The sequence below is a fragment of the Triticum urartu genome, chromosome 2A (assembly GCF_056163025.1).
Source record: "Triticum urartu cultivar PI428250 chromosome 2A, HENAU_Tu73, whole genome shotgun sequence".
NCBI lineage: Eukaryota > Viridiplantae > Streptophyta > Magnoliopsida > Poales > Poaceae > Triticum > Triticum urartu.
In genome coordinates this window covers 31,923,078-31,995,166 of record NC_141874.1, presented here as the reverse complement: position 1 = coordinate 31,995,166, position 72,089 = coordinate 31,923,078, and the positions used below count along the sequence as shown (strand labels likewise).

Here is a 72,089-nt window from a genome sequence, read left to right as displayed (position 1 = left end):
GTAGCTTCTCCTAATGTGATTTCCATAAAAGTACCTCATGTAGCCGAATCTAAAAGATTTCTAGATGAAAAATTCAATCCGGCATATAATTTTTTTATGATCATCCATCAACTTAAACCTTGAGTAGGGAAATTTCTAATCATCAATTTCATCCTCTCCCAACATTGTGCAACATGTTCGTGATCAAGTTGCTTAAAATTCATTATATCGTTCCTAAGGGACATGAATGTAGGCATCACATCCTTGTCAAGTAGTCCTAAATGATTCTGCACCTACAACTATTACTCCACACATCGACCGCTATCCAACATGCATCTAGAGTATTAAGTTCATAAGAACGGTGTAACGCCTTAATTAAGATGACATGATGTAGAGGGATAAACTCAAGAAATATGATGAAAACCCCATCTTTTTGCCCATGATGGAAACAATACAATACGTTCCTCCCTGCCCCTACTTTATCACTAGATGAGGACACCGCAAGATTGAACCAAAAACTAAGCACCTCTCGCATTGCAAGAAGAATCAATGTACTTGGCCAAATGAAACCGATAATTCAAAGAGAAATACAAAGATATAAAATCATCCATGTAAGAATTCAAAGAAGATTCAAGTAATATTCACACATAAACTGATCATAAATCCACAATTCATCGGATCTCGACACACACACCGCAAAAGAATATTACATCGGATAGATCTCCAAGAACATCAAGGAGAACGTGGTATTGAGGATCAAAGAGAGAGAAGTGGACACATAGGTTATTGGTAAACTACTCAAGCTTCATCGAAAGGGCAATAGAGTTGATATAGATGCCCTCTGTGATCGAATCCCCCTCCGACAAGGTACCGGCAAAGGCCCAAAGATTGGATCTCACGGGAACAGAAGGTCAGGGTAGTGGAAAAGTATTTTGGTGGACGCCTCTAGTCATTTCGGAATATTTGGGAATTTATAGAGCTGAGAGGGAGGTCGGTGGACTCCCGGGGGGGGCCCACAAGCCAGGGGCGTGCCCTGAGGGCTTGTGGAGCCCTCAGGACTCTTCCGACTTCATCTCCAAGTTTCGTGGATGTCTTCTGGTCCAAGAAAAATCATCGCGAAAGTTTTATTTCATCTGGACTCCGTTTTATATTTCTTTTCCGTAAAACTCAAAAACAAGGAAAAAACATAAACCAACACTGGGCTCTAGGTTAATAAGTTAGTCCCCAAAATAATGTAAAATAGCATATTAATGCACATAGAACATCCAAAACAGATAACATAATAGAATGTAACAATAAAAAATTATAGATACGTTGGAGACGTATCAACGATGGAGACGTATCAATGACATCATGTAGCATGTCTCCCACCCTGTCATCCGCATGACCACCGATGCGTTGTCGCATCACCTTCTCTCTAGAACGGTCCCGCTCGGCAATGTTTATTGGTGGCATGTCAAAGTTTGGCTTATATCCGTGCGTCTGAAGCAGCTCGATCATGACCTTCTAATTTCCACGGAAGCATCTGCCACATTTCACATAGGGGCATTGTGGGATAATTCTCAGTGGACGATGGAAAACTCCTTCAAATACACACCAGCTTCCGCGGTCCACTCTGATGTTATTCGATTCCGACGGATAAAACCACTCTACATCCACTGATTATCTGACATCCTCTGCTTTATTGGTAGCTACACAATAAAATTAAGGATTCATTTAAATTAATCACATCAAAATTTTATTTTCTACCGTGTTGACGGTATTGAATCCACCTACATGTCTATTAAGTAAAGATGGGTCCTATTCCCACCCGAGGATGTGTAGATTGAGTACATTCTCCATGGTCTACCCTGTTCCAAGACAATTTTAGCAGCACATCCCTGTTGTTCTCCAGATACATGTCTCGGCAAATAGTCGAGAGAATGTGCTCCGGAGAACAACGAGGAGGTGCCGTTGAAATGCTGTCTTGAAAAGGGGTAGAGCATGGAGAACATACCCAATTTACACATCCTCGGTCTGTCCGTGGAAAACGCTGGACAATCTGAAAGAGTTGCTGTGATAAATATGCAATTGAATGCATATTTATCGATGCAACCCTTTCGTACGGGAGACGCCTAGGTTACATGACCAAAAAAGAAGAGGAGGTTAAGGGGGATTCGTGGCTCACCACTACTAGTGAAAAGCCTAGCAGTGGCGCGGGTCTAAGGGCTATCAATAGCATGGGGAACCGCACTACTAATACAGTGCTACAGCTAACGTTTAGTAGTAGCGCGTTTCGACATGCGCTACTGCGACACCTACTTAGTAGTAGAGCTTTCCATATGAGCGCTACTGTTAAGTGCCTTAGCAGTTGCGTTTTCCTATCCTGCACTAAAGAGCGATACTACTACATTTTCACATATCTTTTTTTGAGCTACGTATTTGTGATGTTTTAGTACAGGTTTTATAAATTTTTCTAATCATATCATAAACATGCAATATGCTCATCATATCATACACATTATAGTCTCATCATATCATCCAACACAAATCATGCCGTCCATCTCTATTGTAGAGGGATAGACTCAAGCAATATTATGAAAACCTCATCTTTTTATCCATGATGGCAACAATACAATACGTGCCTCGCTGCCCCTACTTTGTCACTGGGTGAGGACACCGCAAGATTGAACCCAAAACAAAGCACCTCTCGCATTGCAAGAAGAATCAATCTAGTTTGCCAAATGAAACCGATAATTCAAAGAGAAATACAAAGATATCAAATCATCCATATAAGAATTCAGAGAAGATTCATGTAATATTCACACATAAACTGATCATAAATCCACAATTCATCGGATCTCGTCAAATAAACCGCAAAAGAATATTACATCGGATTGATCTCCAAGAACATCGAGCCGAACATGGTATTGAGGATCAAAGATAGAGAAGTGGACCTACAGGTTTGTGGTAAACTACTCACGCTTCATTGGAAGGGAAATAGAGTTGATGTAGATGCCCTCCGTGATAGAATCTCCCTCCGGCAGGGTGCCGAAAAGGCCCAAAGATGGGATCTCACGGAACAGAAGGTTACTGTGATGTAAAAGTATTTTGGTGGATGCCTCTAGTCGTTTGGGAATATTTGAGAATTTATAGAGCTGAGAGGGAGGTCGGTGGACTCCGGGGGGGCACAAGCCAGGGGCGCCCCTCTAGAGCGCGCCCTGAGGGTTTGTGGAGCCCTCGGGACTCTTCTAACTTCATCTCCAAGTTTTTTGGATGTCTTTTAGTCCAAGAAAAGTCATCGCGAAAGTTTTATTTCGTCTGGACTCCGTTTGATATTCCTTTTCTGTAAAACTCAAAAACAAGGAAAAAACAGAAAGTGGCACTGGGCTCTAGGTTAATAAGTTAGTCCCAAAAATAATATAAAATAGCATATTAATGCACATCAAACATCCAAAATAGAGAACATAATATCATGGAACAATAAAAAATTATAGATACATTGGAGACGTATCTACGATGGAGACGTATCAATGACATCATCTAGCATGTCTCTCACCCTGTCATCCGCATAACCACTGATGCGTTGTCGCATCACCTTCTCTCTACCACGGTCCTGCTCGGCAATGTTTATTGGCGGCATGTCAAAGTTTGGCATATATCCGTGCGTGCGAAGCAGCTCAATCATGTCCTTCTGATTTCCACGGAGGCATCTACCACATTTCGCATAGGGGCATTCTGGGATAATTCTCAGAGGGCGATGGAATATCTCCTTCAAATACACACCGGTTTCTGTGATCCCTCTGATGTTACTCGATTCTGGCGGATAAAACCACTGTACATCCACCGATTATCTGCCATCCTCTGCTTTATTGGGAGCCACACAACAAAATAAAGGATTCATTTAAATTAATCACATCAAATTTTATTTTCTACCGTGTTGACGGTATTGAATCCACCTACATCTCTATTAGTTACAGAAGGGTCCTAATCCCACCTGAGGTGTGTAGATTGAGTACGTTCTCCATGGTCTACACCGTTTCGACACAAAATTTTCGCAGCACCTCCCCGTTGTTCTCCAAATACACGTCTCGGCAAATAGCCGATAGAATGTGCTCCGGAGAACAACGGGGAGGCGCCGCCGAAATGCTGTCTCGAAACGGGGTAGAGCATGGAGAACGTACCCAATTTACACATCCTCGGCCTGTCGGTGGAAAACGTTGGACAATCCGAAAGGGTTGCGGTGATAAATATGCAATTGAATGCATATTTATCGATGTAACCCTTTCGGACGGGAGACGCCTAGGTTACGCGACCAAAAAAAGAAGAGGAGGTTAAGGGGGATTCGTAGCTCACCACTACTAGTGAAAAGCCTAGCAGTAGCGCGGGTCTAAGGACTATCAGTAGGCAGGGAACCGCGCTACTGATACGGCGCTATAGCTAACATTTAGGAGTAGCGCATTTTGACACGCGCAACTGCGACACCTACTTAGCAATAGCGCTTTCCATACCAACGCGTGTTTTCCTGTCCAGCACTAAAGAGCGCTGCTTCTATATTTTCACATAGCTTTTATTTGCTACATATTAGCGATGTTTTTGTACATGTTTTATACAGTTTTCTAATCATATCATAAACATGCAATATTCTCATCATATCATACACATTATAGTTTCATCATATCATCCAACACAAATCATGTCATCACAGCATAATCATGATATATCTATACAACTTATATGACATGTCTCATCATACATAATGTAGTACTTCTTGAGGTGCTGGTTCGTATCCCTCTCTTGCACTAGCATGAACCTAAACTAACTATTTTCCACTTCGGCTCTGCTATCGAGCCCACTCTGGCTGTCGCTCGGAAACTGGTACACCTGGGCCCGACACTCCTGCCACTCATCGTATACTCCTTGTGTAGCACTTCTTCGCCATCGATGATCTATGTACTTGCATCATCACATGAGTCGATAATATGCAACATATATAGTTGAGCAACAGAAAGAGACAGAGTTGCAAAAGAAAGAAGCAACATATCATCAGCATAAATATCAAAGTTCATCATACCCAAAATGCCGCAACTAGTGTGATCTTCGGTAGTTGAGGAGGACAGTTTAATTACATCACAAATAAAGTTTCATCGTGCATAACTCACAGTTTTGTCATAGAGGAAGTATGGACTAAATGGACACATTGTCATATATCTACAATCACTCCAACATGTCGTGCTATCCATCAAGTCAGGGAGATAATCCCCGAGTGCAGTGAAAGGCTTCAGGTCGAGACGCTGAGCGGCTACGTGTGTTCGGATGTATTCCCGTGACATTTTCCCTTCTTCGTAGAACACCCCTATTTTTTGAGGACCTCCTTCATGTTGATTTGGTAAAGTTCACGCTGGATGTGATAGAACTTAGCTCGGAGTCGATGATCCGAGATATCTCCTAGGTTCTTTGCCCATTGTAGAATATGGGCATCACCGGATATAGGTGAAATGCGAAGGTTCTGCTGATCCCTTCTGTACTCCAGCATGTGGTGGAGGACATAGAATCCATCACTGGGAGTACCACTCGGTTGCTGGATGCAGCAGAAGTCGGTCTTATGGCCGGAGGCGGGCACGCAGTTCCTTGTCTTATTGAGCGTGATCTCTCCACCTCGTAGGTCGTAGCTAAAGATAGCACTGTCGAGAACAGACTTGATGTGGGTGTAATCCTTTTTCTTCATGTTCTTTGAGGAGTCCAAGGAAAGAGTGTGGGCATATTGGGGGTAAAGGATGATGAGGATGGCGCGCCCATCGGCGCGCAAAATAAGTACACCTCAATTAGCCTCCACGCGTGCAAATGAATGGTTGAAATCGAAGGAATGATATCCGCGGATTACTTGCATGGGATGATAAGGCACAAGAATCGTCTCCTTGTCCTTATTGCCGACCATGAAATCGGCGAGTACTCGCGTATTCACGGTGCTTTGGGCAGACTACCAAGAAGCCCTCGTGCATGAAGTATGGGTCAGCGACACAGATATAAGGTATCTGCTCATTCCTGATGATGTGGTTCATGTACAAGGCAAAAAGGCGAACAAACGTATAATCCAGCTTTTTCAAGTGAAACATGTCGAAGATATAATCGAATCAAAGGAAGAACTTTTCCACAGGGAATGTGTCGACGTACAACCTTTGATGCGTCACGTTAACCACATAGAGCAGGTATCTTGGGTTTTTTGAGGTGATCGGGCTTTTCTCTCTCCGCAGCACATCGTCATGAAGTCTCCTGAGATCGTCGTATATGGCCTCTACCGCTGCCTTAGGTAAGATTAGATCACAGGGGATATGGCATTTCACCACACCTATGACAGGCATATGGTCTTGAACCCGAGGTTGCGGAGACGGCTGGTTCATAGTAGCAGCTTTGTTGCCTTTCCTCGGTCTCTTCCTATGCTTCTTTGCTGCTGGAAGGTCGCCTATAATATGTTCATCCTCCGGCAATTCAGGCACCGACTCATCACACTCAAACCTTGAGTACTCATACTTCTGAGCCATCAATCCTCCGGCGTCATAGGCACTAGTATTGACCTAATGTAGAGGGTCATCCTCATCCTCATCGATGGCATTGATATCATGCATTGCTTCTTCGACGGTGGCGACATCATCAGCGACTAATGGAGCCTCTTCCTCATGTCGTCCGCTATCACTCGGCAGGACAGGGGATGCTAATTGGGTAGGTGGGGTGTGGTGTTCATACCTTGCTGAGGCTTGTGTGGTCGTGGGTGTGCTCCTGGCCGTCTCCAGACGAAGCAGACTCTTTCGCCACAACAGGACCCAACTCTTACAATTGCGAAGCCACCACGGGGTCTCATCTTCATCTCCCCCTAGTGCCGAATAAGCCAAATTCTCGTGGCCTAGTTTGACACTTGCCACGGAAACCTCGAAGACATCAAGGCGATCGGCCGGCTGTGGAACAATTGTTCCTTCAGCTTCACTACCGTCGACTTTCCCACGTCCACCTTCTGGCCACTAATGGTGTACAGTATGGTGCACGGGGTTACGTCGGCCTGCAAAGACATGTCTGCGACGTGAGACATCCGAAAGGCAACGGAAACAGGAGATTATAATATATTGAAGATGGCCGGTGTCACAGGTGCCGTGAGGGCGGCGAGCTCAACCAAAGACGAAGCCCCACCGAGCATGCTAGAGATGGATGACGGGCTGCTAGCAAGTGCGGGAGTAGGTGTAGGACCAGGTGCGCTAAACGAGCTGCTCCTGAAGAAGTTGTAAAGGGGAAAGTCTATTGCCTCTTTATCTGGATTTTGCTTGGTCCAACTAACAATAGCCGGAACCAATACACTATACAAAGCTGCCACCTACTGTTTTGTGGAAGCTACCGCAGCTTTGACAGTCTCACCTGATTTCTTATCAACCGCAATCTCAACCTTCTTTTTGATATTTTCTTCATTTAACCTTCATCTTTCCTTTCTCTCCTCCGTAGTCTCACGGTAGTACTTCTTCCACGTGGCGCCTGATACGTCTCCAACGTATCTATAATTTATGAAGTATTCAAGCTGTTATTTTATAATTGTTAGATGTTTTACAATCATTTTATAGCAACTTTATATCATTTTTTGGGACTAACCTATTGACTCAGTGCCCAGTGCCAGTTGCTGTTTTTTGCTTGTTTTTTACATCGTGGAAAATCAATACCAAACCGAGTCCAAACGCAACGAAACTCCACGGAGATTTTTTATGGACCAAGAGACATCCATTGGGCCAGAGCAGCACCTGAGGGGTGCCCCGAGGGGGCACAACCAACCAGGGTGCGCCAGGCCCACCTGGCACGCCCAGGTGTGTTGTGCCCACCTCGCTGGCCTCCCGTACCCCTTCTTTGCGCTATAAATTCTGAAATATTCCGAAACCCTTCGGGGTTAACCTAGATCAGAAGTTCTGCCGCCGCAGGGCTCCATAGCCACCGAAAACCAATCTAGACCCGTTCCGGCATCCTGCCGGAGGGGGGGAATCATCTCCGGTGGCCATCTCCATCATCCCGACGGCCACCACGATGAGGAGGGAGTAGTCCACCCTTGGGGTTGACGGTTTGTACCAGTAGCTGTGTGTTTAATCTCTCTCTCTCTCGTGATCTATATCATATGATGTTTCTCCCCCCTGTACTCTTGTTATGATGAATTGAATCTTTACCCTTTGAAGTTTTTTCTTGTCAGATTGAATATTCAGATATGAGAACACATGATATATGTCTTGCGGTATGAATACTTGAGGTGACAATGAGGTATCATATTGATTCACTTGATATGTGTTTTGGCATTCAACTCACGGATTCCCGCGGTGATATTGGGGTAATCTATGCATAGAGGTTGATGCACGTTTTTATTATCTTTTCTTCGATAGAAACTTTGGGCTAATGTCGGGGATATACCCCGCGGCGAAACCCGGCCAGAAATTATCACCCGTTCGGACTGGACGACTCACTAATGACCCTCCCGAACCTGGTGACTTATGGGTGACCCGGCAAGCGGGTCAGAGGAACGACAAGACTCGGTGGCCCAGGAGGCTGTTTATGGAAGGCCGACTCATGTTATGGTGGGCCGGTTTAAGAGGAAAGGCATGAAGGATATTTTTCCTTACAAAGAGTTAAGACCCAGACTTGTATCTAGATTGTATTAGAAGCTAGACTAGTCCTGATCCTAATAGGACTCTACATGTAGGCCGGCCCCTTCAACTTATATAAGGAGGGGCAAGGCTCCCCAAAAGGGAGAAGATTGACAAGTTCCTCAAGTTGGACAAGTTAGGTTTAGACAATAGCTCTGGAGATAGAGCACTCTTGTAACCGTGATCATGATCATCAATATCAATGCAGCAGGATGTAGGCTTTTACCTCCACTGTGAGGGCCCGAACCTGGGTAAAACATCGCGTCTCTCGTCCCGCTCAACCCCTCTCAAGCTACCATATAGATGTGTTGGCCTCGCGACTAAGTCTTGACACTAAGGACATTTGCCATGACAATTCCACGACAGGTCCCCTTGTAGTTCCTTGTCTGGATTGAGTATTATGAATATGAATTTTCTTCGGTGATATTCTAGTACGAACTCTAGGATAGATCGAACGGAAAAAATAGCTTTGTGTTATTTTAGTACGAAATTTTGAATAGATCGAACGAAAAGAATAGCTTTGAGGTGGTTTCGTACCCTACAAACACTTTGACGGATAATCATATGATCCAACTATGTTAGGATTGTTGGGAGGTTGCACTAGTGAAAGTACGGACCCTAGGCCTCCTTTTCAAGCATTGCAACACCGTTTTTGTGCCTGTTTACTATTAGTTACCTTGCTGTTTTTATAATTTCAGATTACAAAAAACCAATATCTACTATCCCTATCACACATTTATCACCATCTCTTCGCCGAACTAGTGCACCTATACAATTTGCCATTGTATTGGGTGTGTTGGTGACACAAGAGATTTCTGGTATTTGGTTGCCGGGTCGTTTGAGAGAACCATCTTCATCCACCTGAGGGAAAATTGCTACTTTCCTACAAAACTCTGCGCTTGGAGGCCCAACATGTGTCTACAAGAATAAAGTTGCGTAGTAGACATCAAGCTCTTTTTTGGCGCCGTTGCCGGGGAGGTGAGTGCTTGAAGGTATATCTTTAGATCTTGCAATTGAATCTTTTATTTTCTTGTTTTATCACTAGTTTGGTTTATAAAAGAAAACTACATAAAAACAGAATTGAGTTTGCATCATATTATTGATCATATTTATAATATTTATAATATCTTTCTTGAAAATGACGGTTCGGAAAATTGTGCTCAATTGTTATAAGAAGAAGTCAATAAAATGCTTGGCACAAAATATTTGAATGATGGGCATGATTGCAATGTTGTTAGTATGACTTCTTTGAATATCCAAAATTCTAAGGATGATTGCACAAGTCATGACAAAAATGTTTCTTATAAGCATGTCACTTTTTGAGGAGTGAATTGCAAGAAGCATAAATATTTTGCACACCAAAAAGGGAAGATAGATTTTGTAAGAAGCATAAATATTTAGAAATGAAAAAGTTGCAAGAGAGGCTAAATGATTATGCTGAAAGATGTAATTTTTTTTGCCATCCTTGTGAACTTTGCAATGAACGTGGTCATTTAAATTTCCAATGCAAATTCTTTCATGATCAAATCGTGTCCAAAAATTGTGATAACTTGGTTATCCTTGAGCATCATAAAGAGCTTAGTCTTCTTTTGGGGTATGAAGAAATGAAACGTATAACTAAAGGTTTTGCAAATCCCGAGAGGTTTCTTGATTTTGATCTAGAAGAAATCTATATGTTTTGTGCGGTAAATTGCATTGAGAATCCTTATATTGCCAACTATCCAAAGTCAAGAAAACAAATAGAATATGAAGAGAGTACTAATGAAAGGGAAAATATTTCCCAAAACCCTCCTAGTGTTTATTATGATGAATCAGGTAACGAGAAGGAGCTTCCTATCCAACCAATCTCAGCAATAAGAAGCTTGAAAAGATTAATTAAATCCACACATGATGTGGTGAAGAAGAAGAAAAGAAGAGAGAATAGAGGTAAAAAGGTATCTCTCCCAAATAATGTTGCTCCTATTATTGTTGTGCCTCATGAAAATGAATCAAAAATAATTTTGGAAGATGATGCACTTGATGATGATTTTGTTATGCCTATTGCTTGTTGTGATGATTATGATTGGGAAGATAATGATACCCCTTATGATCTTGAAAATCTTTTTAGCACTTGCTTGGAAGAATATGATAATAATGTTTGATATACTATTGGTGCCATTCAGGATATTGATAAGAATGATTGTGATGTTATGCAAAACCACAAGCTTTTGGATGCTATGTCTAATGAGTATGACATGTTTGAAGATTTATTTGCTGGAAATAATGCTTAATGAATATGGTCCTTTGATTCCTTCTACTTTTGATAAGAAAATTTATTGTGATGATAGAATGTCTCCTATTTATGATGACTACATTGATAAAAGTGGATTTGGAAGGGTGTCAACTCTAGGTAGTAGTGATCCCACTATTTTGGAGGGTGTTGAATCTTATTACAATAATGATTAAAGTGGATTTGGAGAGGTCATGACGTTATTTAGTGATACATCCAATATTATGGAAGAGGTTTCAATTTACTATGACAATAAAGTTGCTATCTATGATGATTATTATGATGACATGTATGCCATAAAGAGTAATAAATATTCTATGCTTGTGCACCATGAAAAGAGTGTTGTATGTGATAGTTATATTGTTGAATCCATTCATGATGTCTCTGAAAATTATTAGGAGGAAGGAACTTATGCTCTTACATATCTCAATAATATCAAGTTTCTTCTCTACGTGTTGCTTGCTATGAAGTTGCACTTGTTTTGCCTTCCTATGCTAGTTGATTCTTGTTCCCATAAGTTGTTTGCTCACAAAATCCCTATGCATAGGCAGTGGGTTAGACCTAAATGTGCTAGTCATATTCTTCATGATGCTCTCTTCATGTTTCAATTCTTATCTTTTATGCGAGCATCATCGAAATCATCGTGCCTAGCTTAAAAGGCATTAAAGGAAGGCGCTTGTTGGGAGACAAACCAACACTTTTACCTATTGTTTTTGTGTGTTCACATGATTAATCTACTCTATTGATCATGTTTTATTGATTTTGTTTCAGTAAAGTGCCAAGTAAAGCCTTAGGGATCATGTTGGGTGATAGTTGACTTGACTCTACTGAAAAACAAAAACTTTTGCGCTCACGAAAATAAGTCTCATTTTTAACAGAAGAGTTCTTTTGAGTTGATTCTTTTTGAAGAAGTTTAATATACAAATTTCTAGGTGGTCCTAGTTTTTTCATAATTGTTTGAGTAGTAGAAGTATGGTTTGAGTACAGATTACTACAGACTGTTCTATTTTTGACAGATTCTGTTTTCAATGCATAGTTTGCTTGTTTCCTAGTTTCAATGGCTTATATTGCTCAATATAATTTGTGGAAAAGATATGCTACAGTAGGAATTGTGTGGAAAAAATTATGAATCTTTTCTTTGACAGTACCAAAAGTGGAATGGTATGCTCTTTATCATACTAACCTATCTTTGACAGTACCAAAAGTGGAATGGTATGCTCTTTAAGTTTTGTGTGATTGAAGTTTTCAAGTTTTGGGTGAGATGTCGATATGAGGAGAATACAACGCGACGACAGCGTCGACCGGGGCAAGCGGCAACGGCGTCGATCGGGGTAGGCGGCGCGTCGGGTGCAGAGAGGAAGAATCAGAGGAAGAACAGAGGGGAAACTGAAATTTTTCTAAGTGGTGTATATATAGGATTGACTTTTAGTACCGGTTGCAGCCGCCAGCCGGTACTAAAGGTCTGTTTTGGCGGTTTTGGTCCAAAGTGCACAGAGGGGGATGAAGCTCACCGAGAGGGGAAGGTGGTACCGGCGGGTTGGGGGCGCCGGTGAGGTCGGGGCACCGGTGGGGAGGGCGCCGGTGGGGTCGGGGGCGCCGGTGCGGAGGGCGCCGGACGGGGCGGGGGGACGCCGGTGAGAAAGAGAAAGAATTGAGAGAGAGAGAGAAGAGACCATGTGGGGCGTTGAGTGATCGCCAACCTTTACTGAGAGTCTGTCGGTGCGGCTCTCGGTAAAGGTACGAGACCTAGATCTAGGTTTTAAACCTTTTCCAAGAGTCACGCTTGGTAAAGGATAAAACGCACTCGGAAACGACAAACATACCGAGACCAACACTCGGAAATGACACTCCTCCCTCATCCTCCCAAGGCCTACGCATGCCACAAGGACATCACAATTTATTCCCTATGCCGCTACCCGGCATGATTTCATGTGCCGCCTTGCTGTTCTGCAATTCCCGGTGATCAAAACCTAGCAGAGCAATAAATTTGTCAAATATTGCATGCGTGCCTGAAAAATGCGAGGCCGTGGCACATGCCATGCGGTTTCCCCTTCTTAGAGCACATAGAAGTTTTGAGGCCAACAGAGAAACAAGACCAACACTTCCTGCACAAACCGGACACGTTCCCTCTCGATACCCAGATGTTAGCTCGTAGGTAGTGCCGTTTACACGCAGCCTCAGGGGAGGCTTACTCGAAATGTGTCAAACTTTTACCACACCCTACAGATGACCTGTGATGAAACCATGCCAGATCCCGAGCAATCTTACCATCGTACAATTTTCCGAGGATTTCAATGGTTGCATCAGGAATGACACCGAGATACTTTCGGTAACCCGATGGCAGGGCATGCCCCTCCCTCGTCTATGAAAGGCCTAGGAATGCCACAAGGACATCAAAAATGATTCGCCATGCTGCTACCTGGCATGATTTCATGTGGCGCCTTGCTGATCTGCAATTACCTGCGATGAAAGCCTTGTAGAGTAATAAGTTTGTCGAATATTGTGCGCATCCCCGAAAAATGCGAGGCCGTGGCACGTGCCATGTCGTTGCTCCCTCTTAGAGCACGAGAAGTTTTGAGGCCAACGGAGCAATAGGACCAGCACTTCCTGCACAAACCGGACATGTTCCCTCTCGATACCAAGATGTTATCTCGTAGGCGGTGCGGTTTACAGGCGGCCAGAGGGGAGGATTACTCGAAACACGTCCAAACTTTTACCACACCCTACAGTGGCCCTGTGATGACACCGTGCCAGATCTAGAGCAATCCTACTATCATACGATTTTCCGAGGATTTCAACGGTTGCATCAGGAATGACAGTAAGGTACTTTTGGTAACCCGGTAGCAGGCATGCCCCTCCCTTGTTTGTGCAAGGCATAGGCATGCCACAAGGACATCACAAATGATTCCCCATGCCGCTACCCGGCATGATTTCATGTGCTATCATGCTGATCTGCAATTCCCGGTGATGAAACCCTAGCAGAGCAATAAATTTCTCGAATATTGCGCGCGTCCCTGAAAAATGTGAGGCCAGGGCATGTGCCATCCGGTTGCCCCCTCTTAGAGCACGAGAAGTTTTGAGGCCAACCAACATGACTAGCACTTCCTTCACAAACCGGACAAGTTCCCTCTCGATCCCCAGATACTAGCTCGGAGACGGTGCGGTTTACAAGCGCCCTCATGGGAGGCTTACTAGAAACATGTCCAAACTTTTACCACACCCTACAGAGGCCCTATGATGACACTATGCCAGATCCCGAGCAATCCTACCATCGACATCACAAATAGTCCATCTCCTTAACAAGAGTGTAATGAATACCGAAGCTTACTACATTTGGACTATCCCACTATTTATATTTAAACAGGTCGTGTTGCTTGTCTGTAGCCGAGGTGGGACTAAACTTTTATGGCGGCCTTATCTTTACCAAGAGCAACTCTCGGCAACTACTCGTTTATCGAGAGCCACTCTCGGGTAATAACCACTAGAAGATTCATAGTGACTTGTAAGTGCATCTAGTGCCCCTTAGTGATTTTGGTGTATTGAAGACTTATAGGTTAAGGGACTAATGCGTTTGTGAGTGTACACAGGTCTATAAGTCTATGAGGAGTTTGATATTTACAGGAAAAGTTGACCCCTAAAAATGAATATCTTCGACTGAAGATTTTGGTATTTCTGAAGACTTCCATGAAGACTTTGAAAGTGAAGAAATTGGTGTGTCCGTGAAGACTTGATATTCATGCGAGGAATATGAAGCTTGAAGGCTTTCGTTTTCATAGTTTTGTTTTTCTTTTTCTTGAGTGATAGGAAACACCGTACTGTTAAAAGGGGTCGAGGAAATACTAAGGAAAAATTTCCATGTGATGCTCAACTCAAAATCCTACGTCTACCAATCCCTTCTAGTGAAGCCATTGGAAATCTCATACAGTTCAGTCAATTTCTTCAGTGACAGAGACGAAATTCTTCTGGTCTCTGAGGAATTTGTCCTGACTGAGGAGTTAGGAATTCGCTAGTGCGGATTGCCTACACAGTGAGGAACATGATAGCCCTGAGGATTTTGCTACTTAAAATTCCGACCATTGCTGTGCTATGCGCCAGCTGTCCCAAAATATCTATCCACCTAACGGTCATATCATTGAAGGGCATTTATGTCTTATCATGTCGGGCTGCTCCCTAGACTATAAATAGACGCCCCTTACAACCACTAGCTGGTTGGCTGCTTCGAGAGAAACTGACACTTGTCATTTGAGAGCAACTCATCCTCCGAGGACTTTGAGCAAAAATCATCAAGTGAGGAAAAACCAAAAACCCAAAACACGAACACCTACAAACCCCAAGTGATTGAGCATCACTGAAGAGATTGATCCTGAGTGGATCCGACGCTTGTTACCTTTGAAGACTGTGCTTCTTCCAGACGGTTAGGCGTCATGGTCTAGAGCATCCAAGAGGAATTGTGGATCGTCGAGTGACCAAGTTTGTGAAGGTTTGGAAGTCACCTGAAGACTTACCATGAGTGATTGAACGAGGTCTGTGTGACCTTAGTTCAAGGAGAATACGGTGAGGACTGGGTGTCTTGGACTAAGTGTCCTTGACTGGGTGTCCGGGACTGTATGTCCTCGAGTTTAAATACTCAGCCGCTCCAACCAGACGTACAACTGAGACAGCAGTTGGAACTGGTCTACCAAATCATTGTCTTCACCAAGCTTACTGGTTCTATTTCCTCAACTCTTTCATTTCCTCATAACTGTGTTGTGTGCTTGTTCATATCTGTGTTTGAAGACTTTGACTGAAGACTTTCTCAATTTCCTCAATTTAATTCCTTCAGTCTGTTTGTCTTCATCCTGTGTTATCCTATGATTACGCTTCTTGTACTTTGTGCCTGTCTTCATTTCATCATGATGACTATGCTTGTACTCTGTTACGTTTACTTTTGAGTACTTATTCCGCTGCTAGTAGTTCTTCGCTAGGGAATTTCCTCATCGGCAAATTCCTCAGTGAAGAATTTCATAAAAATCGCCTATTCACCCCCCCTCTAGTCGATATAACGCACTTTCATGACTGTATGGACTCTTAGTAATGAGAGAAGACCTAAGCTTAATGCGGTTGGACTATTGAACTATTTAAACATGTCATTTTGCTAGTCGGCAGGCTAGGTGGGACTAAATCTTTGCCGAGAGCCAATCTCGGCAAAGAGTTGCAACCGTGACCGTGCCGTTAGTCGCTGCCGAATGTGCCACGTGGCAAAACTTTGCCGTGTGTGGCCGGATGGCCCTCGGCAAATAGTGCCTTTGCCGAGTATAGCCTGTTTGCTGAGAAATACTGTCGGCATTGTCATGTGTTTGCTGACTTATTTCCTTTGCCGGGTGCGACTCTCGGCGTTCTTTACTTTGCCGAGTGCCCGTGTTTTGGCTCTCGGCGAAGACGCCGACACCCGGTGTATACGAAAATTCCAGTAGTGAGTACACCTTGTTCCCTCAAAAATAAGAAGTAGTAAACCTTGTTTGTTGTTGATTCTGCTTGAAAATCTATGTCCATCTAAAAGATGCACCCACCTTTCATGTTTTAACGTTCACGCGAAAACCCTGTTCAAAGAAAACGTCCGAATTCAGTTGTTGACCTCTCATATACCCAAGTTCTTGTACAAGATGCTACATCATATATGTTTAATCACAAAAGCCTACGGTTTATTTCTACCTCAAAGGTAAACTTCCTGTACAGCGTGAATTACTAGCTCAGGCTGCTTGTTAATTACGGACAGTTTAACTAACTAACGAGTCTACAAATATGACTCGAAATATTAAGATGAAAGTAGTAATATTGTACTGCTTGCTTGCGGGGCAAAGTGATCAGGACCAAGAGTGTGGAGTACATGCCATTCTTCCTGTCGCTGGTGAACTTCCTCAACGGCTACTGCTGGACAGGCTATGTTCATCAAGTTTGACATCTACATAACGGTATGTACATACACATACACATACACATCAGAAAAAGAAGTCGCAAACCCAGCCAGAAATACAATCAAGAATTCCTTAGTGTGGATCTTTCTAATGGTTATGTCCTCTTTAAATTCTTTGCAGATCCCCAATGGCCTCGGTACAATCTTCGGCCTCATCCAGCTGATCCTCTACTTTTACTACTACAGATCGACCCCCAAGAAGAGCAAGAACGTCGAACTGCCCACCGTCCTCACAAAAAACGCCATTACCAGCGGCAACATGTCCGTCACCATAGAGAAATAAGTTGGCTTCGTTTTTAGACCTAACGAATCTCTTGAGGAATTTCTGAGCATTCTTGTTGTCATCGTGGTGCTCAATTGACTGTAGTGTAGTCAAGGTGTTCAAGTCTGTAAATGACTTGGAATTCATCTTGCTTGTATTCTAACTGCTATGAGATAAAAGCAAATGGAAGCATTGATCCGGATTTGGTCTCCTCCAAAATCTCACAATAGTTAAATTTGGAGAAGGTGAAGTATACTATACCAAAATTACCAAGTGGTGAAGAAGTGATATCTCGGAGGACATATATATAGAGAGAGAGCTGTAAATATCACATCACAGTGGCACAGAGCTCACTCATTTTTCATGCATATATCTCCTCATTTTTTTATGCGTACATCTCCTTGTCATGCATATATCTCTGATCTGCATGAGTCTCCCATCCCGTATGGCCAGCCGGTGCGGACTGTGCAGGCCAAAAGCATATGACACATGCATTCTTTAGGTGCCCTATTGCTAGATGTTTTTCCACCTAACAAGTTCTGGTTTTCACAATGTGTAGTCAAGCTTCTAAAGCATGGACGGTTAGCTGCATGCCCTTTTCATTCTCCTACTTTGCTTAGTTGCATCTTGTTGTGCACGTACGATCAAAAATTACATTCGTGCAGGCCCCAAGAATTGTTTTACCCAATTAGAGTTAGCCACCAATTTAGACAGGGATTGTCTTAAAAATGATTGTTTTTTTCTTAAAAATGACTGTTGACAGAGATGAGGGTTAAAAATAAGATGGGCGCTTCGTAACGCAGCAAAGATAGTGCAAAATGCTCTCGGCTTGTGAGACAATACCACGTCAAAAGCCTGTTGAGACCTTGACTATGTACGCCGCCACATGGGGTCTCAGGCCTGTCTGGGTAAATCTTTTCAACACCATAGGGGTCTCTGGCAAGGCGGCCCTTTTTCGCCGATGATGTTCATCCTTGCCAAGGAACCCTTCCAGCGCAACTTGCATAAAGCCACCGATGAAGGGATTCTATCTCAGATTGAGCAGCGCTATGTCAGTATTATGTATGCAGATAATGCTCACGGCGAAGGATGGGCTAAAGAAAGACAACAAATCTCCAGTCCAGGGTCCAAGGCACCATCCTTAAGGTACTCATCTCCTCTAAGATCGACAGCTTCCCAGAGCAGACTGGCCTCAAGCGCCCACTCCATCATGGTCGACCACACAGTGAACTTTTCTATGTGTTCTCATGGGAGCAACAATTTCGTTAGCCGCACCGGAGTACTCTCCCAATTTCTTGTTCTTGTCTTTAGTTTACAAATTGTGGAGTTATGTTCCATTCCGCGACTTCGGGAGACACGCTATGCGGCAGTTGATGCTGATAGAGGCACGCCATTGTTGATGAGCATTCAGGCATCGGCCAACCTTTCGTCCGGCGGAGGTGGGCGTCGGGGCGGCGGCGCTCGGTCCTAGGGTTCTTTTTGCTCTAAGATGGTGTTCTGCCGGTTGACGACCGTCATGACCTGGCCATTAACAAGTTCCGGAATACTCCAACGGAGATCTTCATTGGATGTTCGACGCCTGTGGATTGCTGGATTGGATGGGATTCGGTCGTGTGCGCCACTATTTCAGCCTGAGTGGCTTTAGGAGGGTCTGACGCGAAGCTTCGACATATGTTCACATTATGGGACACGTTGGTATTTCGATTTCCATGTGATGACAATGGCGGAGAACGTCATGGCGGCTGAGGTCTGAGGCCTTATAATTGCGGATCGAGTCTTCGTGGCGATGAGGACTTTGCTTGGTGATTCGTGACTCGTAGCAACGGCATCGGCAAGTGGAGGCGACAACACAGGCGGGGTACAATGTCTTAGCTTTCAGGGTGAAAACCCAAGGCCTGGCCTTAATTGGTTGTGCCTCGCAGTGACCTTGTTGAAGGCATTGTTTTGAGGGCGCGAATCTTCTCCAGGGTGAAAACCTAAGATCTATGATCGGGCGATGACGGTGCTTGCACACTGTTTCCTTCTTGGAGGCGTCGCTTTTGGAGAGTTTGGATTTCGGGTGTTGTCCAGGTGATGGTTCATGCTGTAGCTACAAGGAATTGATCACTATAGCGAGATCTTTCTTTCATTTTTCATTTTTCTTTTTTTTTTGTCTTTTAGCTCTGTGCATCCGTAATGTCTTTACGATATTGTGTTGTTGCAGAGGCCGGGCGTAATTGGTATCTGCGTGATATTAATATATTCCCCTCGTCGAAAAATATATGTTCATGTCTTTTTCCGTATGGGACTACAATTAGGCACCCACTAGGCTAGTATATGTTCTCGTCCCCGAATCCCCAATTCCCTCTTAATTACAGACTATCTTATTCCTAACCAACCAACATCGTGACAAACAGGTGATGGCCGGGGAGCAAAAGAGAGAATTAAAGATGGTTACCACTTAATTACCAGCATGAAAACCTGAAACCTCATAACAAGGATGCCTGCCTACTAAATGGAAGAAGCAAACCAACCACAACGTACATACGTTGCGATTTGCTATCAGCAAAGAATAAGTATGGATCCAATCCAACAGGGACGTAGCTAAGCTAGCTAGCACCATCAATTTATATATACACTGGTAGAAAAAGGGCCTATAGTCCCGGTTCGTAAGGGCCTTTAGTCCCGGTTCTGGAACCGGGACTAAAGTGTCGGTACTAATACCTCCCCCCTTTAGTCCCGGTTTAATCCAGAACCGCGACTAAAGGCCCTCCACGTGGGCATTGCACAGAGCCCAGTCAGGAGACCCTTTGGTCCCGGTTGGTGGCACCAACCGGGACCAATAGGCATCCACGCGTCAGCACTTCTGTGGTTGGGGGTTTTGTTTTTTTTTTAAAGGGGGGGGGGGGTTGGGGGTTTTGCGAGGTTAATTTAGGTGTTTCATATATTGTGTTAGCTAGTTATAATTAATAGAGAGAAGTGTCCTCTCTTATGTCTGTACTTGGTCGACGCTACGTACTATACATACGTATATAGAGAGGACTAGACACGCTATCTAGCTAGTAAGAAAACGAAGGAAACAGAAGATCGTCATGAACATATATGCATATATACAGAGAGAAGTGATATCGACCACCTCTCCTTCTCCGAGAGATTGGTCGAACAACAAGTTCTCGTATATCTATCTGACACTACCGGCTACATATATACAATAATTATCTCTTACAAATGTAATCATACGGATTCAGGGTCCACATAGAATTCTCCGTCTTCAGGGATCACGTGGTCAAGAAAGAATGCCGCCAATTCCTCTTGAATTGCTCGCATGCAAGCTGGTGCAAGGAGTTCATCCCGCTTCCGAAACATCTAATTTGAAGAAGGGGGTCAATACATACATACATATATATATATATATATATATATATATATATATATATATATATATATATATATATATATATATATATAAATGAATGAAACTCAACACAAATGATGGTAATAAAATAAAATTGTGAATGTTGTTTATTACGCACTTCATATTGTTCGTCAGAGTAGCCCCGCTCACAGGTCGTGTGGCGGATGGACTCGCAAATGTAGTATCCACAAAAATCATTCCCTTGTTCCTGCCACAACCACTTTACAAGAAATAGAGGTCAATTAAACTGATAAGCAAGAATGCCAAATGGTATTGATGAAACTAGCGCTTGAATCAATAGGAGATGCGCGGAACATGCTACTATAGTACTTACTTTCGGGTGTCTAAATTGCAGCTTCTTCGGTAGTCCCGGAGCTTTTTTGGTGAATTTTTTCCAAACCCTGCCAGACAAAGAAAACAATTACTTGATATATCAGGAAGTGAACAAAGTTGCTGATATGTTGGATAATGATCGATTTAACTTACTTCTCGAGCATTTGAGTCATGTCCGCATAGTCGTGGGGATCTTTTCGTCTTGAGTCTAAGACAGTTACTAGTCCCTGCTCAAGCTTAATCTCTAGGAGAATATAGTGGAAACTGCACACGCATGCATAACTCATCAATTACATTACTATGACCTTGACTAATACATAAGTGAAACCGAATATGCACAAGACAGTAACACTCACTTGAAGTTGTAAGAAAAGAGTATTATATCTTTGTTTTCATTTATTACCAACGATCGTAGCAAGTTGGCCTCGGTATCTCCGACATGAAATTTAACCTGAGTTGCATCTATGATATTTTTGTTAATAAACCCAATATCACCGATTTGTCTTTTCTTCAATTCGACGATCTTCAATCTGCATAATATAGTGAGGATAATTATAAATGCATGCAATGAAAGAGCTGAGCTATATAGAGAGACTTAATGACAGAAGTAGTACTACTTACAGACAGTAGCAGGTGACCGTTGCTTTATCGAGGGCCAATTGATTGAAAAACTGATAGAACTCCTCAAATGGAACAGGCAACAGATCAATTCCAACGAGGTCATGCTCCTTTTTAACTTTCACATACAAAGTACTCCTCCCCCCAGAGTCTCTACAGATTTTCATGTAGCAATCATGCAATCTTCGCATCATCGTTGATAGAGATCTTTCATCTTTGACGAGAGGCTTCCCGTACTCGTATCTTTGTATCTGCATCTCCATGGGTTCATAATGTACTTCGTCGGGCAGGTAATCTGCAAGATTGCTATAACCGGGCATCATCCTCGGATCATTATCGACGTTGTGGCTAGGCACCTTGAGCGGGGGGCACGATTGCTTCGCTTGTTCGCCGAGCTGGGCAATTTGTTTCCCAGCTCGTCGTTTTTTCAGCCTTTGATCACTGACAGTACTTCCCGACCGCTCCGCTTCGGCAAATTCCTTTCCAGTAATGCGGTCATAGTTTCCTTTCAGCGAATCAGACTTCGGTGGTTTTGTCAGGGCAGCCAGAGTGCGCTTCACTTTCACCCGATCTACCTTCTCCTCCGGAGGTGGATGTTTCTTTGCTTTCACCCCTTCAAAGAATTTCTTCACTTCTTCTCGCGCGATCTCGGCGTTCTCCTCCTGGGTCCTCTCATATGGTAACTTCTCTGGAGTCTTCAGAGAAGGACCGAATCTGTATGTCCTCCCGCCTCTGGTTGTACTGCTAGACGCCGACCGAGCAGACGTAGCGGTTGTCTTCCTTACTTGCTTAAGAGGCGGAGGAGAAGGACTACCACGCGCCGGAGCAGCTGGAGCGGCGGCAGGTCTCTTCCGCCCTTGCTGACGAGGCGGAGAAGGAGGAGGCTAGCTGCTCGGGTGCGTCGGCGCAGGCGTGGAAGGAGGCGGAGTGCCGCCACGCGCCGGAGAAGGAGCCGGCCGAGGGCCCTGATCGTCACTCGCCGGAGGAGGTGGCAGCGGAGGCGGAGTGCCCTGACTCGCCGGAGGAGGAGGATGAGGCGGTGGCGTCCAGTTCGGAAGGTTGACGAGCTCCTTCCGCCATAGGCATGGAGTCTTCAGAGCAGACCCCAGCCGAGTCTCCCCTTCACCGGTAGGATGGTCAAGCTGGAGGTCCTCAAATCCCTCCGTTATCTCATCCACCATCACCCTAGCATATCCTTCTGGAATCGGCCGACAGTGAAAAGTTGCGCCGGGTTCAGTAAGAAAAACAGAGCCAACAGCCGCCTTGACCTTCGAATTCATCCATTGCGTCATAAGGTGGCAATTTTGAGACTCTGTTATAGCATCCACGGGATAGCTGGTAGGAGCCGTCAAGGCATGCTCCGGCTGAAGCAGCTCAGTGGAAGCCACGCTGCTTCTGCGCTGAGATGGTGGGGTAGCTTCGGGGGAGGCTTCGGCAGTACGTTTGCTGCGATTTGCTTCTCGTTCCTCTATCGCGTCTACCCTTGCTTGCAGCGCCTGCATTTGGGTCTGCTGCACTTTTTTCCTCCTCTCATGGGATTTGTAACCGCCTGCGTCCGGAAACCCAACCTTCCACGGAATGGAGCCTGGCGTGCCTCGTGTCCGTCCAGGGTGCTCAGGATTCCCGAGGGCCATTGTGAGCTCGTTGTTCTCTCTGTCTGGAAAGAACGTCCCTTCCTGCGCTGCTACGATATACTGCTTAAGCTTACTGACTGCTATGTCCATTTAATCGTTCGTCCAAATGCACTTCCCTATTACAGGGTCCAGTGTTCCGCCAGCCCCGAAGAACCAAGTCCGGCAACGGTCTGGCCAGTTAATTGTCTCTGGTTCGATCCCTTTATGAACCAGATCATTCTCAGTCTTGGACCACTTAGGCCGGGCTACGAGGTAGCCACCTGACCCCGTGCGATGGTGAAGCTTCTTCTTCGCAGCATTTTGCTTGTTTGTCGCCGACATCTTCTTACTCTTTTCCGATGTCTTATGGGCCACAAATGCGGGCCAGTGATCTCTGATATTCTCATATCTGCCCTTAAATTCTGGTGTCTCATTATTTTCGACAAACTTATTCAGCTCTTTCTTCCACCTCCTGAATAGTTCTGCCATCCTCTTCAGAGCAAAAGACTTGATTAATTTCTCTTTAACTGGGTTCTCTGGATTATCCTCAGGCGGTAGGGTGAAATTTGACTTCAGCTCAGTCCAAAGATCATTTTTCTGCATATCATTGACATAAGAGACCTCAGGGTCTTCTGTAGCCGGCTTAAACCATTGCTGGATGCTTATCGGGAACTTGTCCCTAACCAGAACCCCGCACTGAGCAACAAATGCGCTCTTTGTCCGGAGGGGTTCAATAGGTTGGCCGTCGGGCGCGATTGCTATGATCTCAAACTTTTCATCCGAGCTCAATTTTTTCTTCGGGCATCGTCTCTTTACCGAAGTTGTGCTCGATCCGGAGGGCTAGAAAAAAGAACAAAGACTTAATTAATATGTGTACATATCAAAACAATGAATGCATCAATCATCTAGTCAGCATAGGCTTAACTAATATATATACCTGGCCGGACTCGGTTCGGTCACCGGAGCCGTCCTCATGTTCTTCTTCTTGCACCGGCATTAGGTCACCGTAGCCAGCTTGTTCACCCTCTCCTTCCAGACCATCGGTTTCGTTGAGAAACAACGAGATGGCATCACTTCCTTCTGCGATTATGTCCCTCAACAACGCTTCTTATGTTGCTTCGTCTAGGGCGGTGTCCATAGTTTCTACAAATATTTACAACATGGCAATTATTATTCAAACATGATAGATGGATATATTAGTGCCAAACGTAGAACTAGCTACCTAATCATAGTAAGCTATTGGGAGGGGGTATATATCGACAACGACGACACTACATCTATGTCCCTCGACGACCCTCGTTCCCGATAAAAAAAGAGGAAGAAGAAGAAAAATAAGAGGAGAAGAAAGAATAGAGGAGAAGATCTCCTCTATTCTTTCTTCTCCTCTTTTTTTCTTCTTCCTCTTCTTTTTTTATCCTCTTCTTCCTCTCATGTTCGATAGGATCGCCGAGGGGTCGGGAGGTTGCGTAGTGTCTCAGGATTCAACAAAACCATGTCTTCATCATTAGGCGAAAGTAACATGTGCATGATGGTACGAAGCTCTTCAAAGTTGTTCTGGAACGGACTCCCAGATAGGATAATCCGCCTTTTGGTACAAATTTCAGCAAGAGCCTTCCGAATATCGCTATTTGGAAGGCCTTTGCTGAATTGGTACCAAAAGGCAGATTATTCTATCCGGGACTCCATTCCAAAACAACTTTGCAGAACTTCGTACCAACATGCCCTGGTTACTTCCGGCTAATGATGAAGGCATGGATTTCTTCAATACTTTGACACTAGGAAACCTCTCTCTACTTCCGGCTAATAAGAATAAGAAGAAGAAGGAGAATAAGAAGAAGAAAAGAAGAAAAAAAAGAGGAGAAGAAGAAAGGAATAGTGGAGAAGAAGAGAAAATAGAATATATTCTATTTTCTCTTCTTCTCCACTATTCCTTTCTTCTTCTCCTCTTATTTTTCTTCTTTTTTCTTCTTCTTATTTATTTCTCCTCTTCTTTTCGGTAGAGGAAACCCTAAATAGCTAGCAAGTTTCGTGGGTGTGAGATACATGTGGCCTTCGGTGTCGGACACTACATCCACATCCCACAAGTGACGTGGGCGTCGAAGCCCGCGCCACTTGTGGGATGTGGGTGTAGTGTCCGACACCGACGGTACATGTATCTCACACCGACGATACTTTCTATTTAGGGTTTCTCCTCTACCGCTCCTCGACCTCTCGACGACCCTCGTTCCCGATAAAATAAAGAGGAAGAAGAAGAAGAAAAAAGAAGAAAAGAAAGAATAGAGGAGAATACTTCCTCTTCTTCCTCTCCTCTTCTTCTCCCTCTTCTTCCCCTTCTTTTTTCTTCTTCTTATTTATTTCTCCTCTTCTTCCTCTCCTCTTCTTCTTCTTATTTAGTTCTCTCGACCCCTCATCCCTCTCTCGACCCCTCGATGACCCTCGTCCCTGATAACATATTTTTTCTCCCCTCGACACCTCTCGACCTCTCGTCCCACTCTCGACCCCTCATCATCATCTATCACCCCCCTCGCTTTCTTTAGCATATATCCATGAACAAAATAGAGGAGAAGATCGAAGAAAAAAAAAGAAGCCTTCCTCTTCTTATTTTCCTTTCCAAACTCCTTCCTTTTCTTCTTCTTCTTCTTCCTTCTTCCTCTTTTCTTCCTTTTCCTTATTTTACTTTTTCCTCTACACTAACCTAAAATCGATATCTACTAATTAACAACCTAAATAAAAAAATGAATACATATATGAAAAAAAACATCATATAAAAAACATTTTTGACATATTTAGCATATTCTGATCCATAGTTCAAAATTTTCAAATTTCATTCATATGAAATTTGAATCGGATTCAAATAACTTGTTGAAAACCTATTCTAAACCTCTCCAAAAATTCTGAAATCTTGCCATCGCCTTTGTCTTGCATCAGTACCTCACCACAAATATTTTTTAAAAATTCCAAAAATGCCCAAAGCCATCTAGTATTTCATCAAACACCTTCTATATGGACAAAAAAAATCCTCCTGTTCCAAAAAATTCAGAAAAGTGGACAGCGCGTTGCTGCTGCTCCACTTCTCCTCTCCTCTACTTCTCCTCGGGCGCTCGGGGCCGGCGGAGCAGGGGCGGAGCAAGGGCGCAGGGGCGGAGCCGGGGCGCTCGGGCGGCGACGACCATGGAGCAGGGGCGGAGCAAGGGCGCTCGGGCGGCGCAAGTGTGGCACTCGAGAGGGGGGCTCACTTTGAGGGGGGCGGCGACGGCTGGAGTCCGGCGACGAGGACGGCCGGCTCGGGGACGCGGTGACGGGGACGGTAGCCGGGGCGGCGGGCGGCAGGCAAGGGGCCGGCGCGGGCGACGACGAGGGCGGGACAGGGCGGTGCACGTCGGGGCAGGGACGAGGGAGACGGCGACGGGGGCGGGCCGTGGCGGCGCGCGTCGCGGGCGACGACGACGATGGGGTCGGGGCGGCGTCGGGGCAGCCTAGCGGCGTCAGGGGCGACAACTGCAAGATGAGAATGAAAAATTCCAAAGTGTGGCCTTATATAGAAGAGGCTTTAGTCTCGGTTTGTGGCAGCAACCGGGACTAAAGGTGGGCATTAGTACCGGTTGGTGCCACAAACCGAGACCAATGGCCTCTTTTCTGCAGCCCAAAGGGCGGGAAGCGAAGCCCATTGGTCCCGGTTGGTGGCACCAACCGGGACTAAAGGGGGGCAATGGTCACGGCTGGTGCCACCAACCGGGACCAATGCCACCTTTAGTCCCGGTTAGGGCCACCAACCGGGACCAATACCCTTGTGCTGCCCCGCGCCCATAAGTTTAGTCCCACATCGCTAGTTGACAGCGCCCAACACCAGTTTATAAGCTCTGCTGCCTCCTCCCTCTCGAACTCCTCTGAACAGCAGGCCTATGGGCCTAATTTGACACTGCTTTGCCTGTGGGCCTATTGGGCCTTCTACGGGCCTGAATCCTGGCCCATGTAGGGTTTCTAGTCGTATTCAGGCCGTGGAGGCCCAGTAGGTGGCATTTTTTTTGGCTTTTTCTTTTTTATTTCTATATTTTTTTGGTTTTTTATTTTTTTATTTCTACTTAAAACTAAATACTTACAGTTTTTTAGTGATTTCTTTTTGCTTTTAGGTCACAAAAATTATAAATTTTCTGTTAGTGCCATTAGTTTTAAATTTTAAATAGTTTAAATTTGAATTTTTAAAAATTTATGTGAATCACTAGTTTATGAATAACTTTACTATAAAATTAGAAATTTTTTTCTATTTATTTTTTATTTCTACTTAAAACTAAATATTACAGTTTTTTAGTGATTTCTTTTTGCTTTTAGGTCACAAAAATTATAAACTTTCTGTTAGTGCCATTAGTTTTAAATTTTAAATAGTTTAAATTTGAATTTTTAAAAATTTGTGTGAATCACTAGTTTATGAATAACTTTACTATAAAATTAGAATTTTTTTCTTCTTTGCTATTTATTTTTTATTTATACTTACAATTAAATACTTATAGTTTGATTTTAGGTCACACAAATTATATTCTTTTTGCTATTGAAGAATATTATAGTTTTATTTTAGTTGATCATAACATAATATTTTAATTGATTGTTTTTATTTTCATAAAAGTTTTGTAGTTCATTCTGTTTGCTATTAATTCATTCTTTGAGCTAAATGACTCTGAAATTGGAAAGCATTTCAAAATGAACTCTGAAAAGGTTGAAAGTTGGCATGGTATCATCATTTCACCCACATAGCATGTTCCAAAAAGTAGAGAGGGTTACGACAAAAACTTGATGCACTTCGTGTACAAAATGGACAATCACTTTCGAAGTATCAAAGTTTCGAACCATAAGACATGAAAGCATTTCAAATGAACTCTGAAAAAGTTGAAAGTTGGGATGGTATCATAATTTCACCCACATAGCATTTGTTTATTGCGGGAGAAAGTCTTCACTTTTTCTTCGCTTGTGTCATTTGCTTATTGCGTCGTAACCATGAATAATCTTCATTGTTTATCAGGATGCTTGGGTCAGCCTTGACATTGAAGGGAGGAATTTCATGAAACTTTCATAATCTTCAGACATGTCTGTCTTGCCGTCCACTCCCAGGATGTCCCTTTTTCCTGAAAGAACTATGTGGCGCTTTGGCTCATAGTATGATGTATTCGCTTCCTTATCTTTTCTTTTTCTCAGTTTGGTAGACATGTCCTTCACATAGATAACCTGTGCCACATCATTGGCTAGGACGAACGGTTCGTCAGTGTACCCAAGATTTTTCAGATCCACTGTTGTCATTCCGTACTGTGGGTCTACCTGTACCCCGCCGCCTAACAGATTGACCCATTTGCACTTAAACAAAGGGACCTTAAAATCAGGTCCGTAGTCAAGTTCCCATATGTCCACTATGTAACCATAATATGTGTCCTTTCCGCTCTCGGTTGCTGCATCAAAGCGGACACCGCTATTTTGGTTGGTGCTCTTTTGATCTTGGGCGATCGTGTAAAATGTATTCCCATTTATCTCGTATCCTTTGTAAGTCAATACAGTCAAAGATGGTTCCCTGGACAACAAGTACAACTCATCACAAACAGTGTTGTCACCTCTGAGACGTGTTTCCAACCAACTGCTGAAAGTCCTGATGTGTTCACATGTAATCCAGTCGTCGCACTGCTCCGGGTGTTTGGAGCGCAGACTGTTCTTGTGTTCATCGACATACGGGGTCACCAAGGTAGAGTTCTGTAGAACTGTGTAGTGTGCTTGAGACCAAGAATATCCGTCCCTGCATATTATTGAGTCTCTTCCCAGAGTGCCTTTTCCAGTCAGTCTCCCCTCATACCGTGATTTAGGGAGACCTATCTTGTTAAGGCCAGGAGTGAAGTCAACACAAAACCCAATAACATACAGGATTTGATGGCCCATGGAGATGCTTCCTTCTGGCCTAGCGCGGTTACGGACATATTTCTTTAGGACTCCCATGAACCTCTCAAAAGGGAACATATTGTGTAGAAATACGGGCCCCAGGATGACAATCTCGTCGACTAGATGAACTAGGACGTGCGTCATGATATTGAAGAAGGATGGTGGGAACACCAGCTCGAAACTGACAAGACATTGCGCCACATCACTCCTTAGCCTTGGTACGATTTCTGGATCGATCACCTTCTGAGAGATTGCATTGAGGAATGCACATAGATTCACAATGGCTAATCGAACGTTTTCCGGTAGAAGCCCCCTCAATGCAACCGGAAGCAGTTGTGTCATAATCACGTGGCAGTCATGAGACTTTAGGTTATGAAACTTTTTCTCTGGCATATTTATTATTCCCTTTATATTTGACGAGAAGCCAGTCGTGACCTTCATACTGAGCAGGCATTCAAAGAAGATTTCTTTCTCTTCTTTCGTAAGAGCGTAGCTGGCAGGACCTTTATACTGCTTCGGAGGCATGCCGTCTTTTTCGTGCAAACGTTGTAGGTCCTCTCGTGCCTCGGGTATATCTTTTGTCTTCCCATACACGCCCAAGAAGCCTAGCAGGTTCACGCAAAGGTTCTTCGTCACGTGCATCACGTCGATTGAGGAGCGGACCTCTAGGTCTTTCCAGTAGGGTAGGTCCCAAAATATAGATTTCTTCTTCCACATGGGTGCGTGTCCCTCAGCGTCATTCGGAACAACTAGTCCACCGGGACCCTTTCCAAAGATTACGTAGTGTAAATCATTGACCATAGCAAGCACGTGAACACCGGTGCGCATGGCGGGCTTCTTCCGGTGATCTGCCTCGCCTTTGAAATGCTTGCCTTTCTTTCGACATTGATGGTTGGTCGGAAGAAATCGACGATGGCCCAGGTACACATTCTTCCTGCATTTGTCTAGGTATATACTTTCACTGTCATCTAAACATTGCGTGCATGCGTGGTATCCTTTGTTTGTTTGTCCTGAAAGGTTACTGAGAGCGGGCCACTCGTTGATGGTCACGAACAGCAACGCCTTAAGGTTAAATTCCTCCTATCTGTGCTCATCCCACGTATGTACACCGTTTCCATTCCACAGCTGTAAAAGTTCTTCCACTAATGGCCTTAGGTACACATCAATTTCGTTGCCGGGTTGCTTAGGGCCTTGGATGAGAACTGACATCATAATGAACTTCCGCTTCATGCACATCCAAGGAGGAAGGTTATACATACATAGAGTCACGGGCCAGGTGCTGTGATTGCTGCTCTGCTCCCCGAAAGGATTAATGCCATCCGCGCTTAAAGCAAACCATACATTCCTTGGGTCCTTTGCAAACTCGTCCCAGTACTTTCTCTCGACTTTTCTCCACTGCGACCCGTCAGCGGGTGCTCTCAACTTCCCATCTTTCTTTCGGTTCTCACTGTGCCATCGCATCAACTTGGCATGCTCTTCGTTTCTGAACAAACGTTTCAACCGTGGTATTATAGGAGCATACCGCATCACCTTCGCAGGAACCCTCTTCCTGAGGGGCTCGCCGTCAACATCACCAGGGTCATCTCGTCTGATCTTATACCGCAACGCACCGCATACCGGGCATGCGTTCAGATCCTTGTATGCACCGCGGTAGAGGATGCAGTCATTAGGGCATGCATGTATCTTCTCCACCTCCAATCCTAGAGGGCATACGACCTTCTTTGCTGCGTATGTACTGTCGGGCAATTCGTTATCGTTTGGAAGCTTCTTCTTCAATATTTTCAGTAGCTTCTCAAATCCTTTGTCAGCCACAGCATTCTCTGCCTTCCACTGCAGCAATTCCAGTACGGTACCGAGCTTTGTGTTGCCATCTTCGCAATTGGGGTATAACCCTTTTTTGTGATCCTCTAACATGCGATCGAACTTCAGCTTCTCCTTTTGACTAATGCATTGCGTCCTTGCATCGACAATGACCCGGCGGAGATCATCATCATCGGGCACATCGTCTGGTTCCTCTTGATCTTCAGCAGCTTCACCCGTGGCAGCATCATTGGGCACATCGTCTGGTTCCTCTTGATCTTCACCAGCTCCCCCCGTTGCAGCATCACCGTATTCAGGGGGCACATAGTTGTCATCGTACTCTTCTTCTTCGCCGTCTTCCATCATAACCCCTATTTCTCCGTGCCTCGTCCAAACATTATAGTGTGGCATGAAACCCTTGTAAAGCAGGTGGGAGTGAAGGATTTTCCGGTTAGAGTAAGACCTCGTATTCCCACATTCAGTGCATGGACAACACATAAAACCATTCTGCTTGTTTGCCTCAGCCGCATCGAGAAACTCATGCACGCCCTTAATGTACTCGCGGGTGTGTCTGTCACCGTACATCCATTGTCGGTTCATCTGCGTGCATTATATATAATTAAGTGTCCAAATTAATGGAAGTTCATCATCACATTAAGACCAAAGTGCATACATAGTTCTCATCTAACAACATATAGCTCTCCAGAGCATCTAATTAATTAAACCATACATTGAAACTATGTAAAACATTTCAATGCGAAAACAAATGCGATCATAATCGCAACCAAGGTAACAATTGATCCAACGGCATAATGATACCAAGCCTCGGTATGAATGGCATATTTTCTAATCTTTCTAATCTTCAAGCGCATTGCATCCATCTTGATCTTGTGATCATCGACGACATCCGCAACATGCAACTCCAATATCATCTTCTCCTCCTCAATTTTTTTTATTTTTTCCTTCAACAAATTGTTTTCTTCTTCAACTAAATTTAACCTCTCGACAATAGGGTCGGTTGGCATTTCCGATTCACATACATCCTAGATAAATAAAATCTATGTCACGTTGGTCGGCATAATTTTCATAAACAATAAATGAACCAATAGTTATGAAGATAATATACATACCAAATCCGAATCATAGACAGGACGAGGGCCGATGGGGGCGGATACCAAAACCATCGCACTATATAAGATGCAATAATAAATGTAAGAAAATGATACAAGTATCTATCTAAACAGACAAGTAAGAATATTTTTCCTTTCAGAAAGAAGATAAGAACAAGAGGCTCACCACGGTGGTGTCGGCGATGAGATCAGCGCGGGTGATCGACGGCGGTGAAGACGGGGACGGGGCGTGACGGACCGCTAAATCTAGACAAATCTCGAGGAAAATGGAGCTTGGAGGTCGAGCTTCGAGAGGAGAAAGTTTAAGTAGTGTGGCTCGGGCATTCCATCGAACACCTCATGTGCATAGGAGGTGAGCTAGAGCACCACAAACCCCTCCCCTCGCCGGCCAGAGAAAAACAGAGCACTGGAGTGCTCTGCTCGCGGGCGAGAGTATATATAGGCACCTCATTGGTCCCGGTTTGTGGCAAGAACCGGGACTAAAGGGGAGCCTTTGGTCCCGGTTCAGGCCACCAACCGGGACCAATGGTGGTGGGCCAGGAGCGAGGCCCATTGGTCCCGGTTCGTCCCACCAACCGGGACCAAAAGGTCTAGACGAACCGGGACCAATGGCCCACGTGGCCCGGCCGGCCCCCTGGGCTCACGAACCGGGACCAATGCCCACATTAGTCCCGGTTCTACACTGAACCGGGACTAATGGGCTGAGCCGGCCTGGACCATAGCCCTGTTTTCTACTAGTGTTACCGCCCTCCGATGAACGTGTCTGTCATATCATGTGCTGCGTGGCGGGCGGCACGATGGAGCCGTCGCTGCGGCCCTGCTACTTCTGTAGCTCCACATTGGCGTGCCATCCGATGTCCATGACGAAGCCCCGGTTGCGGAGCTCGCGGTACTCCTGGCAGATGGCGCAATACTCGAGCCAGCAGAAGTGGAGGCAGCAGTCGGGACAGGGCGTCTCCTGGAGCCCGTACTGGGCGCGCATCTTGGTGCGGTATACGCAGGAGTAGATCCACTGGCACTGCCACCCCGTCAGCAGCCCGGCCGCAAAGTAGAGCGCCGCGCCGGTGCCGCTCGACGTCGCCCCCTTATCCAGGATCTCCGCTATCCGCCCCACCGCAACGCACGGGCAGCACCACCCCATCAAGCAGACGCCCTGATCCTCGGCGCAGTCGAACAGTCCCGTGGACCAGGGGGTGGTCCCGGCCTCCACGGTGGCTGGTGGCATGCTCGTACCGGCCGGAGGCCAAGCCGAATGAACCCGTTCCGTTCCTCCTATAGCAATCCGGCCACTGGTGGACGAGGGGCAAGCGGGTGGCCTCAGCAGGAGGGCCAAGGCTCCTGTATGGTTCCCACGATTTATTAGCACTAAAAAAAATTAGGCAGCACTATTATTAGCTAGACTATCAATAATAAGTGGCACATGATTTCCATGTTTCATCTCCCGATAAAAATAGTACGTACTGTAGGGAAAAGAAAATACTCTGAAATGTGCCCACCATGGGCTACGAAAATAATAGGACAATTCCATGATCGACTTCATATTCTTCCACGCGGCTTTCTTTCGAAAGACACCCATATTTCGGGTTCCCCTCTCTCGCCGGCACCATCACCAATTTGTCTCCTCTCCTATGGCCTTTGGGCCATTGATGTGTGGTGGATCCTGCCCTGGAGGGCTCATCACCACTATGAAAAAGGCCCATAGGTGAACTCAAATTAGTGGCGGACGCGGCCAAAAACCCGTCACAACTATTCTGGATATTCCACAGCAGTAGTGCCACAGCAGTAACGGGCACTACCACGTGCCCATCACATATATATAAGCTCTTCCAATTTGCCCACGTGGTGAAATCCACCAATGGCGGGCGCTGAAGTCACGCCCGCCACTAATTCATTAGGCAACAGTGGCGGGCCTAACGCATGCTCGTCCCGGATAAACTATATTAACACGGGACAAACTAAATTCTAGATATTTGGATGTTATCTGTGACGGGCCCTAACTGCCGCCTCCCGCTACTAGTCGACATGGCGGGCCTTTCGCTCTGCCCACCGCTGCTATTCCCGCGGTGATAGTTAAACCTTTTCAGCCAAAACCACCCTTGACTCGCGACATGAAAACCGAACCGCATCTGGAAATTGAAAACTCCCCCACTGTCCCGAACCCGTCGCCCTCCCCTCCTCCTCCATCCTTGCTGCTACCGTCGTCCTCGAACGTTGCGGCCAGCCAACCGATCCTCCGTCGAGGCAAATACCAATCCTTCCTCCACGTCGCGCTCAAGCAGTGTACATGTAAGTAAGTATGCACTTATATTTGATTAACATATGTTGATGATGTTAGATTCATAATATTAAGAATTTATACATTGTTCATGAATTTTAGGTTCTATTTATAGGTTGTAATCGAATGTTAGTTTTTAGTTGCATATTAGTATAGATTCACATATCTATATCTATACCACCATATAGTGTGCCAATAGTTTTAAATGTTAGCCATTGGATAGACTTGATCCAACGGTCGAGAGATTGCAAATCCGAGCATTATCATTCGTTGGATAATGTTTTCGACTCATAGGATTCTGCCACGTAGCCTTCTAACTGAACCCCCAACTCCATCATCTCATCTGTTCTATAAGCTTCTTTCCACATGCTTATTTGATTTATGTAATAAAAAGAGGCTAGAACAATATGGATTCTACAGAAGTAAGAACCAAGTTGGATGTAGTCCGATACGATTCTAGAAAAGGATATATAGGTATTTTTCCATGCTTCTATATATAGGGATGGCCAAGGCTCCTGTATATGTTGGTTCCCACGATTTACTAGCACTAAAAAAGTTAGCGTGCACTATTATTAGCTGGACTCGCTAAAATAAGTGGCACATGATTTCCATGTTCCATCTCCCGATAAAAACAGTACGTACTATAAGGAAAAGAAAATACTCTGAAATGTGCCCCCTATGGGCTATGACAATAATAGGACAATTCCATGACAGACTTCATTTTCGTATGGTGAATTGGTGCGGCGCGACATTCGGGATGATGAGTAGTACGTCTGATGTGTGGACATGGCAGTGAGTCGTTACTTCATGCCTTCATACAGTGTGATCGTGTGCTGTAATTTTCAAATGCTGCGAAGGAATTCTTTCAAGTAAAGTTGGCTAAACTTCAGCCAGCCACTTGGACTAGGGATTTGCTATCGCAGGCTATGCCAAATAGCGGCGGATCCCTCGCACTTTAGCCTCGCTATAGCGGGATCTGCCTCAACTCCTGTGGCCTTAGGGCCATTGATGCGTGGTGGATCCTACTCTTGGTAGTTGAGAGGGCTCATGCTTCATTTTAGGTATTTTTTTGGTCTGTTTGGTGTTTGTATCCTGCTCAGGAAGACAAGACAACGGCATCTAACAACTAACTATCAGGAATGCCAATAAAATTAATTGCCTCATTACACTGAGGTGATGTCAGCACACTACTTTGGGCAAATCCTTATGCCCACGCCCTAACAACCCTTCACGTGTTGGAGCTCTGCTGCCTTCTTTTCTTCTCTGCCCTAATTCTCTATCAGAATTTCCGCTGGTTGGCTCCGCCTGCCAGGTAATGAACATGCAACCAAATGATTCAAAAGAAATGTGTATTACAATATATATGCCCGACCAACATATCAAGAATCCCGACAACAAGATATGTATCTGAGACTAACACAATGCCACTTGTAGTTCAACAGGAAACAAAAAACCCTCTTAATTAAGATATAAGCTACAAATAGGAGTGTTCCCATGAGAACTACAAAGGGATCCCCAACAATGCCTCTGTTAAGTTTTCTTTGAAATCTCCCTACCCCTTTGTTTTTGTTCATTTCTTTATTTGTCTTGGATACCATGGGAGAGATCCCGACGCGGAGTACCAGAGAGAAAAAGACATCGAATGCTTATAAGAGCTCAAGGAAGGATGAACGGGGACATCATCGAAGTATGTCTTCTCCAAGGTAGAGGATCTCAACCTTGAGGAGCTAGGAACATTTCCAATTTCTCCCGCGAGTACAGACAAAAATTTCACATCGGTTTTGATATGAGCATACCGGCACATGTGGGCCACCACCATGATATCCATTATGGCATTATCACTATCTCAATAAATATACTTCTCATCCGAAATCAATCTGGATCATGTCCACTTTGATTGTGCCAACGAAAGTGAGGAGGTCATCTGTGAGTAGGGTCAACGATGAGGCGAAGATGGAAAGGATTGAGTAGGGTCTACTCCCGCGAGTATAGACAAAAATTTCACATCGGTTTTGATATGAGCATGCCGGCACATGTGGGCCACCACCATGATATACATTATGGCATTATCACTATCTCAATAAATATACTTCTCATCCAAAATCTACCTAGATCGTGTCCACTTTGATTGTGCCAACGACAGTGAGGAGGTCATCTGTGAGTAGGGTCAACAATGAGGCGAAGATGGAAAGGATTGTGTCGCTCAAAAGTAGAGGTGGCCCTTTTAGGGACCACTTAGTAGTAGTGCAGGTCTTACACCCCTGCGCTACTACTACTGCATAACCCGGGGGCACAACGGCGACCACTTAATAGTAGTGCAGATTTTAGACCCCTGCGTACTGCCACCCCTGCGCTACGACTATGCCTTACCTGTAGCGCACAATTTGCACCCACGCTACTACTACCTAGTAGTAGCGTGGGTCAAATAAGGGCGCCACTACTAAGTGGTTACCTATAGGGTTTTCCCTAATAGTGGATCTTCTTGATGATCTGGATGTTCATTGGAAGAAAGGCTTGTTAAAACTTCACAATATTCATTGTTGTGGTGGAAGACTTAATAAATTCACCTCACCCTTGAGGGAGGGTCACTCTCTAAGAAAGTTGTTGGGTCTGAGTGCCCCTTCTCTAGACAGCCAATTATCCTTGGGTCTGTCCCTCGATTCGTTTGATAATGCCTTGAGTCAAAGTATCCCATCCGTCCAACATGGCCCTCTGAATTTGTGTAGGATTATTACCCAAACTAGTTGAAAGGAATATTTTCCTTGCCAAATATTCTGCTAGCTTAATGTTTGTGTAGATTGAATATGCAAACTAATTTTCAAGAACAGAACATTTGGCATATAATGCATAATTTCTATTTGATCTTTTGAATCTTCTTATGTACACTACCTTTATTAAGTCATAATTACCTTATGTATTCCGTAACATATAACATGAGCGATAGGGGTAAATGGCACATGACTGGGTCTATATCATTTATAATTAACCGCCAGATCAATATATTTGTATCCCCGCTTTATGTTATAAAGCAAACATCATCACATACATTCGGACAAACCGATACAACACACACCACCACCGCACACAACACACACCCAAGACATGATACAAAGGTGTCGGGCACCGTCCCCCAATGCCACCGCCTACCAAGCTAACCAAAGATGACGAAGGATAACCACTTGGAGAGGACGGAGAACTCCAAGAAGAAATGAGGAGGGGTGAGACGGACATGAATGAGCAGTGACTCCAAGACAGTGCCTCCTAGAAGGGGACGCCCACGGATATCCGCCACCGCCCGATCCGTATGTCATGTTTTCACGTGGAGTCACATGCGAGGGGCCGAGAGCACCGCCACGGCGCCTTCATGAAGGATACGACGTCCACGGCCGCCATCGCTGTCGACCAGTACAAGCACTGGGCAAGTGATGAACTCCGGCGCTCGCACCCCTCCACGGGGAACGTAGTAATTTAAAAAAAATTCCTACGCACACGCAAGATCATGGTGATGCATAGCAACGAGAGGGGAGAGTGTGTCCACGTACCCTCGTAGACCGAAAGCGGAAGCGTTAGCACAACGCGGTTGATGTAGTCGTACGTCTTCACGACCCGACCGATAAAGTACCGAACGCACAGCACCTCCTAGTTCAGCACATGTTCAGCCCGATGACGTCCCTCGAACTCCGATCCAGCCGAGTGTTGAGGGAGAGTTTCGTCATCACGACGGCGTGTTGACGATGTTGATGTTCTACCGACGCAGGACGTCGCCTAAGCACCGCTACAGTATTATCGAGGTGGACTATGGTGGAGGGGGGCACCGCACACGGCTAAAAGATCAAACAGATCAATTGTTGTGTCTCTGGGGTGCCCCCTGCCCCCGTATATAAAGGAGCAAGGGGGAGGCCAGTCGGCCCTCTATGGCACGCCAGGAGGAGGAGTCCTCCTCCTAGTAAGAGTAGGACTCCCCTCTTTCCTACTCCTACTAGGAGGGGGAAAGGAAGGGGGAGAGGGAGAAGGAAAGGGTGGCGTCGCGCCCCCACTCCTAGTCCAATTCGGACCAGAGGGGGAGGGGCGCGCGGCCTGCCCTACGCCAGCCCTCTCTATGTCCACTAAGGCCCATAAGGCCCATTACTTCTCCCGGGGGGGTCCGGTAACCCTCCGGCACTCCGGTTTTCTCCGAAATCACCCAGAACACTTCCGGTGTCCGAATATAGTCATCCAATATATGAATCTTTATGTCTCGACCATTTCCAGACTCCTCGTCATGTCCTTGATCACATCTGGGACTTCGAACAACCTTAGGTACATCAAAACATATAAACTCATAATATAACTGTCATCGAAACGTTAAGCGTGCGGACCCTACGGGTTCGAGAACTATGTAGACATGACCGAGACACGTCTCCGGTTAATAACCAATAGCGGAACCTGGATGCTCATATAGGCTCCCACATATTCTACGAACATCTTTATCGGTCAAACCGCATAACAACATACGTTGTTCCCTTTGTCATCGGTATGTTACTTGCCCGAGATTCGATCGTCGGTATCTTAATACCTAGTTCAATCTCGTTACCGCAAGTCTCTTTACTCGTTCTGTAATACATCATCCCGCAACTAACTCATTAGTTGCAATGCTTGCAAGGCTTAAGTGATGTGCATTACCGAGATGGCCCAGAGATACCTCTCCGACAATCGGAGTGACAAATCCTAATCTCGAAATACGCCAACCCAACAAGTACCTTCGGAGACACCTGTAGAGCACCTTTATAATCACCCAGTTACGTTGTGACGTTTAGTAGCACACAAAGTGTTCCTCCGGTAAACTGGAGTTGCATAATCTCATAGTCATAGGAACATGTATAAGTCATGAGGAAAGCAATAGCAACATACTAAACGATCGGGTGCTAAGCTAACGGAATGGGTCAAGTCAATCACATCATTCTCCTAATGATGTGATCCCGTTAATCAAATGACAACTCATGTCTATGGTTAGGAAACATAACCATCTTCGATTAACGAGCTAGTCAAGTAGAGGCATACTAGTGACACTCTGTTTGTCTATGTATTCACACATGTATTATGTTTCCGCTTAATACAATTATAGCATGAATAATAAACATTTATCATGATATAAGGAAATAAATAATAACTTTATTATTGCCTCTAGGGCATATTTCCTTCAGTCTCCCACTTGCACTAGAGTCAATAATCTAGATTACACTGTAATGATTCTAACACCCATGGAGCCTTGGTGCTGATCATGTTTTTCTCGTGGAAGAGGCTTAGTCAATGGGTCCACAACATTCAGATCCGTATGTATCTTGCAAATTTCTATGTCTCCCACCTGGACTAGATCCCGGGTGGAATTGAAGCGTCTCTTGATGTGCTTGGTTCTCTTGTGAAATCTGGATACCTTCGCCAAGGCTATTGCTCCAGTATTGTCACAAAAGATTTTCATTGGACCCGATGCACTAGGTATGACACCTAGATCGGATATGAACTCCTTCATCTAGACTCCTTCATTTGCTGCTTCCGAAGAAGGTATGTACTCCGCTTCACATGTAGATCACGCCATGACGCTTTGTTTAGAACTGCACCAACTGACAGCTCCACCGTTCAATATAAACATATATCCGGTTTGCGATTTAGAATCGTCCGGATCAGTGTCAAAGCTTGCATCGACATAACCATTTACGATGAGCTCTTTGCCACCTCCATAAACGAGAAAGATATCCTTAGTCCTTTTCAGGTATTTCAGGATGTTCTTGACCGTTGTCTAGTGATCCACCCCTGGATTACTTTGGTACCTCCCTGCTAGACTTATAGCAAGGCACACATCAGGTCTGGTACACAACATTGCATACATGATAGAGCCTATGGCTGAAGCATAGGGAACATCTTTCATTTTCTCTCTATCTTCTGCAGTGGTCGGGCATTGAGTCTTACTCAACTTCACACCTTGTAACACAGGCAAGAACCCTTTCTTTGCTTGATCCATTTTAAACTTCTTCAAAACTTTGTGAAGGTATGTGCTTTGTGAAAGTCCAATTAAGCGTTTTGATCTATCTCTATAGATCTTAATGCCCAATATGTAAGCAGCTTCACCGAGGTCTTTCATTGAAAAACTCTTATTCAAGTATCCCTTTATGCTATCCAGAAATTCTATATCATTTCCAATTAGTATTATGTCATCCACATATAATATCAGAAATGCTACAGAGCTCCCACTCACTTTCTTGTAAATACAGGCTTCTCCAAAAGTCTGTACAAAACCAAATGCTTTGATCACACTATCAAAACGTTTATTCCAACTCCGTGAGGCTTGCACCAGTCCATAGATGGATCGCTGGAGCTTGCACACTTTGTTAGCTCTCTTTGGATCGACAAAACCTTCCGGTTGCATCATATACAACTCTTCCTCCAGAAACCCATTCAGGAATGCAGTTTTGACATCCATCTGCCATATTTCATAATCATAAAATGCGGCAATTGCTAACATGATTCGGACAGACTTAAGCATCGCTACGGGTGAGAAGGTCTCATCGTAGTCAATCCCTTGAACTTGTCGAAAACATTTTGCAACAAGTCGAGCTTTATAGACAGTAACATTACCGTCAGCGTTAGTCTTCTTCTTGAAGATCCATTTATTCTCAATTGCTTGCCGATCATCGGGCAAGTCAACCAAAGTCCACACTTTGTTCTCATATATGGATCCCATCTCAGATTTCATGGCTTCAAGCCATTTTGCGGAATCTGGGCTCACCATCGCTTCTTCATAGTTCGTAGGTTCATCATGGTCTAGTAACATGACTTCCAGAACATGATCACCATAACACTCTGGTGCGGATCTTACTCTGGTTGATCTACGAGGTTCAGTAACAACTTGATCTGAAGTTTCATGATCATCATCATTAACTTCCTCATTAATTGGTGTAGGTGTCGCAGAAACCGGTTTTTGCGATGAACTACTTTCCAATAAGGGAGCAGGTACAGTTACCTCATTAAGTTCTACTTTCCTCCCACTCACTTCTTCCGAGAGAAACTCCTTCTCTAGAAAAACTCCGAATTTAGCAACAAAAGTCTTGCCTCCGGATCTGTGATAGAAGGTGTACCCAACAGTCTCCTTTGGGTATCCTATGAAGACACATTTCTCCGATTTGGGTTCGAGCTTATCAGGTTGAAGCTTTTTCACATAAACATCGCAGCCCCAAACTTTCAGAAACGACAACTTTGGTTTTTTGCCAAACCAGAGTTCATAAGGCGTCGTCTCAACGAATTTCGATGGTGCCCTATTTAACGTGAATGCGGCCGTCTCTAAAGCATAACCCCAAAACGATATCTAGTAAAGTACGATTACGACGTTCGGACACACCATTACGCTGTGGTGTTCCGGGTGGCGTGAGTTGCGAATCTATTCCGCATTGTTTTAAATGTAGACCAAACTCGTAACTCAAATATTCTCCTCCACGATCAGATCGTAGAAACTTTATTTCCTTGTTACGATGATTTTCAACTTCACTCTGAAATTCTTTGAACTTTTCAAATGTTTCAGACTTATGCTTCATTAAGTAGATATACCCATATCTGCTTAAATCATCTGTGAAGGTGAGAAAATAACGATATCCGCCACGAGCCTCAATATTCATCGGACCACATACATCTGTATGTATGATCTCCAACAAATCTGTTGCTCTCTCCATAGTTCCGGAGAACGGCGTTTTAGTCATCTTGCCCATGAGGCACGGTTCGCAAGTACCAAGTGATTCATAATCAAGTGGTTCCAAAAGTCCATCAGTATGGAGTTTCTTCATGCGCTTTACACCGATATGACCTAAATGGCAGTGCCACAAATAAGTTGCACTATCATTATCAACTGCATCTTTTGGCTTCAACATTATGAATATATGTATCACTACTATCGAGATTCATCAAAAATAGACCACTCTTTAAGGGTGCATGACCATAAAAGATATTACTCATATAAATAGAACAACCATTATTCTCTGATTTAAATGAATAACCGTCTCGCATCAAACAAGATCCAGATATAATGTTCATGCTCAATGCTGGCACCAAATAACAATTATTTAGGTCTAATACTAATCCCGAAGGTAGATGTAGAGGTAGAGTGCCGACCGCGATCACATTAACTTTGGAACCACACTACTAGGAAAAGGGCTAAAGATAGGATTGACACTAATGGCGCACCAGAGAAGTGGTGCGCCACTACTATATACTAATGGCGCACCTGGTGGAGATACGCCATTAGTGTGGAAGACACTAATGGCGCACCAGGCAAAAGATGCGCCACTAGTAAAACAATTTTCTTTCATTTTTCAAACATACTAATGGTGCATCCTGGCAAAGTGCGCCATTAGTAGTTAGAACTACTAATGGCGCACCGGCGAAAGAGTGCGCCAGTAAATTTTTTTTTTTACTTTTTGGCAAAAAAACATTCTAATGGCGCACCGCTGCTGGGTGCGCCATTAGTAAGCTTCCCCCCACTCCACCTATTCCCCTTCCTCCCTTCCTCCCCACTCGACCTAACCGTACGCCCCCTCCGCCCCAACCGTACGCCGCCGCCATACCTGCACGCCCCCTCCGCCCCCTCTGTCCCCTGCCGCCGCCGCTCCGACCCCCGCCCCCGCGCCCCCACGCCCCCTCCGTCCCCTGCCGCCGCCGCCCCGACCCCCGACCCCCGCGCCCCCACGCCCCCTCCGTCCCCTGCCGCCGCCGCCCTGTCCCCACCGATCTCCGTCCGTCGACCATGGGAGCCGGCGGACCTGGAGGCCGGCGTCAGCGACGGCGGCGAGAAGAAGATGGCCCACTCCTCCTCCAGCCCGCTCCCCCGTCGGAGCCGCCGCACCTGCGGGGCCAGGACCCCGCCCAGTACCAGTACGACACCTTCCACCCCCCTGCCCCCCACCCTGACGTCCGCTACCAGGCCGCCCCAGGTACAGTTCCTCGCATACTCTTGCTTACCTCCGATGCTTATGTTTGGTCTGGGATACGATGAGCTCATGTAAATCGAGGTTTCCGCGGCACAAGGCCGTGCCAGCGATATGATCCCTGATGATGCACAATTTCAAGGCTGCCTGTGCACGATCAGAATTCAGAAGTCTCTGATCCAAAATCTGCCCGCATGATCCAAATTCAATCACTCGCCTTTTTATGCTCGGGTAGTAGTCCGATGACGAATTCTAGATGTAAATGGAGTAATGGACACTTGGCTTTAGGTGAACTAAAATTCAGCACCTCACCACATGGATTTCTAGGCTAAATGGGCCACTGTTGTTTAAATGGGCCACATGAATTTTGTTCTCACCTCATCTCAGTTTATACGGTGCTGATGTTTCTGTTTTTTTGGCAATATGATCTGCCTGCTGTTATTCTTGACCCAAAGTGAAATTGCTTAGTCCATGGGGATGTGAGAGCTTGCTTAGTCCCCTCTGTTTGAATGCATGCTTACAATTTCCTATGTCCGCAGTGATAATCTGAAATTCTAGGAGTGGCATGTTGGATTGAATTTGCCAGTTTCATTTGTTTAGTAGTAGACGCATAATGTATTGTGCTCCTCTCGGCTTGGTCATACTAGTAGATGTCATCTCCACTTTCTTCACCCATATGAATAAGCTATGTGAAATCCTATGCTGCTTAAGTACATGCTGGTCTGATTGATGCGGTCTCTGTGCAATGTTTTTATCCTCTGCTCGCTGAAAGTTTAACTCTTTGTTGCTGCTAGTAGTGGATTTGCTCCAAATTACAACTCCCAGAAAAATTTGGAAATTTCTGATTGTTTTTTGGTCATTTTGGGGAATTTACTGTCAACCTAGGTGCATTTGCATGTGGGAGCAGAAGGGCACTTTCGCAGATATGAGCAATATTTATGAATTTAGTTATTAATTGACTATCATATTTTGAAGTAAATGACTATCTTGATGTCGTGTCCTGATTACTGTTATTAATTGTAATGTACTGATATTACATTATCAATTGTAATGTGAGAAATCTACTCTTCCTTGTTTGGTCATATCTGTTGAATAAAGCCAAGTCTTCAGTAGCTAGTGTTTATTTCTTCAGTTTCGTCAGTTTCATCAGTTTCGTCAGTAGTAGTTTGAGATTGTTTTCTGTCAATGAGTTTAGCTCGAGTTAGTTAGCGCCAAGAGCGAGTCTGGCGCCCCCTCTGATCGCTCATGGGATGGCACGAGCGCCACGATCGGTGGTGCCGCGTAGTTAGGGGCCATGAGCCCGTTTCCTTTGCTGTACTGGAGAACTAGTACAGCAAACACAGGCCACTTTAGGGGCAACGATCTTCATCCGCGTAGTTAGCGGTATTTTTTAGAACACTTTTTTGATCCTGTTGTAGCAGCAAAACTTGTCAAACAACATATTGAATTATTGGATGAAAGCGAGGAGGAGGATGACCACGATGAAACTATGATGCAATATGATAGTGATGATGAAGATCACACTGGTCACAATATTGGTGATGATGACAAGTAGTTCTTATTATCTTCTGTGTTCACGTCTCTAGATTTTATCTCATGTGTTCACATCTGTCTTAATACCTTGCCTTTCCTTGTTCGGTTCTAGTGCATAAAGGTCTTTGGTCAATTGATATTTTGTGCTTCCACTACAGAAAGGTCTATGGTATATTTTGTGTGTCCTTTTCAAGTAAAGAAATCTAAATGTTATCTGTATAATACCTTGCCTTGTTTGGTTGTATCGGTTATACCTGTATGTTGTCCAGTAGGTTTGTTAGGTTTGATAGCATGGAAGAAATAGACAGGGTACTCCATATGTTTTATGATCTGTTGTAAGGGTACTAATTGGTCTCTTCTGCTGCTTATCAGAGATGGCGGGAAGCAGCCGCCGCCGCTCTACGACACCGCAGTACGAGTTGGATGCTTCCGAGTTCTTCACTATCATACTTGGGACTTCAGTATCATCCATGACGCAGGTATATAAAACGAGAGATCTCCCCTTCACCCATCTCATTATGATATCTGTTGTTTGCCTACATCACTCATTGTCCCAAACTGCAGAGGCTGCCTGACAGTTTTATGAACATGCTGTTGGGTGAAGATCCGCCAAATAATGTGAAGCTGCGACAGGCCGGCAGCGGGTTTCGCAGGCTGTGGGATGTGGAGTTGGTGATCAAGGAGGGCCACATGTACTTGTCTCGTGGGTGGGAGAAGTTCTACCGTGCCTACGACCTGCGGCTGGGGTACTTCCTTCTCTTCAGGTACGACGACGACGCCACCATGCTCATCGTGAAGGTGTTCAACGCGACTATGTATCGCATGCGCTACGCTAAAGATTATGATGCTGGAACGTTCTGCCTCTTCTTATTCCTCTACATTTGGCTTTGTCTCACATCGATTGTTAACGGTCATTGTTGCATTTGGATAGGTAATGGGAGCAGCAGCAGCGACAATGGCTACAGCCAAAGCAGCAGCAACCATGGCTGTAGCGAAAGCAGCATCGATTCTGGCTGTAGCGAAAGCAGCAGCGATTCTGGCAGCAGCATAGACAACAAGAAGGATGATCCGGACTGGAGTGCGGGAGAAGAGGAGCAGAGTGGGGATGAGGAGCTGCAGGATGACGATGGGCATCAGGCTGAGGATGACCTAGCGCTGGTGGTGGCTGACCAAGGGCAAGAGATGGTGGTGGCTGACCATGGGCAAGAGATGGTGGTCGCTGACCATGGGCAAGGGAAGGAGGTGGCTGAGGATGACCTAGCGATGGTCGTGCCTGAAGGTGGCCTCGCGATGGTGGTGGTGCCTGACAATGACCACGCACCGATGGTGGCCCCGGCGATCCCACAACTGGGCGACATGACCACGCCAATTGAGGTAGAAGACTACATCCCACTGCCTCCACCGCCTCGCCGCTCTTGGCGCATCAGGCTGAGGAAGGAGAAGGAGAAGAACAATGCATGAGAACTGAACTTTGTCAGGTATGTCAGATCTCCAAAATGATATATATATATATATATACTTAGTTACCTATGTTATCTCTAATATGCTTAGTTTCCTATAGGTTACCTTCATTTTACCTAAGTTGGCTCTAATATGCTAACTTAGAGCTTATATGCTTAGTTTCCTATAGGTTAGCTCCAAAATAACTTATGTTAGCACAAAATGATCAAGTTTACATAATAAGCTAATAGTCTTTTTCTTATTCTTCTTCTTTTCCAAAATTACATAGGTTAGCTTCATTTTACCTAAGTTGGCTCTAATATACTAACTTAGAGCTTATATGCTTAGTTTCCTATAGGTTAGCTCCAAAATAACTTATGTTAGCACAAAATGATCAAGTTTACATAATAAGCTTATAGTCTTCTTCTTATTCTTCTTCTTTTCCAAAATTCTTCTTATTCTTCTTCTAGTGTTCTTCTTCTTCTAGTATTCTTCTAGTCTTCTTCTTTTTCTTCTTCTAACTTCTTGTTTATCATTGTGCTGATTTGATTTAATTCACGGAAGCTTGCATGGATGGAGTGCTTCTTTTCCATTTGTGTTTTTATTTTGTATCAATGTGAAACTTTTGTGAATTTATGGATAACGGTGTTGGATGAACAATGTGAAACTTTTGTAATATGTAACAATGGAACTATGTGTTGTCTATGTATGTATATATGATGGAACTTGTGTCTTGGCTATGTATGTATATATGATGGAACTTGTGTGTTGGCTATGATTGTTATATGGATGCTTGTTGTATATATATGTGTTGGATATCTCATAGGTGAAATAGTGACCTGAGATTAAGAAAAAAATTTAAAAAAATTGTTACTAATGGCGCACTACCGTGTGGTGCGCCATTAGTATAGCAGACACTAGTGGCGCACTGCCTGGTGCGCCATTAGTATACCAGATACTGATGGCGCGCCAGTGGTGCGCCATTAGTAAAAAATTCTAGTGGCGTGATACTAATGGCGCACCAGTGATGCGCCATTAGTAGGCAAAACTGGTGCGCCATTAGTAGCCCTTTTCCTAGTAGTGCCATTTCCCACGCGCATCGTTACCTCGACCTTAGCCAATCTTCGCTTAATCCGTAGCCCCTGTTTCGTGTTGCAAATATTAGCAACAGAACCAGTATCAAATACCCAGGTGCTACTGCGAGCATTAGTAAGGTACACATCAATAACATGTATATCACATATACCTTTGTTCACCTTGCCATCCCCCTTATCCGCCAAATACTTGGGGCAGTTCCGCTTCCAGTGACCAGTCTGCTTGCAGTAGAAGCACTCAGTTTCAGGCTTAGGTCCAGACTTGGGTTTCTTCTCCTGAGCAGCAACTTGCTTGTTGTTCTTCCTGAAGTTCCCCTTCTTCTTCCCTTTGCCCTTTTTCTTGAAACTAGTGGTCTTATTGACCATCAACACTTGATACTCCTTCTTGATTTCTACCTCCGCAGTCTTTAGCATTGCGAAGAGCTCGGGAATCGTCTTATCCATCCCTTGCATATTATAGTTCATCACGAAGCTCTTGTAGCTTGGTGGCAGTGATTGGAGAATTCTGTCAATGACGCTATCATCCGGAAGATTAACTCCCAGTTGAATCAAGTGATTGGAGTACCCAGAAATCTTGAGTATATGCTCACTGACAGAACTATTCTCCTCCATCTTGCAGCTATACAACTTATTGGAGACTCCATTTCTCTCAATCCGGGCATTTTCTTGAAATATTAACTTCAACTCCTGGAACATCTCATATGCTCCATGACGTTCAAAGCGTCGTTGAAGTCCCGGTTCTAAGCCATATAGCATGGCACATTGAACTATTGAGTAGTCATCAGCTTTGCTCTGCCAGACGTTCTTCACATCGTCAGTTGCATCTGCAGCAGGCCTGGCACCTAGCGGTGCTTCCAGGACGTAATTTTTCTGTGCAGCAATGATGATAATCCTCAAGTTACGGACCCAGTCCGTGTAATTGCTACCATCATCTTTCAACTTTGTTTCTCAAAGAACACATTAAAATTCAACGTAACAACGGCACGGGCCATCTACCTATAATCAAACATAGACAAGCAAGATATTATCAAGTACTAAGTTCATGATAAATTTAAGTTCAATTAAACATATTACTTAAGAACTCCCACTTAGATAGACATCCCTCTAATCCTCTAAGTGATCATGTGATCCAAATCAACTAAACCATGTCCGATCATCACGTGAGATGGAGAAGTTTCAATGGTGAACATCACTATGTTGATCATATCTACTATATGATTCACGCTCGACCTTTCGGTCTCCGTGTTCCGAGGCCATATCTATTATATGCTAGGCTCGTCAAGTTTAACCTAAGTATTCCGCATGTGCAACTCTTTTGCACCCGTTGTATTTGAACATAGATCCTATCACACCCGATCATCACGTGGTGTCTCAGCACGAAGAACTTTCGCAATGGTGCATACTCAGGGAGAACACTTATACTTTGATAATTTAGTGAGGGATCATCTTATAATGATACCGTCAATCAAAGCAAGATAAGATGCATAAAAGATAAACATCACATGCAATCAATATAAGTGATATGATATGGCCATCATCATCTTGTGCTTGTGATCTCCATCTCCGAAGCACCGTCATGATCACCATCGTCACCGGCGCGACACCTTGATCTCCATCGTAGCATCGTTGTCGTCTCGCCAATCTTATGCTTCTACGACTATGGCTACTGCTTAGTGATAAAGGAAAGCATTACAGGGCGATTGCATTGCATACAATAAAGCGACAACCATATGGCTCCTGCCAGTTGCCGATAACTCGGTTACAAAACATGATCATCTCATACAATAAAATTTAGCATCATGTATTGACCATATCACATCACAACATGCCCTACAAAAACAAGTTAGACGTCCTCTACTTTGTTGTTGCAAATTTTACGTGGCTGCTACGGGCTTAGCAAGATCCATTCTTACCTACGCATCAAAACCACAACGATAGTTTGTCAAGTTGATGTTGTTTTAACCTTCGCAAGGACCGGGCGTAGCCACACTCGGTTCAACTAAAGTTGGAGAAACTGACCACGCCAGCCACCTGTGTGCAAAGCACGTCGGTAGAACCAGTCTCGCGTAAGCGTACGCGTAATGGCGGTCCGGGCCGCTTCATCCAACAGTACCGCCGAACCAAAGTATGACATGCTGGTAAGAAGTACGACTTATATCGCCCACAACTCACTTGTGTTCTACTCGTGCATATGACATCTACGCATAAAACCAGGCTCGGATGCCACTGTTGGGGAACGTAGTAATTTCAAAAAAAATCCTACACACACGCAAGATCATGGTGATGCATAGCAACGAGAGGGGAGAGTGTGTCCACGTACCCTCGTAGACCGAAAGCGGAAGCGCTAGCACAACGCGGTTGATGTAGTCGTACGTCTTCACGATCCGACCGATCAAGTACCGAACGCACGGCACCTCCGAGTTCAGCACACGTTCAGCCCGATGACGTCCCTCGAACTCCGATCTAGCCGAGTGTTGAGGGAGAGTTTTGTCAGCACGATGGCGTGGTGACGATGTTGATGTTCTACCGACGTAGGGCTTCGCCTAAGCACCGCTACAGTATTATCGAGGTGGACTATGATGGAGTGGGGCACCGCACACGGCTTAAAGATCAAACAGATCAATTGTTGTGTCTCTGGGGTGCCTCCCTGCCCCCGTATATAAAGGAGCAAGGGGGAGGCCGGCCGGCCCTCTATGGCACGCTAGGAGGAGTCCTCCTCCTAGTAGGAGTAGGACTGCCCTCTTTCCTACTCCTACTAGGAGGGGGAAAGGAAGGGGGAGAGGGAGAAGGAAAGGGGGGCGGCGCCCCCCCCCCCCATCTCCTAGTCCAATTCGGACCAGAGGGGGAGGGGCGTGCGGCCTGCCCTAGGCCAGCCCTCTCTCTCTTCACTAAGGCCCATTACTTCTCCCGGGGGGGGGGTTCCGGTAACCCTCCGGCACTCCGGTTTTCTCCGAAATCACCCGGAACACTTCCAGTGTCCGAGTATAGTCGTCCAATATATCAATCTTTATGTCTCAACCATTTCGAGACTCCTCGTCATGTCCGTGATAACATCCGGGACTCCGAACAACCTTAGGTACAAAAAAACATATAAACTCATAATATAACTGTCATCGAAACGTTAAGCGTGCGGACCCTACGGGTTCGAGAACTATGTAGACATGACCGAGACACGTCTCCGGTTAATAACCAATAGCGGAACCTGGATGCTCATATTGGCTCCCACATATTCTACGAAGATCTTTATCGGTCAAACCGCATAATAACATACGTTGTTCCCTTTGTCATCAGTATGTTACTTGCCCGAGATTCGATCGTCGGTATCTTAATACCTAGTTAAATCTCGTTACCGGCAAGTCTCTTTACTCATTCTGTAATACATCATCCTGCAACTAACTCATTAGTTGCAATGCTTGCAAGGCTTAAGTGATGTGCATTACCGAGAGGGCCCAGAGATACCTCTCTGACAATCGGAGTGACAAATCCTAATCTCGAAATACGCCAACCCAACAAGTACCTTCGGAGACACCTGTAGAGCACCTTTATAATCACCCAGTTACGTTGTGACGTTTGGTAGCACACAAAGTGTTCCTCTGGTAAACGGGAGTTGCATAATCTCATAGTCATAGGAACATGTATAAGTCTTGAAGAAAGCAATAGCAAGATACTAAATGATCGGGTGCTAAGCTAACAGAATGTGTCAAGTCAATCACATCATTCTCCTAATGATGCGATCCCGTTAATCAAATGACAACTCATGTCTATGGTTAGGAAACATAACCATCTTCGATTAACGATCTAGTCAAGTAGAGGCATACTAGTGACACTCTGTTTGTCTATGTATTCACACATGTATTATGTTTCCGCTTAATACAATTCTAGCATGAATAATAAACATTTATCATGATATAAGGAAATAAATAATAACTTTATTATTGCCTCTAGGGCATATTTCCTTCACACAAGGCCATGGTTGCCCGCCCACACCCGAGACGTAGGTTCCGCCCACGAACGCCACGCCTCTCGTCGCATGGGCCGCCGCCCAACATACAGACACCCCCAAGATCATCCAAAAGGATCAGCTTTGGACCAAGGGACACCCTAGACCGGCAAACCGCAGAATGTGTACCGCATTGAAGATCGCCGATGCTACAGCCGCCTGAACGCGTCCAGGGAAAGGCGGAGGTGGGGGAGCAGACGCATCCAGACCGGCACACCCTGTGCTGGTGACGGGGGCCCGAGCACGTCGGCGCCGCCCATCCCTCCAGCCAAATCTCTCCCCCCAGACACACCCCCCGGCCGCCCCGCCTCGGCGTCTAGTGCAGAGCCACCCAAGGCCACCGACAAAGCCCCATCTACCGACAAGGAGGGCCCGTCAGGACCGCCACCAACCCCCGAGGAAGCTTACCGGGGAGTCCAACCGCGTTGTCGCCGCCATCCAGCCGACGGGACGCCTAGAAACCGTGCAGCCCGCCCACCTGCCACCGCCGCCACGCCTCCGCCCCCGACGGGACGCCCGCAGCTCGCGTCGCTCCCGGCCCGCACCACGGCCCAGATCTGGCCGCACACCGACAGGGCCAGCACCGCTGGAGCCCACCGCGCCCCACCACACCTCAGCCCTTCACGCCCCCCCCCCTGCCCTGCTGTCGCTGCCGCTCGATCTTGGAACCTGCATCCGTTGGCCCAGGCGGGGGAAGGAGGAACACCCTGCCACCTCCCGCGCTGGCAGGGCTTAGTCCACCAGCACGTCGGTTCGGCGGCGAGGGGAGGGAGGCGTGAGGAGGAGGGCCCCGGGCCGGTGCTAGGGTCCCCCCACCCCTCGGTGCTCACAAGAGCGTCGCGGGAGGGGAGGGAGCACTATGTATACACACGCAAAATCATGGCGATGCATAGCAATGAGAGGGGAGAGTGTGTCCACGTACCCTCGTAGACCGAAAGCGGAAGCGCTAGCACAACGCGGTTGATGTAGTCGTACGTCTTCACGATCCGACCGATCAAGTACCGAACGCACGGCACCTCCGAGTTCAGCACATGTTCAGCCCGATGACGTCCCTCGAACTCCGATCTAGCCGAGTGTTGAGGGAGAGTTTCGTCAGCACGATGGCGTGGTGACGATGTTGATGTTCTACTGACGCAGGGCTTCGCCTAAGCACCGCTACAGTATTATCGAGGTGGACTATGATGGAGGGGGGCACCGCACACGGCTTCAAGATCAAACAGATCAATTGTTGTGTCTCTGGGGTGCCTCCCTGCCCCCGTATATAAAGGAGCAAGGGGGAGGCCGGCCGGCCCTCTATGGCGCGCTAGGAGGAGTCCTCCTCCTAGTAGGAGTCGGACTCCCCTCTTTCCTACTCCTACTAGGAGGGGGAAAGGAAGGGGGAGAGGGAGAAGGAAAGGGGGGCGGCGCCCTCCCCCCCCCATCTCCTAGTCCAATTCGGACCAGAGGGGGAGGGGCGTGCGGCCTGCCCTAGGCCAGCCCTCTCTCTCTTCACTAAGGCCCATTACTTCTCCCGGGGGGGGGGGGTTCCGGTAACCCTCCGGCACTCCGGTTTTCTCCGAAATCACCCGGAACACTTCCAGTGTCTGAATATAGTCGTCCAATATATCAATCTTTATGTCACAACCATTTCGAGACTCCTCGTCATGTCCGTGATCACATCCGGGACTCTGAACAACCTTAGGCACATCAAAACATATAAACTCATAATATAACTGTCATCGAAACGTTAAGCGTGCGGACCCTACGGGTTCGAGAACTATGTAGACATGACCGAGACACGTCTCCGGTTAATAACCAATAGCGGAACCTGGATGCTCATATTGGCTCCCACATATTCTACGAAGATCTTTATCGGTCAAACCACATAATAACATACGTTGTTCCCTTTGTCATCAATATGTTACTTGCCCGAGATTCGATCGTCGGTATCTTAATACCTAGTTCAATCTCGTTACCGGCAAGTCTCTTTACTCATTCTGTAATACATCATCCCACAACTAACTCATTAGTTGCAATGCTTGCAAGGCTTAAGTGATGTGCATTACCGAGAGGGCCCAGAGATACCTCTCTGACAATCGGAGTGACAAATCCTAATCTCGAAATACGCCAACCCAACAAGTACCTTCGGAGACACCTGTAGAGCACCTTTGTAATCACCCAGTTACGCTGTGACGTTTGGTAGCACACAAAGTGTTCCTCTGGTAAACGGGAGTTGCATAATCTCATAGTCATAGGAACATGTATAAGTCATGAAGAAAGCTATAGCAACATACTAAACGATCGGGTGCTAAGCTAACGGAATGTGTCAAGTCAATCACATCATTCTCCTAATGATGCGATCCCATTAATCAAATGACAACTCATGTCTATGGTTAGGAAACATAACCATCTTCGATTAACGAGCTAGTCAAGTAGAGGCATACTACTGACACTCTGTTTGTCTATGTATTCACACATGTATTATGTTTCCGCTTAATACAATTCTAGCATGAATAATAAACATTTATCATGATATAAGGAAATAAATAATAACTTTATTATTGCCTCTAGGGCATATTTCCTTCACACAAGGGCATGGTTGCCCGCCCACACCCGAGACGTAGGTTCCGCCCACGAACGCCACGCCTCTCGTCGCATGGGCCGCCGCCCAACATACAGACACCCCCAAGATCATCCAAAAGGATCAGCTTTGGACCAAGGGACACCCTAGACCGGCAAACCGCAGAATGTGTACCGCCTTGAAGATCGCCGATGCTACAGCCGCCTGAACGCGTCCAGGGAAAGGCGGAGGTGGGGGAGCAGACGCATCTAGACCGGCACACCCTGTGCTGGTGACGGGGGCCCGAGCACGTCGGCGCCGCCCATCCCTCCAGCCAAATCTCTCCCCCCAGACACACCCCCGGGCCGCCCTACCTCGGCATCTAGTGCAGAGCCACCCAAGGCCACCGACAAAGCCCCATCTACCGACAAGGAGGGCCCGTCAGGACCGCCACCAACCCCCGAGGAAGCTTACCGGGGAGTCCAACCGCGTTGTCGCCGCCATCCAGCCGACGGGACGCCTAGAAACCGTGCAGCCCGCCCACCTGCCACCGCCGCCACGCCTCCGCCCCCGACGGGACGCCCGCAGCTCGCGTCGCTCCCGGCCCGCACCACGGCCCAGATCTGGCCGCACACCGACAGGGCCAGCACCGCTGGAGCCCTCCGCGCCCCACCACACCTCAGCCCTTCACGCCCCCCCCTACCCTGCTGTCGCTGCCGCTCGATCTTGGAACCCGCATCCGTTGGCCCGGGCGGGGGAAGGAGGAACACCCTGCCGCCTCCCGCGCTGGCAGGGCTGAGTCCACCAGCACGTCGGTTCGGCGGCGAGGGGAGGGAGGCGTGAGGAGGAGGGCCCCGGGCCGGTGCTAGGGTCCCCCCACCCCTCGGTGCTCACAAGAGCGTCGCGGGAGGGGAGGGAGCACTATGTATATTTGTATACATGCAAGTAGGGTAGACATACTATCTTATATCTTATTTCGTACACCCCATCCAGTAGGCACTATTAATTTTTTTTCGGGTAGTAGGCTCTATTAACTCAATGTATCAATACAGTACAATGTACAGATTTATGTTCCACGTACTCCCTCCATTCTATAATTCTTGTCGTGGTTCTAGTTCAAACTTGAACACAAGAAATATGAAAAGAGGGACTACTAATCTAATATGATACCCCGCACGCTGTTGGGGAATTACTTGTGCAGGGAACATAATTTTGGTATATATCACTACTTTTTTCACAAGTGTTAGTTTATGTTGGATTCATTGCATCGCATGCGTATTTTGCTAGTGCGACCTGGTTTTGCAATAGTTTGTGACCAATAGTGTGCACATTTTACACAAATTCATAGACCACGGTTGCTTTTTACTCTTAAAATTTCCGGATTAGAAAAATATATTAAATGGGCAACTTTTATGAATGCTGACGCAAGAATGCATGTGGTGGCGGATATGCCAAAACATTTTTTTTCTCTGCGTGTGGACACCGTCAAAATGTCACTCACGACTTGACGAGGCACAAGAGAAGATAAACCCAAGGGGAGTCCGTTTCCACTTCCGGCCGGGCTCCGACCTTATCTTCCTCTCGGATCGGATGTCTGTACGTACAGTCCGACCTCAACTCAAAGTCTCAAACACCCGGAAAAACATGCCTGCCAAGATACCAATATATACAGCTGCGTACGTGCCAAAATCAACATCAGAAATTCCGATCTAGTCAAACCTAAACGGCAGGCAGCAGGAGCTTTTCTTTTCTGAGCAAATAACCGACTGCCCGCGCGCGCGAGAAGAAGCAAACACCGCAAGCTGCAATGGACGCCGTCGCCGAGGATGCTGTGGCATCTAGTACCAATATTCATCAGATACAGGAGGGTGAACTCGTGAGGGTCGGGCCGAAAGGCGACCATGGCATGGTGGCCAATCTCCCGGGGCTATACTACACCGGCCAACCTCTTCTCCCAGCTGCCACGTTCAGGATTTTCCGTGTCGACGGCACAATGGAGACCGCAGAGGCACGCGACATCACCATCATAGACAGGGGCTACTTCCGCAGTGGCCAGTTCGTCGTGTCGGCGTCAGATATTCATGGTCGGGTCGGCGTCATCACGGAATCCAACACCACGCTCGACCTCGTGAAGCTTGTCGGACACGGGGAGCCATCGGTCATGGCGATGATGACCGGGGTGGCGCCGGGATGCCTGCGGCGCGTCCGAGAGCTCTGCCTCGGCGACTTTGTCGTGTCCGGGCCGTGGCTCGGACGGGTTGTCAAGGTGCCCCTCGAGCTTGACGTGGTGTTTGACGATGGCGCCCTCCGCAGGGTCATCGGCGGCGCGCCGTTGACGAAGCTATGCCCAGTCGTGGCCAGAAACAAACGCATTTTTCACGACCGGATGAAATCGAGCTTCTACCCGGGCCTGCGTGTCACCTCGCCGGCGGACGGCTTCAAGTACTGTCGGTGGCTTCGTGGATACTGGAAGCCCAGCCGCAAAGTGGGCACCATCGCCAAGGTTCACATCATGGGAGCTCTCGTCCACTGGATCGCCTCTGCGCACCACGGCACCGACCCGCGGCTAGTCCAGGAGTCCGCTCCTCCCGCCTACCAGGATCCTGCCGATTTGACCTTCTTCTGCTCCGCCTACGATTGCTACTGGGGCGTCGGGGATCGCTGCTTCCTTCGAGACACACAAGAACAAGCACCGAAAAAGGAGAACACGATGCACCTCCACCAGAAGCTCCTCCACCTGGATGGGCGTAGGCGGACGCGGCAGAGGCAGCCGGCGGAGGTCGAGCAACCCATGAGCATCGCCAGCACCCGCACCACCGTCGACGTGCTCTGGCAGGACGGCACGAGGCAGAGTGGGGTGCCGTCCACTTGTCTTCTCCCCTCAGTCATACCTTCTCTAAATGCTGCCGATGTGAAGAGATTCAAGCAACTCGACTCTCAAGCGAAGAATATCATATGTGGCCATCTGAGCAAAGGACAGTATGACAGAGTGAGTGCTTTGGAAACAGCGAAGTTTATCTGGGACATGTTGTCCAAAGTGAATGAAGAAGTCTCAACTCAGCGTGACTCTCAAGTTGATGTTCTTCGCAATCTCTTCAACCGCTTCAAAAGACTCGACAATGAAAATGTTCAACAAACCTTCGATCGCCTCACTGACATCTCAAATGAGCTTCAAGCACTTGGTGCCACTGACATCACTGACCATGAGGTGGTGAAGAAATTGCTGAGATCGCTTGATTCCTCATTTGACACTCTGGCATTGATGATACAAGAACGTGCTGATTACAAGTCACTTGATCCCGCTGATATTCTCGAGAGGCTAAATACTCATGAGTTCCAACTTGCTGAAAAGAGAGATCTCTATGGTTCAAGCTATGGCAGAACACGTGCACTGAAGGCCAAGGCAGTATCTGAGTCCGAAGATGAAGACTCTAGTAGCAGCCTAGGTGATCCTGAAGAACTGAGCCATGATCTGGCTCTGCTCGTGAAGAAGTTCCAAAAGTTCTCAAGACGTGGGCGCCTTGGAAGATCCTCAAGGAGCAATGATTCCTCATCTAGTGACTACAAGAAGAGGCTTTGTCACAAATGCAAGAAACCTGGACATTTCATTCAGGATTGTCCTCAGTGGGAAAAGGAATCAAAGAAGAAGAAATACAAGGATTACAGTTCTGATGATGCGAAGAAAAAGAAGAAATCCACAAAATCCTCATCATCAAAATCCTCCAAGCCTTCATATCACAAGAAGAGCATCTCCAAGAAGGCCAGGGCATTCATTGGCAAGGAAATGGACTCTGAGGCTGAATATGAAGAAAATGAGGAAGAGGAGTCATCTGATGAGTCCGAATCCGGAGTGGCGAGCCTTGCTCTCGCTACTGCATTCGTCAGCAAGTCTATCTTCAACACTGAAGAAAATGACCTCACCAACAAGGCTGATGAAGGCGATGATGACTACACTCCCACCTATTGCTTCATGGCAAAGGGTGCCAAGGTACTCAAATATACCTCCTCTGAATCAAGTGATAATGAATCTGATGAAAACCTTAAACCCAGCTATTCTAAACTTGCTAAGATTGCTATAAAACAACAAAGGTCTTTAAAAAAGGTTCAAAACATGCTAAATAAAAGTGATGATATGTTGGGTGAAGAAATGAATCGCACTGAAACTTTGACTGAAAATCTTTAGGGACTTCATTCCAAGCTTGACAAACTTCAAAGTCATCAAAACACTCTCTTATCGGATCAGGAGAAACTTTCTTATAAATTTCTTCAAAAAAAGCAAGACCTTGAGAAGCTAAGAGTGAGTTATGAAGATCTTCAGAAGGAGCGCGATTCATTACTTGCTCAACAAATCAGCGCTTCTCAGGAAGAATTTGTTCCACCATGCTTGAAGTGCATTGAACGTGAATCTGCTAATTCTTCACCTGAATGTTCAAATGCTGCTAATGTTTCAAATTCTTCACATGCCTCTACTATCACTAATTCCTCATCTGAGGACATTGCTAGTATCACTGACGATGCAGGGCTGAAGGAATTGTACACGACAGGCATGTACAAAAGCCTCAAAGGGCATCATGCTCTTTGTGATGTGCTTAAAAAGCAGATCCTCAACAGGAACCCTAGGAAAGATGGTATCGCCTTTAAGAGGAAACTCGGTGCTGATGGTACATATTGGGAGCCTGAGCAGTACCCAAAACTACATGGGTTGCTGCAAAGGGACCTCTAGTTGATCCATCTAACTTATCTAGATTTGCATGTGAATCTCCTCATTCTGATGATGAGTCAATTGATTCCAACTATAAGCTATTCAAAAATCAGAATGGTGAAGTATTTGCTCCCTTATGAAGAAAATATGGGTTCCTAAAAGATGTCTTGAAAATCTTCAGGTGAATATCATCATGACGCCACCTGTGAAGAATAGGAACCCCAGATCAAATTCTTCATATGGACCAAATTCCTCATATGGAGCAAAGTCCTCATATGAACATCATCGTGCTAACCCGTCTATTTCGCAAGGAAGATCTAAGGATTATGGATATATGCATTATTCTTCAAATCATTATGTCCATAAGTCCTCGAAGAATTTCTCTGCATACTCTTATGCTTACTCTAACCCCTCTTATGTGAAACGAAATGGACTAGCTTCTATGCCATCCTTCTCGTATGGAGCTCGCAGAATGATGAACTCTTTGCCACCCCTTCAGATGTGAGTGGTGAAGAAAAAGAACTAATCTCTTCTGCAGGGTCAGGTCTCCAGACGCACGTAATCGTCTGAAGAATTTGTTGGAGACCTGAGTATGCCTGATAGGACGCAGACTAATCATAAAGAAATGAACTTTCATTTCTCACATCCTCATATTGCTTTATCAGTTCTCTTACTTGATGAAATTGATCTGATGAATTGATGTCATATTCTTCACTGATGAAGTATATGAGTTTGTAAGCTACACTAATTCATCTGCAGGATGATCAACCCAAAGCCACTGAGTGGGTCCTCGATAGTGGATGTACAAACCACATGACCGGTGACAAGAATCTATTGATGGATGCTCCATTATCTCCGTCGAATCTGAAGCATATCATCTTTGCTGACAAAGGCAAAAGTCAGGTATTGGGTCTAGGTAAGGTTGCGATTACAAAGGATCGACACATGGACAAAGTCATGCTTGTTGAGTCCTTATGATACAACCTTATGTCTGTCTCAATGCTTTGTGATCTTGATATGGTTGTTGTCTTTGGCAAGTACCGTTGTGTTGTGGTCATGGAAGCTGACAATTCCAAAGTCTTCGAAGGCTATAGGAGAGGAGACCTGTATATTGTTGATTTCTCTACAGGACCACAACCAGCCGTGTGCTTACTTGCAAAAGCTTCAGAAGGCTGGCTCTAGCATCGACGACTTGGTCATGCAGGCATGAGGAATTTGCACACGCTTGCGAAGAAGAAGAAGCATGTCATTGGCATCGAGAATGTCAAATTCCTCAATGATCACCTATGCGGAACCTGTGAAGCTGGGAAGATGACCAAGGCCAAGCATCCAGCGAAGACTATCATGACCACCACTCGCCCATTTGAATTGCTTCACATGGATCTCTTTGGTCCTAATCATTATTCTTCTATTTCAAATGAAGCATCTCAATATGGCTTTGTTATTGTTGATGATTATTCTCGCTACACATGGGTACACCTTGTTACTTTCAAACATGAAGTGCAGGAAGTCTTCAAACGATTTTCCTCGAGGGTACACCTTGTTACTTACAAACATGAAGTGTTGATGATTATTCTCGCTACACATGGGTACACCTTGTCATCTGTGAGTAGGGTCAACGATGAGGCGAAGATGGAAAGGATTGAGTAGGGTCTACTCCCGCGAGTATAGACAAAAATTTCACATCGGTTTTGATATGAGCAAGCCGGCACATGTGGGCCACCACCATGATATACATTATGGCATTATCACTATCTCAATAAATATACTTCTCATCCAAAATCTACCTAGATCGTGTCCACTTTGATTGTGCCAACGACAGTGAGGAGGTCATCTGTGAGTAGGGTCAACAATGAGGCGAAGATGGAAAGGATTGTGTTGCTCAAAAGTAGAGGTGGCCCTTTTAGGGACCACTTAGTAGTAGTGCAGGTCTTACACCCCTACGCTACTACTACTGCATAACCCGGGGGCACAACGGCGACCACTTAGTAGTAGTGCAGATTTTAGACCCCTGCGTACTGCCACCCCTGCGCTACGACTATGCCTTACCTGTAGCGCACAATTTGCACCCACGCTACTACTAAGTAGTAGTAGCGTGGGTCAAATAAGGGGCGCCACTACTAAGTGGTTACCTATAGGGTTTTCCCTAATAGTGGATCTTCTTGATGATCTGGATGTTCATTGGAAGAAAGGCTTGTTAAAACTTCACAATATTCATTGTTGTGGTGGAAGACTTAATAAATTCACCTCACCCTTGAGGGAGGGTCACTCTCTAAGCAAGTTGTTGGGTCTGAGTGCCCCTTCTCTAGACAGCCAATTATCCTTGGGTCTGTCCCTCGATTCGTTTGATAATGCCTTGTGTCAAAGTATCCCATCCGTCCAACATGGCCCTCTGAATTTGTGTAGGATTATTACCCAAACAAGTTGAAAGGAATATTTTCCTTGCCAAATATTCTGCTAGCTTAATGTTTGTGTAGATTGAATATGCAAACTAATTTTCAAGAACAGAACATTTGGCATATAATGCATAATTTCTATTTGATCTTCTGAATCTTCTTATGTACACTACCTTTATTAAGTCATAATTACCTTATGTATTCCGTAACATATAACATGAGCGATAGGGGTAAATGGCACATGAATGGGTCTATATCATTTATAATTAACCGCCAGATCAATATATTTGTATCCCCGCTTTATGTTATAAAGCAAACATCATCACATACATTCGGACAAACCGATACAACACACACCACCACCGCACACAACACACACCCAAGACATGATACAAAGGTGTCGGGCACCGTCCCCCAATGCCACCGCCTACCAAGCTAACCAAAGATGACGAAGGATAACCACTTGGAGAGGACGGAGAACTCCAAGAAGAAATGAGGAGGGGTGAGACAGACATGACTGAGCAGTGACTCCAAGACAGTGCCTCCTAGAAGGGGACGCCCATGGATATCCGCCACCGCCTGATCCGTATGTCATGTTTTCACGTGGAGATACATGCGAGGGGCCGAGAGCACCGCCACGGCGCCTTCATGAAGGATACGACGTCCACGGCCGCCATCGCTGTCGACCAGTACAAGCACTGGGCAAGTGATGAACTCCGGCGCTCGCACCCCTCCAACATACCCTAGCTCTGCCAACCAGCCGCAACCAAGCCCCCCCCCACAATGTTGGGGAACGTAGTAATTTAAAAAAAATTCCTACGCACACGCAAGATCATGGTGATGCATAGCAACGAGAGAGGAGAGTGTGTCCATGTACCCTCGTAGACCGAAAGCGGAAGCGTTAGCACAACGCGGTTGATGTAGTCGTACGTCTTCACGACCCGACCGATAAAGTACCGAACGCACGGCACCTCCTAGTTCAGCACATGTTCAGCCCGATGACGTCCCTCGAACTCCGATCCAGCCGAGTGTTGAGGGAGAGTTTCGTCAGCACGACGGCGTGTTGACGATGTTGATTTTCTACCGACGCAGGACGTCGCCTAAGCACCGCTACAGTATTATCGAGGCGGACTATGGTGGAGGGGGGCACCGCACACGGCTAAAAGATCAAACAGATCAATTGTTGTGTCTATGGGGTGCCCCTACCCCCGTATATAAAGGAGCAAGGGGGAGGCCAGTCGGCCCTCTATGGCACGCCAGGAGGAGGAGTCCTCCTCCTAGTAAGAGTAGGACTCCCCTCTTTCCTACTCCTACTAGGAGGGGGAAAGGAAGGGGGAGAGGGAGAAGGAAAGGGTGGCGCCGCGCCCCCACTCCTAGTCCAATTCGGACCAGAGGGGGAGGGGCGCGCGGCCTGCCCTAGGCCAGCCCTCTCTCTCTCTCCACTAAGGCCCATAAGGCCCATTACTTCTCCCGGGGGGGTCCGGTAACCCTCCGGCACTCCGGTTTTCTCCGAAATCACCCAGAACACTTCCGGTGTCCGAATATAGTCATCCAATATATGAATATTTATGTCTCGACCATTTCGAGACTCCTCGTCATGTCCTTGATCACATCTGGGACTCCGAACAACCTTAGGTACATCAAAACATATAGACTCATAATATAACTGTCATCGAAACGTTAAGCGTGCGGACCCTACGGGTTTGAGAACTATGTAGACATGACCGAGACACGTCTCCGGTTAATAACCAATAGCGGAACCTGGATGCTCATATTGGCTCCCACATATTCTACGAAGATCTTTATCGGTCAAACCGCATAACAACATACGTTGTTCCCTTTGTCATCGGTATGCTACTTGCCCGAGATTCGATCGTCGGTATCTTAATACCTAGTTCAATCTCGTTACCGCAAGTCTCTTTACTCGTTCTGTAATACATCATCCCGCAACTAACTCATTAGTTGCAATACTTGCAAGGCTTAAGTGATGTGCATTACCGAGATGGCCCAGAGATACCTCTCCGACAATCGGAGTGACAAATCCTAATCTCAAAATACGCCAACCCAACAAGTACCTTCGGAGACACCTGTAGAGCACCTTTATAATCACCCAGTTACGTTGTGACATTTAGTAGCACACAAAGTGTTCCTCCGGTAAACTGGAGTTGCATAATCTCATAGTCATAGGAACATGTATAAGTCATGAGGAAAGCAATAGCAACATACTAAATGATCGGGTGCTAAGCTAACGGAATGGGTCAAGTCAATCACATCATTCTCCTAATGATGTGATCCCGTTAATCAAATGACAACTCATGTCTATGGTTAGGAAACTTAACCATCTTCGATTAACGAGCTAGTCAAGTAGAGGCATACTAGTGACACTCTGTTTGTCTATGTATTCACACATGTATTATGTTTCCGCTTAATACAATTATAGCATGAATAATAAACATTTATCATGATATAAGGAAATAAATAATAACTTTATTATTGCCTCTAGGGCATATTTCCTTCAGTCTCCCACTTGCACTAGAGTCAATAATCTAGATTACACTGTAATGATTCTAACACCCATGGAGCCTTGGTGCTGATCATGTTTTGCTCGTGGAAGAGGCTTAGTCAATGGGTCTACAACATTCAGATCCGTATGTATCTTGCAAATTTCTATGTCTCCCACCTGGACTAGATCCCGGGTGGAATTGAAGCGTCTCTTGATGTGCTTGGTTCTCTTGTGAAATCTGGATACCTTCGCCAAGGCTATTGCTCCAGTATTGTCAGAAAAGATTTTCATTGGACCCGATGCACTAGGTATGACACCTAGATCGGATATGAACTCCTTCATCTAGACTCCTTCATTTGCTGCTTCCGAAGCAGGTATGTACTCCGCTTCACATGTAGATCACGCCACGACGCTTTGTTTAGAACTGCACCAACTGACAGCTCCACCGTTCAATATAAACACGTATCCGGTTTGCGATTTAGAATCGTCCGGATCAGTGTCAAAGCTTGCATCGACATAACCATTTACGATGAGCTCTTTGTCACCTCCATAAACGAGAAAGATATCCTTAGTCCTTTTCAGGTATTTCAGGATGTTCTTGACCGTTGTCTAGTGATCCACCCCTGAATTACTTTGGTACCTCCCTGCTAGACTTATAGCAAGGCACACATCAGGTCTGGTACACAACATTGCATACATGATAGAGCCTATGGCTGAAGCATAGGGAACATCTTTCATTTTCTCTCTATCTTCTGCAGTGGTCGGGCATTGAGTCTTACTCAACTTCACACCTTGTAACACAGGCAAGAACCCTTTCTTTGCTTGATCCATTTTAAACTTCTTCAAAACTTTGTGAAGGTATGTGCTTTGTGAAAGTCCAATTAAGCGTTTTGATCTATCTCTATAGATCTTAATGCCCAATATGTAAGCAGCTTCACCGAGGTCTTTCATTGAAAAACTCTTATTCAAGTATCCCTTTATGCTATCCAGAAATTCTATATCATTTCCAATTAGTAATATGTCATCCACATATAATATCAGAAATGCTACAGAGCTCCCACTCACTTTCTTGTAAATACAGGCTTCTCCAAAAGTCTGTACAAAACCAAATGCTTTGATCACACTATCAAAACGTTTATTCCAACTCCGTGAGGCTTGCACCAGTCCATAGATGGATCGCTGGAGCTTGCACACTTTGTTAGCTCCCTTTGGATCGACAAAACCTTCTGGTTGCATCATATACAACTCTTCCTCCAGAAACCCATTCAGGAATGCAGTTTTGACATCCATCTGCCATATTTCATAATCATAAAATGCGGCAATTGCTAACATGATTCGGACAGACTTAAGCATCGCTACGGGTGAGAAGGTTTCATCGTAGTCAATCCCTTGAACTTGTCGAAAACATTTTGCAACAAGTCGAGCTTTATAGACAGTAACATTACCATCAGCGTTAGTCTTCTTCTTGAAGATCCATTTATTCTCAATTGCTTGCCGATCATCGGGCAAGTCAACCAAAGTCCACACTTTGTTCTCATATATGGATCCCATCTCAGATTTCATGGCTTCAAGCCATTTTGCGGAATCTGGGCTCACCATCGCTTCTTCATAGTTCGTAGGTTCATCATGGTCTAGTAACATGACTTCCAGAACATGATCACCATAACACTCTGGTGCGGATCTTACTCTGGTTGATCTACGAGGTTCAGTAACAACTTGATCTGAAGTTTCATGATCATCATCATTAACTTCCTCATTAATTGGTGTAGGTGTCGCAGAAACCGGTTTTTGCGATGAACTACTTTCCAATAAGGGAGCAGGTACAGTTACCTCATTAAGTTCTACTTTCCTCCCACTCACTTCTTTCGAGAGAAACTCCTTATCTAGAAAAACTCCGAATTTAGCAACAAAAGTCTTGCCTCCGGATCTGTGATAGAAGGTGTACCCAACAGTCTCCTTTGGGTATCCTATGAAGACACATTTCTCCGATTTGGGTTCGAGCTTATCAGGTTGAAGCTTTTTCACATAAACATCGCAGCCCCAAACTTTCAGAAATGACAACTTTGGTTTTTTGCCAAACCACAGTTCATAAGGCGTCGTCTCAACGAATTTCGATGGTGCCCTATTTAACGTGAATGCGGCCATCTCTAAAGCATAACCCCAAAACGATATGTAGTAAAGTACGATTACGACGTTCGGACACACCATTACGCTGTGGTGTTCCGGGTGGCGTGAGTTGCGAAACTATTCCGCATTGTTTTAAATGTAGACCAAACTCGTAACTCAAATATTCTCCTCCACGATCAGATCGTAGAAACTTTATTTCCTTGTTACGATGATTTTCAACTTCACTCTGAAATTCTTTGAACTTTTCAAATGTTTCAGACTTATGCTTCATTAAGTAGATATACCCATATCTGCTTAAATCATCTGTGAAGGTGAGAAAATAACGATATCCGCCACGAGCCTCAATATTCATCGGACCACATACATCTGTATGTATGATCTCCAACAAATCTGTTGCTCTCTCCATAGTTCCGGAGAACGACGTTTTAGTCATCTTGCCCATGAGGCACGGTTCGCAAGTACCAAGTGATTCATAATCAAGTGGTTCCAAAAGTCCATCAGTATGGAGTTTCTTCATGCGCTTTACACCGATATGACCTAAACGGCAGTGCCACAAATAAGTTGCACTATCATTATCAACTGCATCTTTTGGCTTCAACATTATGAATATATGTATCACTACTATCGAGATTCATCAAAAATAGACCACTCTTCAAGGGTGCATGACCATAAAAGATATTACTCATATAAATAGAACAACCATTATTCTCTGATTTAAATGAATAACCGTCTCGCATCAAACAAGATCCAGATATAATGTTCATGCTCAATGCTGGCACCAAATAACAATTATTTAGGTCTAATACTAATCCCGAAGGTAGATGTAGAGGTAGAGTGCCGACCGCGATCACATTAACTTTGGAACCACACTACTAGGAAAAGGGCTAAAGATAGGATTGACACTAATGGCGCACCAGAGAAGTGGTGCGCCACTACTATATACTAATGGCGCACCTGGTGGAGATACGCCATTAGTGTGGAAGACACTAATGGCGCACCAGGCAAAAGATGCGCCACTAGTAAAACATTTTTTTTTTCATTTTTCAAACATACTAATGGCGCATCCTGGCAAAGTGCGCCATTAGTAGTTAGAACTACTAATGGCGCACCAGCGAAAGAGTGCGCTAGTAAATTATTTTTTTACTTTTTGGCAAAAAAACATTCTAATGGCGCACCGCTGCTGGGTGCGCCATTAGTAAGCTTCCCCCCACTCCACCTATTCCCCTCCCTCCCTTCCTCCCCACTCGACCTAACCGTACGCCCCCTCCGCCCCAACCGTATGCCGCCGCCACGCCTGCACGCCCCCTCCGCCCCCTCTGTCCCCTGCCGCCGCCGCCCCGACCCCCGCCCCCGCGCCCCCACGCCCCCTCCGTCCCCTACCGCCGCCGCCCCGACCCCCGACCCCCGCGCCCCCACGCCCCCTCCGTCCCCTGCCGCCACCGCCCTGTCCCCTCCGATCTCCGTCCGTCGACCATGGGAGACGGCCAGGACCTGGAGGCCGGCGTCAGCGACGGCGGCGAGAAGAAGATGGCCCACTCCTCCTCCTCCGGCCCGCTCCCCCGTCGGAGCCGCCGCACCTGCGGGGCCAGGACCCCGCCCAGTACCAGTACGACACCTTCCACCCCCCTGCCCCCCACCCCGACGTCCGCTACCAGGCCGCCCCAGGTACAGTTCCTCGCATACTCTTGCTTACCTCCGATGCTTATGTTTGGTCGGGGATACGATGAGCTCATGTAAATCGAGGTTTCCGCGGCACAAGGCTGTGCCAGCGATATGATCCCTGATGATGCACAATTTCAAAGCTGCCTGTGCACGATCAGAATTCAGAAGTCTCTGATCCAAAATCTGCCCGCATGATCCAAATTCAATCACTCGCCTTTTTATGCTCGGGTAGTAGTCCGGTGACGAATTCTAGATGTAAATGGAGTAATGGACACTTGGCTTTAGGTGAACTAAAATTCAGCACCTCACCACATGGATTTCTAGGCTAAATGGGCCATTGTTGTTTAAACGGGCCACATGAATTTTGTTCTCACCTCATCTCAGTTTATACGGTGCTGATGTTTCTGTTTTTTTGGCAATATGATCTGCCTGCTGTTATTCTTGAGCCAAAGTGAAATTGCTTAGTCCATGGGGATGTGAGAGCTTGCTTAGTCCCCTCTGTTTGAATGCATGCTTACAATTTCCTATGTCTGCAGTGATAATCTGAAATTCTAGGAGTGGCATGTTGGATTGAATTTGCCAGTTTCATTTGTTTAGTAGTAGACGCATCATGTATTGTTCTCCTCTCGGCTTGGTCATACTAGTAGATGTCATCTCCACTTTCTTCACCCATATGAATAAGCTATGTGAAATCATATGCTGCTTAAGTACATGCTGGTCTGATTGATGCGGTCTCTGTGCAATGTTTTTATCCTCTGCTCGCTGAAAGTTTAACTCTTTATTGCTGCTAGTAGTGGATTTGCTCCAAATTACAACTCCCAGAAAAATTTGGAAATTTCTGATTGTTTTTTGGTCATTTTGGGGAATTTACTGTCAACCAAGGTGCATTTGCATGTGGGAGCAGAAGGGCACTTTCGCTGAAGATTATGATGCTGGAACGTTCTGCCTCTTCTTATTCCTCTACATTTGGCTTTGTCTCACATCGATTGTTAACGTTCATTGTTGCATTTGGACAGGTAATGGGAGCAGCAGCAGCGACAATGGCTACAGCCAAAGCAGCAGCGACCATGGCTGTAGCAAAAGCAGCATCGATTCTGGCTGTAGCGAAAGTAGCAGCGATTCTGGCAGCAGCATAGACAACAAGAAGGATGATCCGGACTGGAGTGCGGGAGAAGAGGAGTAGAATGGGGATGAGGAGCTGCAGGATGACGATGGGCATCAGGCTGAGGATGACCTAGCGATGGTCGTGCCTGAAGGTGGCCTCGCGATGGTGGTGGTGCCTGACAATGACCACGCACCGATGGTGGCCCTGGCGATCCCACAGCTGGGCGACTTGACCACGCCAATTGAGGTAGAAGACTACATCCCACTGCCTCCACCACTACATCCCACTGCAATCAATATAAGTGATATGATATGGCCATCATCATCTTGTGCTTGTGATCTCCATCTCCGAAGCACCGTCATGATCACCATCGTCACCGGCGCGACACCTTGATCTCCATCGTAGCATCATTGTCGTCTCGCCAATCTTATGCTTCTACGACTATGGCTACTGCTTAGTGATAAAGGAAAGCATTACAGGGCGATTGCATTGCATACAATAAAGCGACAACCATATGGCTCCTGCCAGTTGCCGATAACTCGGTTACAAAACATGATCATCTCATACAATAAAATTTAGCATCATGTATTGACCATATCACATCACAACATGCCCTACAAAAACAAGTTAGACGTCCTCTACTTTGTTGTTGCAAATTTTACGTGGCTGCTACGGGCTTAGCAAGATCCGTTCTTACCTACGCATCAAAACCACAACGATAGTTTGTCAAGTTGATGTTGTTTTAACCTTCGCAAGGACCGGGCGTAGCCACACTCGGTTCAACTAAAGTTGGAGAAACTGACCACGCCAGCCACCTGTGTGCAAAGCACGTCGGTAGAACCAGTCTCGCGTAAGCGTACGCGTAATGGCGGTCCGGGCCGCTTCATCCAACAGTACCGCCGAACCAAAGTATGACATGCTGGTAAGAAGTACGACTTATATCGCCCACAACTCACTTGTGTTCTACTCGTGCATATGACATCTACGCATAAAACCAGGCTCGGATGCCACTGTTGGGGAACGTAGTAATTTCAAAAAAAATCCTACACACACGCAAGATCATGGCGATGCATAGCAACGAGAGGGGAGAGTGTGTCCACGTACCCTCGTAGACCGAAAGCGGAAGCGCTAGCACAACGCGGTTGATGTAGTCGTACGTCTTCACGATCCGACCGATCAAGTACCGAACGCACGGCACCTCCGAGTTCAGCACACGTTCAGCCCGATGACGTCCCTCGAACTCCGATCTAGCCGAGTGTTGAGGGAGAGTTTCGTCAGCACGATGGCGTGGTGACGATGTTGATGTTCTACCGACGTAGGGCTTCGCCTAAGCACCGCTACAGTATTATCGAGGTGGACTATGATGGAGGGGGGCACCGCACACGGCTTAAAGATCAAACAGATCAATTGTTGTGTCTCTGGGGTGCCTCCCTGCCCCCGTATATAAAGGAGCAAGGGGGAGGCCGGCCGGCCCTCTATGGCACGCTAGGAGGAGTCCTCCTCCTAGTAGGAGTAGGACTGCCCTCTTTCCTACTCCTACTAGGAGGGGGAAAGGAAGGGGGAGAGGGAGAAGGAAAGGGGGGCGGCGCCCCCCCCCCATCTCCTAGTCCAATTCGGACCAGAGGGGGAGGGGCGTGCGGCCTGCCCTAGGCCAGCCCTCTCTCTCTTCACTAAGGCCCATTACTTCTCCCGGGGGGGGGGGTTCCGGTAACCCTCCGGCACTCCGGTTTTCTCCGAAATCACCCGGAACACTTCCAGTGTCCGAGTATAGTCGTCCAATATATCAATCTTTATGTCTCAACCATTTCGAGACTCCTCGTCATGTCCGTGATAACATCCGGGACTCCGAACAACCTTAGGTACAAAAAAACATATAAACTCATAATATAACTGTCATCGAAACGTTAAGCGTGCGGACCCTACGGGTTCGAGAACTATGTAGACATGACCGAGACACGTCTCCGGTTAATAACCAATAGCGGAACCTGGATGCTCATATTGGCTCCCACATATTCTACGAAGATCTTTATCGGTCAAACCGCATAATAACATACGTTGTTCCCTTTGTCATCAGTATGTTACTTGCCCGAGATTCGATCGTCGGTATCTTAATACCTAGTTAAATCTCGTTACCGGCAAGTCTCTTTACTCATTCTGTAATACATCATCCCGCAACTAACTCATTAGTTGCAATGCTTGCAAGGCTTAAGTGATGTGCATTACCGAGAGGGCCCAGAGATACCTCTCTGACAATCGGAGTGACAAATCCTAATCTCGAAATACGCCAACCCAACAAGTACCTTCGGAGACACCTGTAGAGCACCTTTATAATCACCCAGTTACGTTGTGACGTTTGGTAGCACACAAAGTGTTCCTCTGGTAAACGGGAGTTGCATAATCTCATAGTCATAGGAACATGTATAAGTCTTGAAGAAAGCAATAGCAAGATACTAAATGATCGGGTGCTAAGCTAACAGAATGTGTCAAGTCAATCACATCATTCTCCTAATGATGCGATCCCGTTAATCAAATGACAACTCATGTCTATGGTTAGGAAACATAACCATCTTCGATTAACGATCTAGTCAAGTAGAGGCATACTAGTGACACTCTGTTTGTCTATGTATTCACACATGTATTATGTTTCCGCTTAATACAATTCTAGCATGAATAATAAACATTTATCATGATATAAGGAAATAAATAATAACTTTATTATTGCCTCTAGGGCATATTTCCTTCACACAAGGCCATGGTTGCCCGCCCACACCCGAGACGTAGGTTCCGCCCACGAACGCCACGCCTCTCGTCGCATGGGCCGCCGCCCAACATACAGACACCCCCAAGATCATCCAAAAGGATCAGCTTTGGACCAAGGGACACCCTAGACCGGCAAACCGCAGAATGTGTACCGCCTTGAAGATCGCCGATGCTACAGCCGCCTGAACGCGTCCAGGGAAAGGCGGAGGTGGGGGAGCAGACGCATCCAGACCGGCACACCCTGTGCTGGTGACGGGGGCCCGAGCACGTCGGCGTGCCCATCCCTCCAGCCAAATCTCTCCCCCCAGACACACCCCCCGGCCGCCCCGCCTCGGCGTCTAGTGCAGAGCCACCCAAGGCCACCGACAAAGCCCCATCTACCGACAAGGAGGGCCCGTCAGGACCGCCACCAACCCCCGAGGAAGCTTACCGGGGAGTCCAACCGCGTTGTCGCCGCCATCCAGCCGACGGGACGCCTAGAAACCGTGCAGCCCGCCCACCTGCCACCGCCGCCACGCCTCCGCCCCCGACGGGACGCCCGCAGCTCGCGTCGCTCCCGGCCCGCACCACGGCCCAGATCTGGCCGCACACCGACAGGGCCAGCACCGCTGGAGCCCACCGCGCCCCACCACACCTCAGCCCTTCACGCCCCCCCCCCCTGCCCTGCTGTCGCTGCCGCTCGATCTTGGAACCTGCATCCGTTGGCCCGGGCGGGGAAGGAGGAACACCCTGCCACCTCCCGCGCTGGCAGGGCTTAGTCCACCAGCACGTCGGTTCGGCGGCGAGGGGAGGGAGGCGTGAGGAGGAGGGCCCCGGGCCGGTGCTAGGGTCCCCCCACCCCTCGGTGCTCACAAGAGCGTCGCGGGAGGGGAGGGAGCACTATGTATATTTGTATACATGCAAGTAGGGTAGACATACTATCTTATATCTTATTTCGTACACCCCGTCCAGTAGGCACTATTAATTTTTTTTCGGGTAGTAGGCTCTATTAACTCAATGTATCAATACAGTACAATGTACAGATTTATGTTCCACGTACTCCCTCCATTCTATCATTCTTGTGGTGGTTCTAGTTCAAACTTGAACACAAGAAATATGA

The 72,089-nt window shown here is 46.1% G+C and overlaps 2 protein-coding genes and 1 pseudogene across 2 annotated transcripts; 2 read left to right on the top strand and 1 right to left on the bottom strand.

The window, feature by feature from the left end:
* Positions 1–32,672: 32,672 nt before the first annotated feature.
* LOC147983240 (cell number regulator 10 pseudogene) lies at positions 32,673–33,231 on the bottom strand (annotated as a pseudogene).
* Positions 33,232–45,036: 11,805 nt separating this feature from the next.
* On the top strand, positions 45,037–45,597 carry LOC147983239 (B3 domain-containing protein Os03g0212300-like). Its single transcript, XM_087540676.1, has 3 exons — positions 45,037–45,141; positions 45,227–45,516; positions 45,594–45,597. The coding sequence occupies exons 1-3, from the start codon at positions 45,037–45,039 to the stop codon at positions 45,595–45,597; spliced, it is 399 nt and encodes a 132-aa protein (XP_087396802.1).
* A 9,945-nt stretch (positions 45,598–55,542) lies between these two features.
* On the top strand, positions 55,543–56,776 carry LOC147983238 (putative ubiquitin-conjugating enzyme E2 23). The gene is made up of 2 exons (XM_087540675.1): positions 55,543–56,646; positions 56,744–56,776. Exons 1-2 carry the CDS (start codon positions 55,543–55,545, stop codon positions 56,774–56,776), a joined length of 1,137 nt encoding a protein of 378 aa, XP_087396801.1.
* Positions 56,777–72,089: the final 15,313 nt, after the last annotated feature.

Excerpts from the sequence above, each read along its gene's own strand:
- LOC147983238 (XM_087540675.1), top strand. The coding sequence starts at position 55,543 with ATGGACGCCGTCGCCGAGGATGCTGTGGCATCTAGTACCAATATTCAT. Across the intron at positions 56,647-56,743 it reads CTTCTCTAAATGCTGCCGAT|CGAAGTTTATCTGGGACATG; the intron begins GTGAAGAGATTC and ends CTTTGGAAACAG.
- LOC147983239 (XM_087540676.1), top strand. The coding sequence starts at position 45,037 with ATGGCGGGAAGCAGCCGCCGCCGCTCTACGACACCGCAGTACGAGTTG. Across the intron at positions 45,142-45,226 it reads CAGTATCATCCATGACGCAG|AGGCTGCCTGACAGTTTTAT; the intron begins GTATATAAAACG and ends CCCAAACTGCAG.